At 35.5% G+C, this 70,743-nt stretch overlaps 6 protein-coding genes across 9 annotated transcripts in view; 4 read left to right on the top strand and 2 right to left on the bottom strand.

Annotated features, from left to right (window-relative positions):
- LOC136816929 (elongator complex protein 2-like) overlaps positions 1-4,944 on the bottom strand; it is a 20,618-nt gene extending 15,674 nt beyond the window's left edge. Inside the window, exons 1-9 of the mRNA XM_067073268.1 lie at positions 4,664-4,944; positions 3,868-4,018; positions 3,029-3,119; positions 2,760-2,818; positions 2,466-2,610; positions 1,098-1,178; positions 857-924; positions 456-522; positions 152-289 (exon numbers count right to left, since the gene is read on the bottom strand). Coding sequence (XP_066929369.1) covers positions 152-289; positions 456-522; positions 857-924; positions 1,098-1,178; positions 2,466-2,610; positions 2,760-2,818; positions 3,029-3,119; positions 3,868-4,018; positions 4,664-4,692 — 829 coding nt within the window. The 5' untranslated portion in view covers positions 4,693-4,944. The remainder of the gene's footprint in view (positions 1-151; positions 290-455; positions 523-856; positions 925-1,097; positions 1,179-2,465; positions 2,611-2,759; positions 2,819-3,028; positions 3,120-3,867; positions 4,019-4,663) is intronic.
- An 18,008-nt stretch (positions 4,945-22,952) lies between these two features.
- LOC136816977 (homeobox protein 13-like) lies at positions 22,953-27,337 on the top strand. Its single transcript, XM_067073320.1, has 5 exons — positions 22,953-23,326; positions 23,733-23,823; positions 24,313-26,164; positions 26,329-26,618; positions 26,982-27,337. The coding sequence occupies exons 1-5, from the start codon at positions 22,973-22,975 to the stop codon at positions 27,335-27,337; spliced, it is 2,943 nt and encodes a 980-aa protein (XP_066929421.1). The 5' UTR covers positions 22,953-22,972.
- A 2,070-nt stretch (positions 27,338-29,407) lies between these two features.
- LOC136816927 (uncharacterized) lies at positions 29,408-39,515 on the top strand. The gene is made up of 9 exons (XM_067073265.1): positions 29,408-29,545; positions 29,778-30,005; positions 30,432-30,667; positions 33,931-34,025; positions 34,210-34,366; positions 34,506-34,569; positions 37,797-38,083; positions 38,442-38,634; positions 38,916-39,515. Exons 1-9 carry the CDS (start codon positions 29,497-29,499, stop codon positions 39,203-39,205), a joined length of 1,599 nt encoding a protein of 532 aa, XP_066929366.1. The 5' UTR covers positions 29,408-29,496; the 3' UTR covers positions 39,206-39,515.
- Positions 39,516-40,586: 1,071 nt separating this feature from the next.
- Positions 40,587-54,136, top strand: LOC136816925 (disks large-associated protein 1-like). 4 transcript variants are annotated; one of them, XM_067073261.1, is made up of 5 exons: positions 40,587-40,709; positions 51,702-51,943; positions 52,807-52,898; positions 53,040-53,210; positions 53,554-54,136. In XM_067073261.1, the coding sequence occupies exons 1-5, from the start codon at positions 40,681-40,683 to the stop codon at positions 53,983-53,985; spliced, it is 966 nt and encodes a 321-aa protein (XP_066929362.1). In that variant the 5' UTR covers positions 40,587-40,680; the 3' UTR covers positions 53,986-54,136. The 4 variants fall into 4 exon arrangements, with proteins under 4 accessions (XP_066929362.1, XP_066929363.1, XP_066929364.1 ...); XM_067073262.1 differs by lacking the exon at positions 40,587-40,709 and adding an exon at positions 42,675-42,922; XM_067073263.1 differs by lacking the exon at positions 40,587-40,709 and adding an exon at positions 43,201-43,321.
- Positions 54,137-60,185: 6,049 nt separating this feature from the next.
- On the top strand, positions 60,186-65,089 carry LOC136816924 (D-3-phosphoglycerate dehydrogenase-like). Its single transcript, XM_067073260.1, has 10 exons — positions 60,186-60,369; positions 60,558-60,709; positions 60,853-60,918; positions 61,295-61,349; positions 61,798-61,896; positions 62,248-62,380; positions 62,727-62,888; positions 63,160-63,311; positions 63,801-64,052; positions 64,539-65,089. The coding sequence occupies exons 1-10, from the start codon at positions 60,235-60,237 to the stop codon at positions 64,863-64,865; spliced, it is 1,533 nt and encodes a 510-aa protein (XP_066929361.1). The 5' UTR covers positions 60,186-60,234; the 3' UTR covers positions 64,866-65,089.
- Positions 65,090-66,790: 1,701 nt separating this feature from the next.
- On the bottom strand, positions 66,791-69,925 carry LOC136816976 (metalloproteinase inhibitor 1-like). The gene is made up of 4 exons (XM_067073319.1): positions 69,826-69,925; positions 68,686-68,772; positions 68,011-68,330; positions 66,791-67,231 (listed from the first exon to the last, which is right to left on the bottom strand). The coding sequence occupies exons 1-4, from the start codon at positions 69,923-69,925 to the stop codon at positions 67,061-67,063; spliced, it is 678 nt and encodes a 225-aa protein (XP_066929420.1). The 3' UTR covers positions 66,791-67,060.
- Positions 69,926-70,743: the final 818 nt, after the last annotated feature.

Genomic DNA, 70,743 nt, shown 5'->3' with positions numbered 1-70,743 from the left:
CAAAACAATGGTAAAAATTCAATGAAGCTTTCCAGAAAATGAAGAACTAGATAACGAGAGTGTACAAGCTATGACATGGAAATCTAACACAAAATGGTACAAACTGATTGCAATTTAACATATAATAAGAAAAACAACAAAGAGGCTTCACCTGTAGAATAAGCTTTGAATGATTGCGTTTCCAAGGTGACCGACTCATCTGCATTTTCATCTTCTTTTGTTTTCTTTGTAATTTTCCATAAGCGAATGAAAGTGTCTTGTGAGCTGCTTGCAAGCATTAATTCTTTGCCTAAAATACAAGGTAAAGAAAGTAAAAATTGTATACTTGGTATATTTTATTCTAGATAACTAAAAAGAGTTGAACTATATTCATGGTCACACCGATTTCTATAGCCTATATATGGGGAAATTTTTAAAACTTAAAAGTTTGAACAATAATGTTAAAAATTGGTTACCATTATGTTGGAAAGCTAAGCATCTGACCCAGTCTTCATGACCATGCAGACTGATCACTTGTTCGAACTAAGAGAACAAAACAGAGAAAAAATGTTACAATGAAGTTGTATGCACTGTAAAGATTATTGAACCATGATATGAGACGAAAAAGAAAATTGTACATGAAAATAGGGAATTATAAAAGTTGATACAATACAAAACAAAATGCATAACGCTTCAAAATCAGATTCGGTAATTTTGAATCACTCAAGCCAATTGTGAGTCAAAAAGAAAATGATAAAGTGACCTTATTTTATTATTTGCATCCAGAAAATAGGGCTGCTTTCAAGCTATGAAAGGAACAAAGGGCTTTGAAAATTATTAAAATGTAAGCAAAAATAGCAAAAAGCCACAGGCATACCTGTCCAATTCCATTTAATCCATACAAAGCGATGGAAGTGTCATCACGCCCAACCGCCAATATAACTCCTGAAAATAGAAAAAGTCAACTCAAACAATTTGAAACCTTAAAATGTATTAAATTTTTGGAGTTTACACAAAAAAGTCCACTTTGAGTAATTTCTACGCATCAAGGCACTTGAGGCACTTTTGTACTGCAAAATAAAAAGAAGAAAAATCAAGGAAGCTCCAACTGGGTTTACCTTGATCATTTGGTAGCTCTGACAGTGCTATTGATAGTGCAAATCCATTTCCAAAAGATATCGTTTGAATACATTCAAAGTCTAAAATAGGTGGATTAGTACTAGTTATCGCATGACTTTGAGTGCAATACGAGAAATATTTTATGAGTTTTGAAATTTTTCCGTAATATTGGTAAAATTTCGGAACGAGTAAAATATCGAGTATTGCACGAGAGGTCATGCGATAACTAATTTATTGTCAACTCAAAAAATTGTACTTCTGCCTTCTGTGTAGTTTCGAATGTTTTTATTCGAAAATCTAATTTGAACGTTAGATTTGAACAAAAACATTCAATATGTTCCCGCCGAGAATATTCACACAAAAACAAAACAGAGAGCTTTTCTCGATCCAGAAGACTTTTACTTAAGTGTTGCAAATTTTTCAGAGATGTATTTGAAAGTTTCTAGATCGATAATTCAAAATGCAGATAATGTACAGTATTGTTTCGATAGAAAAGAAACCCTTCATCAATGGATTAATCAGATTGATAACACTCAGTGTTTTCTATGTTTTTGTTTCGATTCATGGAAAATAATAGCAGAGGAAAGGAGTTCCATGATGGAAATGTAATAATGCTTAAAAAACAACCTTTTTGCAACAACAAAACAATTTGGATAATTTCTTGATTATTGTCAAGCTGTAAAACGTTTCGAATTTTAGAAGGAAAAGTAATGATTGTTGAAGAATTGATGCTTCAAAGTCAAGGAAGTATTTTTGTCGAGAATTGGAAGAGAACTTTTATAATGATCGCTCGTCACGTTTAATACTATACAAGACATTAAGTTTCCCTTGTTATGTTATGAGATATATTATTGGCAAAGAAGGCAAAGATTCAAGAATCTTAAGTCTCTCCAATGCATTGATAAAAAACTGTTTTCTGGTTATCACACGGACGAATTTACGAAGTAGTTTTATAATAATCTCTTTATAGTTCATCACATTTGATTTTAAGTGTCTTTTATGGAAGAACTCCAAAGTAAAAGTTGATCTGAAAATATTTTTGTTGCATTTTTCCCTTCGACTCCCAGTCAGTTCTTTTTGGCTGGTTCGTTTTGAATTTTCTTCCGTCGCTTACCCAGTCCCCCAAAAGTCAACGTGGTCATATTTCCAGACTAGAGAAATATGAAATATCTCAAATATTTCCATGTTCTCGACCAATCAAAATGCTTATATTTTTTTGGATCGGCAATAAGAAAAGTTATTCCATCTTATGTGAAAAGATGATTGATCACAGTAAAGCTCATGTTTTGTTAAATGCAGAAGCTAACAATGATTGACCTATTACCTATCTATATCATAAGTGAATAAAACTGTAGTAAAATGGGAACCTGTGTCTGAGGAAGCTTTCCATATTCGAATAGAGGAATCGGCACTGGCAGAAGCTATGAAAGTTTCTTTTGTATCTTTAGATGTGTAAGTGGCAAGAGATTCAATGGCTCCTGTATGTCCAGACAGCGTTTGTTTACACCTCCACTAAAATAAATGATAATTTTTGTTATTAATGGTATTGTCAATGGTGTTGCAATAAGGCATGAATAGTATTGAAAAGGAACAGTGCTAAAGAAAGTACTAGTCACTTATAATACAGTAAAAAAATAATGCCCCATAGAAAAGAATTTTACCTTATCATCAGAATTGTGCCAAATGTTTATTGTTTTATCAACTGATCCAGTCACTAATTCTGAGATAAAATAATATCACCAAGAGGTTATCCAAGAATAAACATAATGCTATTTTTTAAATCAACAATAATACAACTACAAAGTTCAACAACAGTTCATTTGAGTCTCTATTAACATAACTTACAACTTGTCTCTTCTATTCTCTAAATCTCCCCCACTTAGAATTCACTATTTGAAGAGCACAGGATCAACTCTTTGTTATTACTTACCACTATTTTCTTTTTCAATCCACTGAGTGCAATTTACTCGGTCCCTGTGTTTGTTTAGTATCGCCTCAATCTTGTATGCTTCATTGTGGACCTGGAATAGTAAAACCATGTCAAACGAAGATCATATTTTTATTACACAATTTAAATGAACAGATGCACAGAATCAAAAGAAAATCTGAAATTGTGATAAGATGATGAAAGTCTTCCAGAAGTTGCTTTCTTGATAATGTAGAAGCAGGACCGCAAATAAGTGTATCTGGCTGGAAAAGCCATCCAACTGCCAGAAAACCTTTATTTTTGTCACAATGTGCAAATGTCAAAAATGATCTATTTTAATTCTTGAATATGTATAATGTGATTGAAGCCTCTAATTTGGCCAAAATGCTTAGAAAAGTGAGTAAAAAAAATAACACAGTATAGCCTTCTTGTACTTTTAAAATATATACCGTGAGATTGGGTAACTTGCATCGGTGGAGGCTAATATGCATAGCCCTCAAATGAATGACCTGGCTGGTCATTTAAATACAAAATTAAATCAAAACAAAAATGGTAGACTAGAGCTGCAAGCGGAGCTGCGTAGTTCATTTGTTTTGAAATTTTGCTGCTTTGATTGGTCAGTCATTTGATGGCTATGCAAGTTTCCCTCCATTGCTGCAAGTTACTTGACTTCACGATACAGCAGAAAAAATACATATGGCAAAAAAGTACAAAAGACTTGCGATTCATATGGTTTAGTTATTGGGTTGTATATCACTCAGACTTATTGTCCTAAAAAAATCTATTCACAGTAAAGTATGTAGAGGGACGGGATGAATTCATCAAAAATGAAAGCCACTTACACTTGGTTTGTACAGGACAGCAGAATGTGATGAAGCATAAGCAATAACATTTCTCCTCTTAGACCAACTGAGGCCCTGAGTTGTTTTATTACAACCAGCACAAAAGAATTCCAATGAACAACTCGCCATTTTGATTTTACCAAAACGAAAACTAATAATTCTTAAATCAACCATATAAAAGAGTCAAATGAGTTAGAACTGCACTATACTAATTGTTTCGCGCCATAGAGACGATCATCAGTTAAAATCTTGTTGAAGTTGAAGATTTTAAACTGATGATCGTCTCCACGACATGAAACTATTAGTATTGAAATAAAACACATTAACTTCATTCAGCAATAGTATAGTATATTTTTCTACTGCGTGATGATACAAATCGTGCATTTCCATTGGATGTTGGAAATTTATTTGTCATGTGACAAGGAGTTCAGACTTCACATTTAAAAATAATAAAATGGCGGAAGGACATAGAGCTTTTTACAGATCTCAAAAATGTTTACTATAAGGCGGCAATCACAAATATCTTTGTTTCGCGTCGCCCGACCGACTCTTGAAAATTGAGTAGAATTGAGTCGGTGAGTCGGTAAATTTGTCGGACTTTTTCTGTCGATGACGCTTCCTTCGCTCAAAATTTTTATTATTTTTGATTTTTTGCGAGCGATTTCTAGCGCATTCGTGGCATTTTGACTTTGTTTATCATTACATGCACCATTTTGGGTTGGAGGTCACAATGTTCAAAGCAGTCAGGGCCTCCTTGGACTTTTATAACATTAGTTCGGATAGAATAAAAACATACCTGATCAACACAACCAAACCTTCTGTCATGCGTTTACTCTTTCCTTCCCAACAACTTTCGTTTTTGATTATGTAGGTTTTAAAATCCACAAGTAATGAACCTCTTATAGCTTTATCTGAATAAATCTGGTTGAAAACCTTCTGTCAGGTTTCATTCCGTACGTTTTTTATCCACGTGGTGAACTGGTTTCCCCGATTTCCTGATAATTGAAAAATTGAAACCTTCCCATGACGATTGGGCCTGCCCAATATATTTACCGTATTCTAACGCTAATATAATCTAGATAGGAAACAAATATTAAATTTGATTCTTTTTTTGTTCGTATTTCTAAATTTCACGATAAAACGAAACTATTTACTAACTAATTATTTTTTTTAATGGGCGTTGAATCTATTGAATGATGTCATAATCAATGCCGTGCATATTTTGTCAGCGACGTGCATATTTTGTCAACGTCCTTTTCATTGGATAAATACCACTAAAATATACTGTCAATTGCTATAACTTGGGACGATTTGTCCAAACATGGAACTGGTTGATATCTGGTCTGTATTTTCACTTATAATTTGTTTTTGTGTATTTTTTAATACGCCGTTCATTAAGTCAAATCAAATGACTTTGGAGGTTCGGTGAAATGGTGGCTGAATTGCCGTCCCATGTTTTGTCAGAAAGTCCCAAGTTAGAGCAGTTGACGGTACAAGATAAGTAAACATAAATTTATTGCCCGCGAGCACGGCTTAGCTAAGCGCACCTCTCTTATTCATTATCTAAGAATTGAAGCAGGCAAAAATTACCGCGCGGGCTGATAGCGAACAAAGGTTATTTGAAAATATTTTCAGTTAAAAATCCAAGGTAGAACAAACTAAACATAGAAAGGGGGTATTTTTTAGTGGTGCTCTTGGTATTTTTTTGAAATTCTATGTTTAGATTTTTCTACCCAGGCCCGTTGCTATGCACGCGCGCCCTGTTGCTAAGGGGTGACGTCCATATTCAAAGTTGCCACGCGTAACGGGAAAAGACTGTTAGTGGGTAGGTATATTGGAATGTTGAGAGTTGTGGCATTGATGACCAAAATGAAATTCCACTAAAAATTCCAAGGAAAAAATCAAAGACCGCTTATCGTAGCGCTCACTTCTTCGCTTTTTCCTTTAGCACGCTATCCAAAATCCTTTCCCTGAGCAATTTAGGGGCGGTTTCAGAGTATAACATTCTTGGGAGTTTTAAAAACAAAGGCCGTTTAAAAATTGTGATGGAATTTGGCCGTTGTAAACCTCAGAAAATGGCAACCTTTGTATCAGGCCGTTTGTTTTGATTTTAGCAGGAATGAAAGCTTCTGTAAAATTTTGGTCAAATCATGACAGTGTAGACCTAAAGCTCTAATACAGCATCTAATAACATAAAAACCAGAATATGATTCTTCAATGGGAATCAAAACTATAAAGTGCACTTACAAACATCAATTTCAGTTAGGAACATTTGGCGAGTTCCTGTACGCGGCCACAATAAAAAAAATCATAACCGCACTCATAAAAAATTACATTTGCCTCTTTTTTTACCGTTTTTTGCCTAGACGATATAGCAAACATAGTAATTATAAGCAGACTGTGCCTTTAATTGGCTGTAAAAAATCTTTGCGCCGGTAGAAATTTCTCCAACTTTCAACAATGATAGAACACACCTATTTAAACAAAATTAACCAGCGCATTTATTTTTCTACTTTTTCATTTTCAATGAAGCTCTCAAAGTCAAATAGAATTAAGCACATAATAAGATATTCTTATAATTGCAAAATGTTTGTGCTTTCGCTACGGTGGAGTGCATGACGTAACTCGCGCGGCAACAAACTCCCCTTCTGTTGGCTGATCATATTGGGTGTTTTGGCGTTACCACCCTCGAAGCGGCGAGCGCCTTTATCATTCCCCAACTCTGTCCACCATTTTAAATGAGCTAACAATAGATCCAAAAGGGCGCCCTCATCATGAAGAGTTAGGTCTATACTACATGAAAACTGATAAGGAGGTGGGTAGGTATGTTTTGAATGTATTGGTCTTTTCCCATTACATGTGGCAACTTTGAATATGGACGTTGCCACGACCCACAGCATGGCCCGAACATGTTTGGGCCTGTTCGGGCCATGTATTTACAATTGATAGGAATAGTAGAATCTAATTTTATTTACCTTTCCTGGTTTATCATCATCCATTGTTAAATATTTTCATTAGACAAATTCAAAGTTCCAAATACCAGTTTGATTCACAAAGTTGTATAACAGTACAAAAAACAATCCAGAAAAATTCTGCTTCGAATAGGAGAAGACCACCGAGAAAAGGGAACAGGATAAAGAATAAAAAGAATATCATATTATGTAAGATTCAAATCATTCTTTTTAATAATTTTCCTAACTTAATTGGAAAATAGATGATTAACTTTTATATTTGAACAATATATTTGAATAAAGATGAAGATTTTTAAATTTGTTTGCTAAAATAAAATAAGGAATTTAAAATATAAATATTGGGTCCTGAAATTACACGCACGATCGTAGCAAGTTTTCGAAAATCTGGCCCGAACATGGTCCGAAACTGTGCGGGCCATGTGCGGGCCATTTTTAAAAAGTATTAATCAAGAGACCCGAACATGTTCGGGCCATGCCTTGGGTCGTACGTCGCCCCTAAGACATTTGCTTGAAATCTAAAATGAAGCCAAAAAGGAAGTGAAAGGAAGCCACGAGGACGCAAAATGAAGATATTTGTGATTGCCGTCTAATTCTCCGAATTCTTTAGACATACAGTAGCCAAAAGTTTAAACATTTGTGAAAACTTATTTCTTTGATCAAACTGACACATGCTTTTCCAAATCAATGATGACTTTTTAAAAAAATTCCAAATAATGAAACTTTGTGAAGCAGGTTTTTGAGCATGCAGACGGCTTAGGCGACAATCTAAAATATGTTCTGTTTGCATCATAAAACATCTTCAAATCCAGTCAGTCAGTCGGTCGGTCGGTCGGTCGGTCGGTAGTAAATTTTGTCAGGTTTTTTAAATCTAGGAAATCCTGAAGAATCAAGTCGGCAATCAACGAGATCTCTTGCTGCCATCTTTGATTTGCCAAATTAAATGTGCGCGCGCATGTGTGAACCTTAAAAGCGGACCTTATTTTCGGCTCTCGAGGATATTGGCCCTACCGTGTTGCCGAATTTCGACTTGAAAATTTCAATAAGGGTACATGAAAAAACTCAAACGGGACTCAATGTGGGTTAAGTAAATAAAAACTCGTAGCGAATGATGATTCAAAGAAGTGCTTAGCTATCAAAAGCTTTTTCTGACATTTTTCCGACTTATCCGACTCGGGATTTATGTTTTGAAGGTGAGTCGGTCGGGCGACGCGAACGGAACATATTTTAGATAGCCGCCTTATACAATAAACTAAATAAACATAAACATTAAATTCCATCGGGGCCTAAATCTAACATAACCAGACGGTGTCAATCGAACGCATCGAACGCCAAATCAATCGAACGCAATTGAACACAATGCTTCGATTACGTTCGATTGTATTCGATTACGTTCGAATGATTCAATTGTATTAGATTTTATTCGCCTTAGTATGGTACCGTAAACGGCCATAACTTGCAACACGGACTTAACTTGCAACAGCTTTGTTTATTTACGTTTTCTCCACGTTGATTGCTTCGTTTTCTTTCATTTTTTCAGGGAATGTTCGAAATGGTAAACTACACGTTAATCAAGCAAAACAAGCCCGATTGAATAATTTGTTGCGAAGATGAAGATGAAAAAGTGAAAATAATTAGGTCACTCCAATAAATCCCCACGTTTGGGCGATTGACGTTCTTTTACGATGCGATTTCTAGAAAGTTCGAAAGAAGAAAGACGAGGCCTTGCTGGGTCGAAATCCGCAGCTCGTGCAGTTTTTCGTTCTTCCGTATTCTTCGATTGAAGTTGCTAGATTACATTTCACAACGAAGAGACGTTTCGATGCATAAATTGGATAATTACCAATGCTTACATGTTAAATCAATCAACCATGTAACTGAAGGATCTCAGCTGAAGTTTTGCTTCCTAATGTCCCATACGAAAACTAATCATGTTAATAACAAGACTGGTGTCATAAAAGTGCCTCAAAAGAAATCAATAAAATCATTCGTTGTTAAACTGTAATCATCAATTTTACGATCAGGGGGTCAAGGATTGTTCAAGTGCGTTTCTTTTATAAGACAAATTTAATTGAAATAAGTTCTACCGGGTGCGCCACAAAAAAGTTTCTCTCTTTGAAACTGATTTTCTTGAAATCTAAAAATTTTAAAAGAACCATTTCTACTTCATTGGAAAGAAGAAAAATCAACTTAAATTTTGATGGGTCATTTATTAAATTCGGTTCATTAGATCAAAAGTTATGCTCAATTGAATAAAAAAGTTACTTTTTGAAAGTGCTCAAACACGTTAAAAATCGACCTATCAAATTAAACAGGAGTATAATTACATGATGCATCGGTATTTTCGTTTCAGTCATTAAATGATAATTAGCTGTCTAAAGGACCTTTTGTTCTATAAAGGAAGATTGAATTTCAATAAAAGGAAGAAAATTCGTCGGAAAAAGCCAAAAATTCTGGTAAAATTCATAAAAATACATCAAATATGGGTTTCGAGGTACATCCAGTCTTACATAAACTTTATCCAGTCTAGAACCAAAACTCTGATGAAAATTTCGGTGAAAGTAAATTAAAATAATTTTGATGAAGATTTTAAACCCTTTTGAAACCATCCGTTTCAAAATTTATGTGTTTAATTACTGAAAAATGCTCTTAATCATGTAACGTCTATTGCGATTGTCAATTTTAAAATAAAATTTGATAGGTCGATTTTTAACGTTTTCGGGCACTTTCTGAAAGTAAGTTTTTTATTCAATTGAGCATAACTCTTGATCTAATGAACCGAATTTAATAAATGACCCATCAAAATTTAAGTTAATCTTTCTTCTTTCCAATAAAATAGGAATGGTTCTCTTAAAATTTTTAGATTTCGAGAAAATCAGTTTCAAAGAGAGAAACTTTTTTGTGGCGCACCCGGTACAATTCGTTGGATTTACGGAAAAAGAATGACCAAAAGACAGGACGGATAAAAAAAGCAACCCTTCAGGAATGAGGATTAAATATCACATCAGAGCCAATTTTGTAAGAGTATAAGAAATGCAAGAAGGATAAGAGCTTCGGAAAAGAAAAACACACCCTGTACACGCTAATTTTGAATTTTTCTTAAGAACTTTTTTTAATCAAAAGTGATTATTTTTCCTTCAAACTTGTTCCGAACTTAGTTAAGATACAGGGATGTAAAAGAAATTATATGTAACACTGTATATGGACGTTTCGTCGATCGATATAGATTGTGAGACAGGGGTGTGTGCAAAGTCAACGTCAAATGAGCGTTATAAGTATTCTGATGAAGATGGATGAGTATTCTGATGAATATTCCGGTATCTCGTCAATGGGAACCAGAGAAGGAGCAGCGTATTAGACAATCATTTCTCAGTCTAAGAGGTGTCACTCTTTGCGAACGCAGAACTCCGGGCAGACAGTGACGGGATACATGGTAAAAAGTAAATATTCGTTTTCTTCTCGAATTTTTACAAATCTCCATACGGTAAATCATGTCATGCCGAAACACCTGCCTCAAAGCCCCGGTGGAATTTTTTCCCACAACGGGGCCAGTAATTTCTATCAAAATCTCTATGGGGATAGGAATTCTATTGTTCCAAGCTTTAAAATACACAATGAAGATGGTTTTGGATTGGAGTGCAATTTTTTACATTGGATGGATTTCGAATGGGGATGAAATCAAGATCAATTTTTTCCGAGTGGGCATTTGGGTATTTCTTCCAACGGGGACAATTTTTTTTGTATCTATTCAACGATTCAATGCAAAAATTAGATTCTGTAATTTATTATACGTAAGATGTAAGATCGAAAACACTCTCTCTCCTCTCTCACCCCGGAAGTAAAGTTCAACAGCAAAACGATGAATGAACTATGACGAGGATCGGGGATTCCAACGGTAGAAAACGAAAGACTTAAAACAAATAATATATTAAACCGTTATTTAAACGTATAAGCTTTCCCGAGCCTATAATCTTCCTCGAATGTCTTCATTTTGTGTTTTATCACCACCAAAAAAATGTGTCAAACTTAAAATTTGAAAGAGCAAGGTGGTTGTTTTTTTTGTGGAAACACGCAAATAGTGATACCCAATAATATTCGCTAAAGATTCTTCCCGAGAAAGTTTTTACGTTTTTAGTGTTCTATCCCTATGAAAGTATATATTATATATGATTGAATCTCTCCGCAGTCAAAAACATCTAGTACTATATTTCGTTAAAACTTTCCATTTTGTTAAGGGAAGACTTCTTGCCTTACAAATTTGGCGAATTCTGCAACTTTTTTTCAACGAAAAATTTTCATGGAAATCCATCTATACGCTATTTCCAAATTTTCCCATAAGATGGGTAAAAATCACAATAAGGTACGGAGGGGGGGGGGGGGGGGGGGGGGGGGGGGGGGGGGGGGGGGGGGGGGGGGGGGGGGGGGGGGGGGGGGGGGGGATGATGGTCCTTGATTTGTTACCGTAACCTGCCGTCGTTATCCCAACTTTTAATTCAATATTTTATTTCGTTTTCATCTCAGCATACTTTAATTTGATTAATTTTCGCGAGCTGTAATTTTGCGAGGCAAAAGATTCGTTTTTTTGAATTTATATTCACTAATCGGCGATTGCAAAACAAAAGTTTTGCGAGTATTGAATTTCGCAACTCAGTTTTCTCTCGCAATTTAGTAAGATTTTATTTTCGTGAATGAAAGGCAAACATTTGCAAAAAAGCGAAAATATAAATTCGCGAAAATTAATCCAATTAAAGTAGTCTTTATTTTGGTTTATTTGAGATGGGGGTGTAGAAGAATCATTCAACTCGTCGAAGGTACGAAATTCCAGATCTTCGTTACACGGAGCTTCTCCGCTTAGTAATGCCCCCGTCTTTCTATCGCTGTTTGCGAATGTTCCCTTATCGTCATAAAAAAGCCAAACCAATTATGAATTTGCATGTGTGAGAAATAATCGTAATTCACAAATTGATCCGTCTTTTGTCTACAACAACGCACTCCATCGTTGCGCCATTTTTTAATTATGCTATTAAAATTTGTTGAAATCAAATTTTTTTCATGTGATAGAGTTGGCGCGTGTTCAGTATGTTGTTGTTATGAAATTAGCACCGTTGCAAGTTGTGGACTTTGAAGAAAATTTTTTGGTCATCTTTGGATTAACGACGTTTTCGATTGAAGTTTCTGTTTGGATCAATGTATTGTAATCTAAAAAGAAATAAGGTAGAAGCTTATTTTGTGAAAGTTTCATTGCTATAACTTTTCTAGGTTAAAAGATATAGCATCGTTTAGTCAAAAAACGCTGTTTTTCGTTGCAAGTTATGGCCGTTTACGGTACTTAAGCGCTTGGCCGCCCACGCTAAGAAGCTCTAACAGAGTGAACAAATTTAATTTAATCGCAATCAAACTCATCGTACATAATCGTAATCGAACGATATCGAAGATTAATCCAATGTAATTGACAATCAATCGAACCAATCGAACATAGTCAACAATTAATCGAACCAATCTAACCTGACTCGAACGCAATCGAATATTACCCAGGAATTGACCGTTCGATTGAGATTCGATTACGTTTGACAATCGAATCGCAATTATTCGATCGCGTTCGATTACGTTGGATTAGTTCGATTGCGATTTTTGTTCGAAGTTGTTCGATTGACACCGTCTGGACATAATCGAATAGACCTTTTTTTAATGAGGCCACCCTGTTGAATAATTATATAGTCCAGCAAAAAAACAATGATACAGCCATGCATACCGTAAACGGCCATAACTTGCAACGAAAAACAGCGTTTTTTGACTAAACGATGCTATATCTTTTAACCTAGAAAAGTTATAGCAATGAAACTTTCACAAAATAAGCTTCTACCTTATTTCTTTTTAGATTACAATACATTGATCCAAACAGAAACTTCAATCGAAAACGTCGTTAATCCAAAGATGACCAAAAAATTTTCTTCAAAGTCCACAACTTGCAACGGTGCTAATTTCATAACAACAACATACTGAACACGCGCCAACTCTATCACATGAAAAAAATTTGATTTCAACAAATTTTAATAGCATAATTAAAAAATGGCGCAACGATGGAGTGCGTTGTTGTAGACAAAAGACGGATCAATTTGTGAATTACGATTATTTCTCACACATGCAAATTCATAATTGGTTTGGCTTTTTTTATGACGATAAGGGAACATTCGCAAAAACAGCGATAGAAAGACGGGGGCATTACTAAGCGGAGAAGCTCCGTGTAACGAAGATCTGGAATTTCGTACCTTCGACGAGTTGAATGATTCTTCTACACCCCCATCTCAAATAAACCAAAATAAAGACTACTTTAATTGGATTAATTTTCGCGAATTTATATTTTCGCTTTTTTGCAAATGTTTGCCTTTCATTCACGAAAATAAAATCTTACTAAATTGCGAGAGAAAACTGAGTTGCGAAATTCAATACTCGCAAAACTTTTGTTTTGCAATCGCCGATTAGTGAATATAAATTCAAAAAACGAATCTTTTGCCTCGCAAAATTACAGCTCGCGAAAATTAATCAAATTAAAGTATGCTGAGATGAAAACGAAATAAAATATTGAATTAAAAGTTGGGATAACGACGGCAGGTTACGGTAACAAATCAAGGACCATCATCCGTACCTTATTGTGATTTACCATCTTATGGGAAATTTGGAAATAGCGTATAGATGGATTTCCATGAAAATTTTTCGTTGAAAAAAAGTTGCAGAATTCGCCAAATTTGTAAGGCAAGAAGTCTTCCCTTAACAAAATGGAAAGTTTTAACGAAATATAGTACTAGATGTTTTTGACTGCGGAGAGATTCAATCATATATAATATATACTTTCATAGGGATAGAACACTAAAAACGTAAAAACTTTCTCGGGAAGAATCTTTAGCGAATATTATTGGGTATCACTATTTGCGTGTTTCCACAAAAAAAACAACCACCTTGCTCTTTCAAATTTTAAGTTTGACACATTTTTTGGTGGTGATAAACACCAAAATGAAGACATTCGAGGAAAGATTATAGGCTCGGGAAAGCTTATACGTTTAAATAACGGTTTAATAATATTATTGTTTTAAGTCTTTCGTTTTCTACCGTTGGAATCCCCGATCCTCGCATAGTTTCATTCATCGTTTTGCTGTTGAACTTTACTTCCGGGGTGAGAGAGGAGAGAGAGTGTTTTCGATCTTACATCTTACGTATAATAAATTACAGAATCTAATTTTTGCATTGAATCGTTGAATAGATACAAAAAAAATTGTCCCCGTTGGAAGAAATACCCAAATGCCCACTCGGAAAAAATTGATCTTGATTTCATCCCCATTCGAAATCCATCCAATGTAAAAAATTGCACTCCAATCCAAAACCATCTTCATTGTGTATTTTAAAGCTTGGAACAATAGAATTCCTATCCCCATAGAGATTTTGATAGAAATTACTGGCCCCGTTGTGGGAAAAAATTCCACCGGGGCTTTGAGGCAGGTGTTTCGGCATGACATGATTTACCGTATGGAGATTTGTAAAAATTCGAGAAGAAAACGAATATTTACTTTTTACCATGTATCCCGTCACTGTCTGCCCGGAGTTCTGCGTTCGCAAAGAGTGACACCTCTTAGACTGAGAAATGATTGTCTAATACGCTGCTCCTTCTCTGGTTCCCATTGACGAGATACCGGAATATTCATCAGAATACTCATCCATCTTCATCAGAATACTTATAACGCTCATTTGACGTTGACTTTGCACACACCCCTGTCTCACAATCTATATCGATCGACGAAACGTCCATATACAGTGTTACATATAATTTCTTTTACATCCCTGTATCTTAACTAAGTTCGGAACAAGTTTGAAGGAAAAATAATCACTTTTGATTAAAAAAAGTTCTTAAGAAAAATTCAAAATTAGCGTGTACAGGGTGTGTTTTTCTTTTCCGAAGCTCTTATCCTTCTTGCATTTCTTATACTCTTACAAAATTGGCTCTGATGTGATATTTAATCCTCATTCCTGAAGGGTTGCTTTTTTTATCCGTCCTGTCTTTTGGTCATTCTTTTTCCGTAAATCCAACGAATTGTACCGGGTGCGCCACAAAAAAGTTTCTCTCTTTGAAACTGATTTTCTCGAAATCTAAAAATTTTAAGAGAACCATTCCTATTTTATTGGAAAGAAGAAAGATTAACTTAAATTTTGATGGATCATTTATTAAATTCGGTTCATTAGATCAAGAGTTATGCTCAATTGAATAAAAAACTTACTTTCAGAAAGTGCCCGAAAACGTTAAAAATCGACCTATCAAATTTTATTTTAAAATTGACAATCGCAATAGACGTTACATGATTAAGAGCATTTTTCAGTAATTAAACACATAAATTTTGAAACGGATGGTTTCAAAAGGGTTTAAAATCTTCATCAAAATTATTTTAATTTACTTTCATTTCACCGAAATTTTTCATCAGAGTTTTGGTTCTAGACTGGATAAAGTTTATGTAAGACTGGATGTACCTCGAAACCCATATTTGATGTATTTTTATGAATTTTACCAGAATTTTTGGCTTTTTCCGACGAATTTTCTTCCTTTTATTGAAATTCAATCTTCCTTTATAGAACAAAAGGTCCTTTAGACAGCTAATTATCATTTAATGACTGAAACGAAAATACCGATGCATCATGTAATTATACTCCTGTTTAATTTGATAGGTCGATTTTTAACGTGTTTGAGCACTTTCAAAAAGTAACTTTTTTATTCAATTGAGCATAACTTTTGATCTAATGAACCGAATTTAATAAATGACCCATCAAAATTTAAGTTGATTTTTCTTCTTTCCAATGAAGTAGAAATGGTTCTTTTAAAATTTTTAGATTTCAAGAAAATCAGTTTCAAAGAGAGAAACTTTTTTGTGGCGCACCCGGTAGAACTTATTTCAATTAAATTTGTCTTATAAAAGAAACGCACTTGAACAATCCTTGACCCCCTGATCGTAAAATTGATGATTACAGTTTAACAACGAATGATTTTATTGATTTCTTTTGAGGCACTTTTATGACACCAGTCTTGTTATTAACATGATTAGTTTTCGTATGGGACATTAGGAAGCAAAACTTCAGCTGAGATCCTTCAGTTACATGGTTGATTGATTTAACATGTAAGCATTGGTAATTATCCAATTTATGCATCGAAAACGTCTCTTCGTTGTGTGAAATGTAATCTAGCAACTTCAATCGAAGAATACGGAAGAACGAAAAACTGCACGAGCTGCGGATTTCGACCCAGCAAGGCCTCGTCTTTCTTCTTTCGAACTTTCTAGAAATCGCATCGTAAAAGAACGTCAATCGCCCAAACGTGGGGATTTATTGGAGTGACCTAATTATTTTCACTTTTTCATCTTCATCTTCGCAACAAATTATTCAATCGGGCTTGTTTTGCTTGATTAACGTGTAGTTTACCATTTCGAACATTCCCTGAAAAAATGAAAGAAAACGAAGCAATCAACGTGGAGAAAACGTAAATAAACAAAGCTGTTGCAAGTTAAGTCCGTGTTGCAAGTTATGGCCGTTTACGGTAATTATTATAATATGCATGAAACCGTAATTATGCATGGCTGTATCAGTTTTTATGCTGGACTACATAATTATTCAACAGGGTTGCCTCTTTAAAAAAAGATCTATACAATATCAAACAGGGAATCCCACACCAAATCCCGGGTAATATTTTATTGCGATTCAATTGCGCTCGATAATCAAAACAAAAAGCAATTATTTGATTGTGTTGCAAAATCTGCAGCAAAAACAAAAGTGGTCAGTTTTTATTATTCATTCCTTTTTGGAAAATCAAAACTTCTTCTTGCACCCTTTGGAAAAGTTTGACATATCTACCTCTCAAAAATAGAGAATAGCCCGTAAAACCTATAGGGAAGAATAGAAGTAAAGTGAAAAGAACACAAACTGACAAAGAAACCAGAAAAAACACCAAAAGAAATATTTCTAAAATATTATAAAAACCTGAATCACTTGTCAGACGAAACGATTTCGGACCATGTGGGAGCAGCCCAAAAAAAGTATTGATTACCTGAAGGATAGCAAGTTTGAGGTCGACAGGCGCGCTTTAGAGCTTTTCATCGTTTCTATGGAAACATTGCTTCTTCGAATTAATCTATTGGTTAAACAATAAAATTACTAGAGAAGCGTGTTCCTTCAAAAATAAGTTTCGCTCTCACGATTTTATTCGAATGTGCAGCACGAAGAACCTCAAGTTGTTAAAAAAAAATAAAAACATGTCAAAGAGCAGAGCACAGAGGTATAATTTTTTTTGTTATTCCAAAAATGAAATATTGTACACAAGTTTAGTAATAGAATCTTTAGCTAGGAGAACATGATGTCACGAATGGTCTATTATTGAATAGCTACAGTCAAGTCGGGTGTGTGGCCAGTGTGGAATCCATGCAAAAAGGTCACACCCAATTGAGGACATTCTCACGCCAAATATATTTGGCGTGTACTGTGCATGAATTCCAGACTGGGTCGTCGTGTGTTGTCCTGAAAATAAAAATTTGAAAAGGTTAGACTTACGCCAATATCTTACTTTGTAGCTGCTCCTTAGGCGGGCATCACAAATAACTTGTGTTCGCGTCGTCCGACCGACTGATGATTTTTTCTAATTTTCCGACTCTTTTGAGTCGGAAAGTCGGAAAAACGTCGGATTTTTATAAGTATAATATAGTCCCAGCTAAGCTTCATCCCACTTTTAGTGAACCTTCCTATACCTTTTGTCCTTCAGAAAAGCCGAAAACATTAGCCTAATCCTTTGCTTGCAGCTCCTGTAGCCAGTAAGTAGTGTGACACCCTGTATTATTCATTTTAATTCTCCCTCGTGGTTTTTCAATTAGAGATACCACTTTTCTCACCGCCATCTTGAATTTATGTCACTTTCGCTTTCTCTAGTCCAATAAGACACGGCGATTTGAGTCACGTGAGTCAAATCGCGTGTCTTATTGGACTAGAGAAAAGTGAAAGTGAAATCGCACGATCTAATTGGATGAAAAAATTAATGTGTGAACTGGGGCTGAATATAATTCTTATTTTAAATTCAAGATGCCGGCAAGAAAAGTACGTCTTTTTGCTTTGGAAAAAATGTTGTAAATTCTGGTTGATTTTTTCCTCTCTTCTCTCATTTACTTTGATTAGTATAGGCTTCTTCAATGTTTTGGGAAGGTAAGTTTATAAAAGTTATTTGTTTTTCGGCGTGACTCTAGCGTAGCTTTTCAAATTTCCGATAGATTTGATTTTCGCCCGACTCATGGTTTGAAAATCCATTTTTCCAACGATTTTTTTGCTGACCGACCGACCGACTCGTTTTTTAGCCCTAAAAACGACGCGAACACAAGTTATTTGTGATGCCCGCCTTACGCCAATATCACTCAGGAACAATCGCCTTATTAGGAGACACCTCCTGATGAGCTTGGGGTCGCTTGATTAGGAGACCTGTCTCCTAATAAGGAGACATAAAACTTTGATCTCAATTTTAAGGGCTTTAGGCTTTTCGGCGCATTTTGAAACTAGTTTTAATGGAAAGAGCAGCCTCGAATTGGTAAAGTTTTAAAAAGATTATCAAAATTTCTTGGTGCAATCGATCACAATCCTAATATAAAGCACTACAAGGAAGCCCCTCTTGATTTTTTTCATGTCCGCCATTTTTCTTTTTGAGACGCTTTTGATGTTCAGAAGACAGATTCTTACTTCTCATTGGTTCTTATGGATTATTAGAATTGTGATTGATTCCACCGGTGGATTTTTCTGAAAATCACCATATGGAATTAATTTTTTGTGCTCTTTCCAATGGGAGCAACCAAATTATGCGCAGTTTCTTCGTTCACAAGATAATTACACCCGTCTCCTAATTAGGAGACGTGAACCTCCTGATTAGGAGACGGGTCTCTTGATTAAGAGATGTCTCCTAATAGGGCAACTGTTCCTGACTGAATATGCCAAAAGGAATTAGAGCCTCACGCCGAATATATTTGGAGTATCGTGCACCATTTCCAGACTGAGTGTGTGGGCAGAAAGATTTCTTTGGTTAATTGATAAACGCTCCTCAGCGCGCTCAGCTCAGCAGCCTCTGTCAGCCAGTCAAGAACAAGTGCAAGTTAGGATACCTGTTGGCAATCTCTCCTAACTAGGAGAGTTGTATCCTAATTTGGAGATTTAGGTATCCTAAATAGGAGAGCAGACACTTTGACCTGAATTTTTGAGGTTACTGCTTCGATCGGCGTTTGGAAAACTATGCAAACCTTTTCTTCATCGAGATTTGCACCACTGACCAAAGTTTCAAGTAATTTCTCTGGCGGGTTCCTCAAAAATTAACATCCTAAATAATCTGCCATTCAGAGCCTTAAATTTTGCGAACACAAGCTGAAGATTTGTTTTTATTTTTACGGAACAGCCCGCTACGGTCCAATCTTCGCGCCAAAAAAGCATTCGCATATGCTAGTTAGCACATTTGAGTGGTGTTTTGGGCTATAGTTTTGCATTCTGTCAGCCAAACTCGATGAAATTCAGTACACAATCTCATTTGCTTATTATTTGCATATTTTGAGTTGTCCTAAATCCGTCAGCCCTGCCTAAATCCGATGGGGTCTTTCAAAGATACAAACTAAAATAAAAACAAGCCTTTCGCTGTGACGCAACGACAATACCAAAGTGCCAACTAAACTGAGAGATTTGATACATTGAACCAATAGAAATAGAAATAACAATAATTGCTTCTTATACAAAACATAATTTTTTATTGCAATATGTACAACAGCAGTAACAGCATCATAAAAAGTAATTATTTTTTTACAATTCACACTTTTTAAATTACATTAATTGGCATCTTGACATTACAGCCATCTTGTTAGATGTTTTGTTTCGAGAGCTCTTGCAATAGTTTATCGTTCAACTTGGAGAGGGAATGTTTGTAAACATAGAATTTTTTTCATAACAGTTATTCGGGGGGTCGGAATTAGGCAGGGCTCTCGGATTTAAGACCATTCACAGTAGGAAAGATTGTCAAAGGTATCCTAATTTGCACTTGTTCTTGACTGTCAGCTGCCATTTCCTTCCATTACCCCCCCCCCCACGATTGGCTTTTGTGTCCTTACAAAGTATAGCTTTAATATAAACTTTTTCTCTCCTGTAAATTAATTTATCAGCATTATTTATTTTGTTTATGTGTTATTTTTGGGCATGGCAGCACGGTGCTGACTCCTTTTCGGTGAAAGTAGATTTTTGTATGATATTCCAGGCTTAGTTATAAACTGATATCATCGATAATACACCTATCCCGTAACTCAAATTTCTCAGAAATGGCCCGGGGAAATGTGCGCTCCACCGTTGTGACTAAAATTGTTTGGGAGGTAAACGAATGCGTTTTTTGCTGATGGAGAGCATCAAAATAATGCGTGCGCATTAATTTTATGAATTACAGGAAAGGTGTATTGAAATTTAATCAATAAATAATCAATAAGTAATCGATGGATTTACGAGAAAGGTGTACTGAAATTAATCGATAAATAATCGATTATCCGATATAATCGATAGATAATCAAACCTTCAAAAAATCTGGGCTACACCTAAAATTTGCCATATAAGAGGTGGAAGCTGTTTGTTTTTCCTGACAGGCGGGGGGGGGGGCTCTATCTTGGGGGGGACTATTTACTTTACTGTTAATTTACTTGCGTTTTCATTAATTAAAAAATTCAGATTGAAAAAAAAATTATTCATCAAAATATTTTCCCCTATTATACTGGGACCTAAAATTTTATCAGGCTGGGGGGACCTTGTCCTCAGGGGGGACTTAAATTTGGTGGGGGGGGACCTAGAACCCCAGTCTGAGCTATGATTTCATCGATTACTTATCGATTATTTATCTATTACTCCCGATTATCAATTATATCGATTAACTAAGACTGGGTTATTCAATCCGTACAGGTGAAAATCGTTTATATTGGTTAGGTTCAGGATCAGTTAGGGTCGTCAGGATTGGAGTAGCATTAGGTAAATATAGGGCTCTAGGCCCTGGTAGGCGCACCTCTCTAGGGTTGGGGCTAACCCTGGTATGTCAATATATATAGGTCTGTAAAATACACACTATATTTAAGTAGATTGTGAATTCAAATCTGTGCTGTGGCTTTGCAGTCTAGTGGTAGTGTATGGAGCTTCTGAACCGTAGGTACTTTTCATATGTAGGTTCGAATCCGCACTTACTAAAACGTTTAAATGTCCTGTAAATGAGGGGAAACAGGTGGAAACGACATGGAAACGTCTAGGAAACAATTTGGAAACGAGTGGAAACGGAGGGAAATGAGAAGAAAAGGGCAGACGAAACTGAAAAGTACATTGGAAACTAAGTCATTTTTCGTCTGGAAATCGAAGGGATAGGTGGATTTGTCAATATTGGATAGCTTTTTCAAATCATTACTTAAGACAATTACATTCATTTTTTTTCCGATGTGTTCTGAGAGCATATTTCAGCTGTTCTGGTCAGATCTTCGCAAATTAATCAGCTAGAAATGATGTGTTCTGGTGAGACAGGGGCAAAATCAAGGTCATCTACTGTGTTCTTGTTGTCTAGGTAACCCTAGAAAGCTTCAGAACACATCTTTTAAGGAGACAGGGGTATAATCAAGAGAAAACTGATATAATCTTGTTGCCTAGTAACCCTAGAAATTTCCAGAAAACATCTTTCGTGGAGCAAAACAAATATCTTACAAGTTTATCTCGGCAAAATGTTTTTCCTAGATATTAGAACACATCAAACCATGAAGTAATGATAAGTTTAGGGAGACAAATAGTGCGATAAAAGTCTCCTAGAAATCAGAACACATCATTTGTATAAAAAATTGAATGGTCCTAAAATTTGGTCTCCTAAAAGATAAGAGCACATATTTAAAAAAAATCTCTTCGCCGGCTGCTTCTGTATATTGGCGTTGCTACCATCGACCACCGTTTCAAATCAATCCTATAACAACTTTGTCTCGATCAATTCTGTTTTTTTGCTTGTCTATGGTCAATGGGGTACAAGTCGTTTCTTTGGTCGTTTCCCCTCGTTTCATTGCGGTTTCCCCTGGTTTCCTTGCCGTTTCCCCTTGTTTCCTGTGCGTTTCACGTTTTAGTAAGTACGGTTCATCATAACATAATAAACATCCTAAAGGTTCAGAAACTCCAGAAAACTCCAGATCAAGGATAGAAAAATACAAGATCTACTCTCACGTAGAAGAAGACCACTTTCGTTTTTGTTGCAGATTTTGATATATAAAGTCCTCTAAGGGATTACTTGTCAATGTGTTGTGTCAACTTGTCAGCATTGTATTGTTGTAAAGGGAAAGATAAAAGAAGTAAGACTAGCCTAGTTCCTAAACCTGATATAGGAGTTTAAGCTTAGACAGCCTGAAAGACTTGTGATTTGATAAAATATTAAAGTATATGTTAAATTTTTTAGATTTTATATAAATATGATTACCTAAAATAGTAGCCTTAGTGGTGTGGTGGTCATTGCTCTTAACTCTCGTTTGGGAGGTCTGAGTTGGATTCCCACTGTAGTACTGCAGTTAACTTGGCAAGTGAATATACCTTCGCCTGGGTCAACCCATGCCATGTGGGGGAAATTGGGTACCACTACTCTAATACAAGAGTGTGGGTGACATATCAGACATTGTGGTGTCACTCGCCCCGTTCTGCGCCTGAAATGTTTTTTATAAGAACTGGGCCAAATTCTTTATTTATAAAGCACATTGGAAAAAAAACATTTTTACTGGCCTATTGATTTTGTGAAAAGAAAATTATTTCCAGTCTTTTTCAACTTTAGTTTTCATAGACCAAAACTGGAGTACAACCCATATATCTATCAGTTTGTGAAAACAGGACATGCATTCTGTTCAAGAAAAGTCTAAGCTTAGTTTAGTTGATTGACTTTTTGTGTCGCCTTCCCTTATGGACAAAAAGTGACAGAAAGTTAATGCCTAGAGTCATCTTCCTACATCAAACAAAGGCAAAGTAGAAAATCTGCTATTGTCTTAATTAATTAGATCTAACATATCATCTGATATGATATAAATTTTTCATCATTAGAGGGTAAACAGATCATTGAGATGGACGACTTCCCGTGCAGTCAACCAAACTATGATAGCACTGTAAGGTTGAAGACATTGAAAAGACAGATCGAGGAAGCTTTGAAGAAACTCAACCAAACAACTAACTACAATGAAAAAGAAAATGCTTTGGAAGCGATCAAATCCAGTTTATCTGAACTGCTCATTATGGGTGAAGATGTAACCATTGGTGACTTGAGAGTGACCAAGATTGGGAAGTTAATGACCAAACTTGAATCTTCATCTCACCTCCCACAAGACCTTGTGACGCAAGCCACGACAATCAACAATGGGTGGAAAGAAAAATTACATGTTTATCGTCAACAACTCAAAATAACACTCTCAGAGAAAAAGGTTTACTTTACTTTAATTCATTTTTTATATCAAGTCGAAACTTTTCATAAAATCAGGGAATTTTTCCCTCTGACAGAAGCTGGTCTTCTAGCCCTTCTAGAGAAATTTTCCCTCTCAAAAAAGAATTCCCAAGAAAATTGAGATTCCATATTATTTTCTCTATTTTATGAAGAAAAGCTTTTGTGCTCAATTTATTTTGGTGGCGCTGTTACAGGTGGCTCATCTCCTAGAGAGTTATTTCCATAGTGCAAGTTTTCCAAAAATATGCTTATGTTATGCTTAGGAAATCTGCAAATCTGAGCCTTCATATGCTTATAAGCGTTATGCTTATAAAAAAAAACATGTATCGGGAGAAAGATTTTATGACTTAATTATGACTTTTTTTATACTTTTTTGTTAATTGTAGAACAAACCTTCAGAGAAAGTGAACTGCAACGTCGATCACACAGCACATTCATCAAAAGCAGTATTGACTGATAATTCTCACCTTCCCAAAGGTTTTTTTACTTTTTCTTCTGAAGTGTTTTTCATATTTTCATATTACTTCATGTCTTACCAAGTTTCCATTTGCCTGGTTACTTTAGGCGTACAAACTTTCGCGAGCAGAAACTTTCGCGAATTAGGTATATTTTGAGTAGAAAATTCAAGTTTTCGGTGCCTAAGTCAGTCTTTTGATCGTTCAAATGCACTCAAACCACAATTGATGGACCTTTGCATAATTTCTACAGTAAATTTTATCCTTGTTTTCATCAAAGAGAAAATTGATTAAATTTTCTATTCCGATTTTTTTTTTCGCGAGTATAAACTCGGGGCGAATTGCCCTCTCAAGAATTTTCAAAGACATTTACTTTCGCGAAAAGGGCGAAAATTCGCGAAAATCGTGAAAGTTTCTGCTCGCGAAAGTTTGTACGCCTAAAGTACTTCTTAAGGTGTACAGACCTATTTTCTTCTTAGAAGCAATTTTAATTCGTTTTTCGTTTCTACAGTTTCATCCACTTCAACTACTTCTTCCACCGGAGATATTTTCAGTGCATCCACTGCCAACCCTCCTCCTACTTCAGCCAGTTTCATGAAGAAAACTTTGGATAAACGAGCAAACAGCTTCCCACCTTTCATGAAAAGAGAAGCTCTCTCATTTCTAACTACTCCACAAAAAACTGTTCTCGACAAAACGACCATCCAATCTTCACATGTTCAGCAACCTAATAAAGCTGTAAAAATCATACAAAGTTATGCTAATGTTAACACTCATTCGTTTGCAGTACCCTCATCTCACAGTCTCACAACTCTCTCACAACAAGAAATAACTTCGTCAAGCATTACTGGCTCCAAACAAACAACACAGCTATCTTTTACCCGAAAACACGAAATAGCACAACCTGCTTTCCAAAGTATCCAACAAGCATCTTTTACTAAGGAACATCAAACAGAACAACCTGTCACACTTAGTCTTCAATCAAAACAACAAATCATTAATCAAGCTTCTCCTCGTGCAACCGGTAAACAAGATCAAAGAGGACAGTTAAAAACAGAGGAAAGCAAACGCCACATCACAAACTTCACTGAAAAGTACGGCAAACTTTTAGATAGCAATATTTCTTCCATCATTTTAGTGCAACAGGAATGTATAAAGATGATGCAATCTACACATTCACTCAGAGAACAGTTATCCAACTTTGAAAAAGAAATGATCCTTCGCCTAGATTCTCTCACACCATCATCCAACACTTTTAATGGAGATGGAGTTGAAGTATCTAGCACCTCTGCTTCATTGGATTGTCATCAGCATACACTATCCAACAATCACCAGACTGCTTCATCCTCACTCCACGCAACATTAAATAATCAACTCACTGAGATTTCCGTCTCTATACCAAGCAATGAGTCTGCATCCTCCGTTGCAAATATTTTACAAAAAGGCGCAACTAATAACGCTTCTACAGTTACCAATACAACGACAGCCTCTCTCATCAACCGTTCAAATATCCGGCATGCATCACCTCGAGAAAATATTCCTCCAACCTCAACATATCCTCAAACAAATACATCTCAACCAATAATTGATAATATCTCTGTACTCGCGTCTCCTCTCCGCCGACCACCAACAATCGATGCACCACGTGACCTTCCAACTGACCAATCATCTTCAAGCAATTCGAACCATCATCATCATCATCATCATAATAAACCGCAGTCGAATTTGGATTCAGTCCTCAGCACCATGACTTTCCATCCCAAACGTAAAAGCTGTCCTTCTTCCACACCAAATCAAAAACCTTCCCAAGATGCACCGGTTGCGAAGAAACCGAGAGAAACTTTAGGTCGTCATTTCTCAGAGGAAAACACTTCTTTCGCTAAAAACAGCAGATTGCATCCTTCCAATCAATCCACACCCTTAACAAACCACCCTTTTAAAAGTTTTCCTGGGAGAGTGAATCCTTCGATCACCTGCATACCGAATTCCGAGGACGAGTTTTCGAACAATGAAGAATTAACGACAACCACGCAACATTCTATTCGAAGACCTCCACAAAATCATTATCAGCCTCAAAATGGACACCACACACAAATCAATGACCTTCACGCAACAGAAGCACGCTCGAGCTCGAGTGCACTTCAACAACCAACGAAGAATACTTTTGATAACATTCCCATTAAACAAGAAGTTTGTTTTGAGATTTCGTCAGACCCTGTCGCTCATTCAACACAGAACAACTCCAGCGAAACAGAATCTTTGACAAGCTCTTCTGATGAACCCTCAAGAAGACGTAGAACCTCCACTGATGAAGAACCGAGGAAGTCTTCGACCGATGATGAGCAACACTCCCGCATGAATGGGTATTATTTTATTTTTTTTGCAAAATCTTCATCAAGTTTTTTTCGAGTAAGCTCTGTATGACTCCCTAGTTTTTATTTGACAAACGTCTTCTCTTTATTCAAATCACAAACTCAAGAGAATCGTGTGTTGTTTTGTAACATGCAAACATTGGCTTTCTCTACAGATCTGGTGAAGGAAGATCGAGAAGAACAAGTCATTCCTTTGAAGTACCTTCGTCGTCTTTCATCAAGAAAGAATACTTGCAACACCACCAACAACAACACCACCAACAACAATACCACCAACAACAACACCAACAACACCACCAACAACACCACCAACAACAACACCAACAACACCACCAACAACACCACCAACAACAACAAGACCAACAACAACACCAACAACAACACCAACAACAACAACACCAAAACAGACATCAATCAGATCACGAGAAATCGCAAGAACAAACCAGTATTGTCTTTTTTCATATCTCATACGTTTATCCGAAATATCTATTCACCTTTCTTATGTTTTAAACTAAAGTTTACTTGGAATTCAACAATGATGTTGAATAGGCCAGTGGCCGAAATATTCATCAAAAAGATGATGTGACTATTCCTGACTTCGCTAAGAATTCAATATAGGGGAACCAAGGGGCTTTCATAAGTTTGGGATTTTGAAAAGATCCAAAGAACACAATGTTTCTAGTTCTAGCCATCATTGAAATGAAAGAAATGACTCTGATGAAATATGGTCGAGGTTATGCAAGAGCAGTCAGGGTCGTATACTTAAATAATCGTCTAACAAGGTTTTTTTTTAACTTTTTCTTTTCAGAAGGAAAGATGAGATACGAGGAAGACGAAGAACTCTTCACTTATTCGCAACAAATCGTCGAAATGGAAGAAGAAGAAGGCTTGGATGAGCACGAGAAGAATTATCTACAGAACGAGAAAGGAAAACTTCGCTCATCGTGGAACACGCGCTGTAAAAGGGCAGCTGGTCTTGATATTGCACCACGAAAGAAATCGCACGGGCGGCTAGTGGCGGCACACCCGCGACCGCTCGGTAAAGAGGTGATACAGAAAATGTTGAATCGGAAGAAACAGGAAGAGAATATTAAAAAATTGTTCGAGCAGGATGCCATTTGGGAGGTTTTTGATCAAGAGGATCGCCAAAATGATGATGGATGAAGATCGTGAAAATGAGGATGACAGAAATTGATAGACTTCTTGTTTCACACTGAAGATGTTTGTAAAGAAGAGCTGGCTGATGGTGTCACTCACGCTCCTTCTAGAGTTCTCTAAAACCGTTTCTAGGAAAATTTATGCTCAGCTCCAGAAATCGGGACAAATAAACAAAAGTGCAATAATGCTTCTTTTTTATAAAGATTTATACTGTTTTTATTATATTTTGTACATTTTTTATAGAATTTATTTACCTCACCTCATAGACAGTTTATTATTTTATTGTACTTATGCAGGTTTTACACCTCTATATCATTGCATAAGGTATTTCTTATACCAAACAGCTAATATGCCCCATAAATGATCACAATGTAGTACAAGCCTGCTGCCCATTTGAATAAGTCATTAAAAAGCATGTGGTTTCATTGGTTTAATACTAACAAATACACCCCCTTCTCACAAACCCGGTAAGATTTTTCAGCCAGTGGGGGGGGGGGGGTAAAAATATGGGACTGAAACTAGATGGAGACTGAAATTCCCATATTTTCTAATTTTCGAATCTCCAGCCGATTTAAATTACATTGTTTTCAAGTCACAAAATTCAGTTGGGATGTAAAAGATAGCAATAATATTTTGCAGTGAGGATTTGTTTATTTAGACCATGGCCAGGTACCTCAAAACGTTTCACTTTTTTTCAAAATGTCGGTGAATAAACTTTTGATATTTTTCTTGGTCAATTTGAGGGTGCTGATTCGGAATTTGAATGTAACCAAGCTTGAAAACCCGCAGTTTTTACGTAATTTGCGATTTTTTGCGTTTTTAGGCAAAATTGTAAGCCCTGAAAATTCATGATTTTGGGGGGGTCTTCAAAATCAAAAAAGACCTATACCACGTGATAGAGCACTTCAAACTGAGCAAAAAAATGTATTATTTCAAAGTCTCAACTCTTCTTAATCAAAAGTTATGGGCGTTTTTGTGGTAAAAAAGTGCTATAATTTTGCATTAATTATGCAGATTGTGGGGAAATTCCCTGTTTTCTAATCAATTTTTGACCATAAAATCGTCTCTAACTGATCTAAAAAAGTTTAGATTTTGATATAATACATTTTTTTGCTCAGTTTGAAGAGCTCTATCACGTGGTATAGGTTTTTTTTGATTTTGTAGACCCCCAAAAATCACAAATTTTCAGGGCTTACAATTTTGCCTAAAAACGCAAAAAATCGCAAATTACGCAAAAACTGCGGGTTTTCAAGCTTGGTAACATTCAGATTTGGAATCAGCATCCTCAAATTGAGTAAGAAACATGTCAAAAAGTTGGTCACAGACATTTTGAATTTTTTCTTTATTTTTGAAACAATAACAATCCACTGGCCATGGCCTAATTTGATTTTCCAGTGGGGACAAAAAAGGAGTATAATTTTCCTAGTAAAAGAGGCTCCCAACGAGTCTGTGAGAAGGGGGTGTAAAAAGTATTTCCTCCGTAAGTACTAGAACTTGGATTGTTGTTTCTCGAAGGGAATTTTAATATTTATTTTTTTGACAGAGGATACTGAAATTAAACGGCATTCGCTAATTGATATATTTTAACAAACAAGAGATATTTTCACGAATTTATCAAAACAGAGAAGATATATTTATTATTTTCAGGGATTTTTAGTATTGAGCAGTAATATTTATGTGGCGAAGAAGAAATTGTGTTGAGAGAAAACATTCATTCAGTCGTTTTATGAACCTTTATTTTTTAGGATGTATTTAACCTTTTTTTCACGAAATCTTCTACCATTTTTGTTGCTCTTGGTTACATATTGATCAGCATGAAAACAGTAATTAATTTATGGTCGAGTCGAGGACGTAATATATTTCCCTCACCACGAGATGAAGATTTTTTCGAAAAATAGAAAACTAATTTGAAAGTGTTACCAGTCTCCTTTTATTAAAATGATAATGAATTATTAAACAAATCTCCTTTTTATTTTTCTCCTTAGGGACGACTTTAATTGCATCGGGAACTTGTTATTTCTAAGTGATATTGAATTTTCTTCTTTTCTGAATTTGCTTCAACTTTTTTCTCTCTAGGAAAGTAACATGAGAAATGAAAATAAAGAAGCTGATGATGGAAGAGAATTTGTGAGATTTGTGGAGGAAAGTTGAAAGGGTCGTAAGAGATGGAATTACTACTTTCGTTTTTCATCTATTACAGTGTTTGTGATTTGGGTAAGAGACTTTAACCCAACTGTTCTTCCTTAACATTTTCCTATACAATGTAATCCTGGCTTTTCCATAATGGGTGAACAGTGGGTTTCTTAAATATTAATTTCACGTGACTTAGTTAGCTAGTTTAACATACTCTCATCTACACTGATGCTGCAAAAAAGATTGGATTTGAAACGTCAATTGGCAGGCGTACTATTTCAGTCTGTAAATGAATCTCTCTTTCTCTCACTAGTGTCCACCACAAGCAGTAAATGCTTCAACAAGACGGGCCAATGCGATCAGATCACGGTGCGCTGGCTCAACAAACCGCCTTACATCTACACAGATAACGAAGGAGAGATGGTGGGTATTTTGCCGAACATTTTGGAAGAACTGATTACGTCATGTTGTGGGGAATGTCAAGAGTGGAATTATTTGCAGGCACCTGTCAGGGATGAAACTGTCCTGCTTTCTGACAAAAGTAAGTGCTTACATTCCAATCACTAAAGTTGTTGGCTTACCTTCAGATTAGAAGATGATTCTGTTTTCATTTGACGTTGAAAACGCAATATGATGAACTAACATTGGTATGACTTAACTGAAAACGAAATTACAGAAGTGAGAACGGCGGAGTCTCTTTATCTCGAATGTTTTCCTTGCTCGAAAATGTTTTATGGTCAAAACTTTACTTCATAACTCGAACAAATTTGTGTTCCACGTGCGTGTTCGAGTTATGGAGACTCCATTGTGGTACCCTCTACGCTACAATGTAACCGTTCATTTCATTGGTATGAATCTCTCTCGCTTTCAGTGAAAAGGGGATCTAATTTTTACAGTAAGATTTCAAATAAAATGACCCCTGCTAACTTATAACTACTAAAAAGTTTCTATTTTCTATCTCTTTCAGTGAACGGATCGGTGTTCAATGTACCTGTGGTCAAAAGCATGGAAACGAAAGAGATTGGTCGCTTCCCTTACTTCCCATTGGTGGAATCACCAGGCCTTCTCTACATCATCCAATCAAAGAAAGACCTCGATGTCACCGTCTCCAACGCCATTCTAGAAGCTGTCAAAGAATCTTGGCCTGTCATGATTTTCGCTTACTTGGCTGCTGCTGTGTCAGGCATCATCGTGTGGGCTCTTGTAAGTTTTTGTTGTTCAGCAAACATGCTTTTGTTTGTGAGGTCTGAGGAGAGGGATTGTGTGACGTCATGATCGCGCTTGAGTTTAAGTAATCTGAACATTGGAATTTAAGTTAAACAGGGGTTTTCTAAGCATTTTAGTTCTTTCATTTCTTAAAACCAAAAAAACTTTCTTGATTTCAGTAACAAGGAAAACAATTTTCATGGCTTTTCATGGCTATTGTTCCAAAACTGATTTTGATGTTGTTATTGTAATGGGATAGTTTAATCTAAGATGTACGATCTAAATAATTTCCAAATTTTCCAAACAATTTTCTTAAAATTTAACAACATCAAAAGGAAGAACTTGCTTTATTAAGCTTTATTTACTTTTGAATAAATTTTCTACCTACAAAATGAAAAAATTCTTTAAGTTAATAGAAGTATGTACAAATCTTTTAGCAGGGGTTAATCAAAAATCACATTGAACACCAAATCTTATGAAAAGATGAAATCACACCATCACAATGCACTTTGATTTTTAAATTCCACTGATAGCTCTTAGAGACATAAATGAGGGTCGTTGAGGTCTTTTCGCAACGATCTTAAGAAGCTCTTCAAACATAGCTCTTTAAGTATTGCATTGCACTTTTTTTATAAGAACAAAATATATAGGAACATATATAGGCTTCCATGGCCGAAATATTTAGAACAAGTTAAGAACATTTTAAGGCTTTACAGACTCTAAAACACCCAATTTCTTAAGAAAATGGACAAAAAAACTCAATAAATAACGAAAATAGGAACGTCTTAAGAACATTTTTAGGATGAAAACTCAAAAAGTTAAGAATATCCGAAGGCTTCCAAAATTTTGGATGTTCTTATAAAAAACGTGTACTTTGTAAGGGGGAAATAAATTTTACTGTTTTACTTTTGCTCTTTGTGTGTGTGTTCTTTCTAAGAAGTTTGTTAATAATGTTGTCATTACCCTCAATGACAAGACAAGAATATTAGCATGAAAAAAATAAAGAAACTTACTAAAATAAAATGAAAACTAAAACGTTTCAAACAAATAAACGATTTATAAAAATTAGTATCTTTTTTTTTAAATTATGTACAGAAATAAAATTTGTTTTGAATTTTAGCTTTATAGAATAAACTGCAAGCTATAAAAAGGTAAATAAAATTTTCTTTGCCTAAAAATATATTTATACAGAAATAAACTAAAATGCTAATTTTAAATTTCATGAAAAATCTGATTTGTACATTAATTTTTAGCTACAATAACGCTTGCCACCTAAAATAATGCCTCGCTTTGTCCAGCATACTTCCAAGATGATATGTTAAAGATTATTTACTATAGAAATACTTAGTTTCAGAAACGCTAACAAAAAGAAAATATCTACAATCATCGACAAAATGTCTGTAGACTTTTCAAAAATTCCTCAATAGTGCCAAAAAAAACCACAAGTGGTTTTACATTTGACTGAAGACACCTACATGCTTGCTAGCAGTCCTTGTGGCTTTAGTCCTTCAGATTTTTGGACTTCCAAAGTCTTCAAATGACTGAAAATGGGTGATAAAACTTCAGCCACACAGGTGGTGGGTGCACCAGAGAGCTCTGAAAAGTTGTTTATTTTTTATTAAATCATCTTAAATATGGTCTAATTATATGTCTTCTCGAAAAAGCAAAACTCATTGAACCTTCAATCTTCAATCTCAGGCAAAAAAAGACCTGAAGACGCCTGAAGACTTTGCAAAAATTCATTTCCTCAATGTTGAGTGGATTTGGGTTCTGGAATTGTCAACCAAACTCTCTAAATCCAATAAAAACAACATTGGTCCTGGTAAAAATGGGTTTTCAGAGCTTATTTTGAAATTTTTCATGCATTTTTGAAAAGTTTGCAACCTTTTAACCTTAATTGTAAACTTCAAACAAACTTCTCTGTGTTTGCTTCTTAAAAAGAGTGTAACGTCAAAAATCCTTCATCTATCATCGCACCAGTAATTTTAGCAGTTTTTTTAGACTCAATTTCTCCTTTTCCTATACATCCTCAACCATGCTTGTTTATGATAAAGTACAAATTTAGAGTTCCATTCTGTAAAACGTTTCTTATCAACTGTTGGTTGTTTCAATAAAGTTTTACTGGAAGAGGGTCCGTCAACAACTTCCTGACCCACATCCATTACAGGTTGGTCACGTGACATACCAAGCCAACGACAACAATATAACAAAGCACCAAACAATACCATCATGGTAATAAAAATAACCAGCACAAGTGGGATGCTCACGTACTGTGGCAAATCCATTCTTCCTTCATAAAAAGCTTTTCAATTTTTATTGTAGCATCTTTTGCTGATTTTGACGTTCATTCATGTTTTTATTTCTGTAAAAATAAATTACAATTTTACAATTAATACCTCACCCTTTTGGGACCTGGATAAAAAAAGCGTTATTTTATCCAGGGATGTAGAGTGATATTTTCATGAAAGGACATTTTGAAATAGCTGAAAAAAAACATGACAACGGACTGATCTATTTTCAATGTATAATTAATTTACTACATCCAACTTTCGTTATTAAAGATTCTGTACAAAGTCTCTACACTAAAATTGAAATAAGAAACACAGAACTTCTTTCAAAACAAATATGAAAATAAAAACGAAAGCAAACTCTCACTCATAACAGAAAATCTACTTTAATAAAAAACCATAAAAATTTTCAACAACAACAAAAACATCTATTAATAAGAGCAATCATAAGCATATTAAGAGTATGAGGTCATATTGAATTTCCCTCACAATATATCAAAATAAAAAGACAAAAGTGAAGTGAAATCACTGGCCAACTTGTCGAGTCAAGCTTGATCTAAAATATCTTTACGGACCTCACGTACACATTTCAAAACATTTCCTATAATATTCTTGATATTCATGACGTAATGTTTTCTACGGAAATAGACCCGGTATTCGCCAGTAGTGGCAAATGTTATACAACCATTATTGTCTAGTTTAAATTTACCACTACTGGCTAAAACCGGGGTATTTCCGTAGAAAAAATTATGTCATGAATATCATGAATTGAAGCTCCCTTCGAAAGCTAGGTTGCACCGCTTGTATTTTCTAGCTACCACGCGCGCGTGGGCACACGGAACTCCTTTTTCGATCCCTTGCTTGTTTTTATTTTCTCCCTTTGCGCCTCTCGAGTTTCGCTTTTCAACATTTTCACTTTTCAACATTTTCACTTTCTGTATTTTGACATCCTCTCTTTCTGTAACTTCACAGGATTCGTACTGGAATCCTCATCAATTTCCCAGCAATTTCTTCAAAGGATCATGGGATGGATTTTGGTGGGCTTGCGTTTCCATGACAACCGTAGGGTAAGCTTAATCATCACGAAGGACAAGCTAGAGGAACATGGCGGCATTCTCGATTTTGAATTAAGTTAATTAGTGCCAAAGCACGTTTGACATGATAACAGAGAAACCATGATTACAGCTGATCTATAACTATATAATAGCTGATCGTTAGAAAATTATCTCTCCTTTGTTTTTCCTTCTTCAGTTATGGAGATCGAACACCGAAATCCTTTTCTGCCCGTTTATTCACGTTTGTTTGGGTTCTGGTCGGTTTGGTTGTCATAGCAATGTTCAACGCCAACATGACTACCACCCTCACTTCCATTGTCATGACCGCCAACGCCCGGTTCTCCGGAGAGGAGGTTTGTATTCTTCTCATGGCAATTACTTGCTTGTCATATGTTCACCAGTGATTTTACAATTTTAAACAAACCTTATTGGATTTTATCCATTGCTAAAGGATTTGAAATAACATGGCTTATTTCAAATTCACTTTTTTAGATTGCTGTCACGAAGGAATCTCCAGAAAAGCGATATGCGTTGACCAGGAACGTCCAAATCAAAGGTCTTTCTTTATTATTTTTCTTTCGTGTAAAATTCAATTTTCGGGTTAGGGCTTAGGTTGCTTAGCATTCTTGCTCATTTTTTGAAAAATTTGTTTTGACTAACCCGGATATTTTACCATATTATATCTTATTGATTTAAGGGCCATCGTTTGTCATGATCAGATTATCTAAAAACTTTTACTTTACGAGATAATGAAAAAAATCGGCTAATTCGAACCCTTGTGCCTTAGCACCCTGGTTGTTTATAAAGAGAAAATGTGTGTTTACTACCACCAACATTTGATTTGATTTCAGTTTTCCCATGAAAAAAAAATGAACTACTATTAGTTACACAGTCTTCTCGAGGTTGGATACGGAATATACAGAGAGTATGGTATAGTATTGCGAGTCGCAATACGGTTTTTACTGACCCCTGTATATCCCGTATCCCACCTCCAGACGACCCGTGCAACGGATTTATCCCGTTGAAGTCCCTTTGCATGTTTTCCAAAAGCACGAAAACTTTCAGAACTCTCCAAGTAGATTCTCACATCAAAGAGCTACAAATTAAATTAAACTGTGAAAGTGGGATCCGTGAAAGTGACATTTTATAACATCGCTATTAAAAGTCTTGCTGTAAGTATCCATATAAACTCAAGAAAAGTAAAAAATCAAAATAACAAATTTTCTGTTTGTTGACTTTCTCTATCCCGACCATTTGATTTTCGATTTCAAGTCTTTTCAACGAAACATAAAATTCGAATCTTGATCGAAACATTCGAAAGCGCATTCGTCAATATGCAATGTCTTCTTTTTTTTCTCAATCGAACGCGAGGGAGACAGGATACGGTTTATATCCCACCTCCACGTGATGTTTTTTGACCAATGAAATTGCTAGATAATCTTACTGATGCGGGGTAATATTAGTTACACGGTCTTCTCGAGGTTTGTCTGTACACAAACCCAATATCTACGGCTAATTTAAAAATTCATTGCCGTAGAGGGTCTGTTGTCATTGTCTTTTCTGGTTTGAGATTTTTCAAACCAACCGCTACGATGGAGTGCTGTTGGAGTTTGGCGAGAAATCGGAGGCGATAAGACAAAATGGCCGTCAGAGTTGTCAGAAAGTATAGAAGTTTGTCGAAAAAAAGTGTTTTCATAACAAAACTGACTTCTTTATTTTTTAACAATTGGAATAAAAGATAGCTCTAAATGAAGACATTCCATTGCAAAATAACTCTTTTTGCACAAATCGAATGTTTTTTGATTACATTTTGGATCTTTGAGTTCACGAACATGAGAGAGAAGTTGTTTGATTGGAATCTTGTTTTTAAAGTGGTTTTAACTTCAGTTCTTTGCAAAAGAATATACTCAGAGTATCTCTGCATGTTTTTATGTTCAAATTCAGTATTACTTTTACGGCATTCGATCTATGTAGAGTGGCTATAGTTTGTTTTGTTGGCATCACTTTTGTAATTAAAATGTTTGTATTTTTCTTTGGCGGACTACATGGATAAAATAGGGTAATTGGAATATAATTTTCTGTTAGACAATTTTGAATATGTCTTCGTTACTTTTCAGCTTTTAGTTTGGCTCAAAAACATTAAAAAAGCAGCCAAAACATGCTTAGAAAGTGACCCTCAATGGACCCATCCCTTTGTTTACAAATTGTCGTACTTTGGCGGCCATTTTATTTCAAAATTGTACTTCATCGCAGAGGTCTCCGTACGGAAAAACTTTTATCAAACAGACAATGCGCACAGAGTGAACTACGCTACGATAATCGTGAGATACACTCTGGTACAGAGTATCTCGAGGTGGGATATGGGATATACAGGGTCAGTAAAAACCGTATTTGTGGCGAGGCTTGCCGAGTCCCAATACGGTTTTTACTGATCCCTGTATATCCCGTATCCCACCTCGAGACGACCGGCAGGTACAAAATGCATAAAACATAATGCATATTGCATAATGCATAATAGTATTGTGTAATTTACAGAACGATTTTATATTCTCTGAAACTCTCCTTTGCAGAGGCAAAACCGCGAAAACCTCTTTAGAAGAGTTCCTTGTAAACATTCCAATCAGAGGGATTTCCCCAGACATAATACTGAATACTTACTTTTCGAATCCGAGCAGATCCGAACGAAAGAGAAAATATTCGAATCATAACAACAAAAGGTTTTCCGTCAGCATAAATAATAAGAAGATGCAACAGATTAGATAAAAAAACAACATAAACATTCGAATGTAAAAAGATTCGAAATCTATTTTCTTTGATCTAGCTTCCGGATGAAGCTCTTTAATTTAAATTGGCTGGATATCTAACAAAAAAGCATTCACATGGTTACCCATGCTTCGTAAGAGAGAAAACCCGTTGAAATTTATTAGCAATTATTCGAAAAGATCTCTGAGAAAACCCAGAAAGATCTTGCTATAAAATTTACGTTTTCGAGTCAGAAAAGTAACATACGGAGGAGATATTTTCGTGTTTTTTCTACATTATACTACGTTCTGTAAAATACAACTATGAAAATCAAAATGGCGACAAGCATTTTCAGTGGATCATGGATTTTCTTCATCATCCAAAATTCAAATTTACAGCTTTCTACCCTTTATTTTCTGGTAGAAATTGGTATATTTGTTTTGTTGAAAGTATTATCTTTTAAATTCTCCTTATTAAAGGCTCTAAAATTGACATTTTTCAAATATTATGCATTATGCATTATGCAATATGCATTATGTTTTATGCATTTTGGACCTGCCGTCGAGACGACCGTGCAACGGATTTATCCCGTTGAAGTCCTTTTGCATGTGTTCCAAAAGCACGAAAAATTTTCAGAACTCTCCAAGCAGATACTGTACTTACAATAAAGAGCAAACTGTAAAAGCGGGATATATGAAAGTGACATTTTATAGCATCGCAATTGAAAGTCTTGCTCAATCCATATCAACCAAAGAAAAGTAAAAATCAAAATAACTTAAAGATTTTCTGCATCCTTTTGACACAAACATTCTCAATCACTGTTTTCCTCTTATTTTATTTTTTCTGTCTTTTCAAAACAAAACATTCGAATTTTGACCAAAACATTCGAAAGCGCATTCGTCAATATGCAATGTCTTCTTTTTTTTCTCGATCGAATGCGAGGAAGACAGATACGGTTTATATCCCACCTCCACGTGATGTCTTTCGACCAATGGAATCGCGAGAATCTTACTGATGCGGGAAAATCTTTCTTACATTCAGCTGTGAAAGACTTTGAGGCGATAACAACATTACTGAAGAACACGGGAGAGAAAACCCGGGGTGCGTTGCTTGACGCGTACGTTGCTGGGTACCACGCCGATGAGTTGGATCACAAAAAAGGATTCCGTGTGGCAGAAATCATCGAACATTACGAAGCATATGGTATCTATTGGACAAATCACAACACCAATGATGACAAGAAATTACGCCAATGTATCATTCGATACTCCAGTCTCAACCAAATAAGAATTAATGAGATTGTCCAACGAAACTCAAAAACACTCAAGGTGTGAAATTTATCTCTTTGAAAAGAATAATTAAGCTCTCCTGTACGCGTATATATTACCTCGATTTTCCGACAAAGATCGTCTAGGTCTTTTCATATTGTTGCTTGTATGTTATTAATTGTAATCAATGTATTTATCAAATTCGAACCCAACTCCTTTGTTTGCTTTTTTATGATTCTGATTGCATTCGGGGAGGGGTTGTATCACGATAACCAGTTAAATCGAAAAGTGGTGCAAGTGGCTCTGGATACGAGATTGTGTATTTGCAACCATAAGACCGTCGTACAGTAACATTTCTGTCTCTTTTGGATTTTAGCCAACATTCTTTAACACTCCTCTCATATATGTGTTTTTTCAGATGCCAGATAGGTCGATTTCATCAGAACGGAGCACCAGTTTGATCGATGTTTCGTATCCGTGGTACATCGAGTCGGTGTGTGTGGCGAGTGGCTTCATTCTGCTTTTCCTTCTCTTTGGTGCGTTGAGAAGTCTTTGGAAGAAAAGAAAGTCTAACAAAGTTCACACTGAACGACAAATGAAGAAGGAGGAAGGTGAGGATTGTTTTAGGTGGCAAAGGTTGAAAAAACTTTCGAGAATTCAAACAACCCTGCCCCTTAACGAATAGACTGAGAAGATGAAAAAAATACAAAGCGGGAGGGGAAAAAGGTCTTCCTGTATTCAGGAGTGTCTTTCGGGAAGAAATTGGATTGCTTTGTCTTTTGAAAAGTTTTCTGATGCAGGGTTCTAATAAAGATTTTAATTTGATTATAAGGGAACCTTGTTTATGATTCTGCATTTTGACCACTGCCTTCTTTGTAAATTTGTCTCTCAGACTTGGTGGAAGTACCAGCGGAGAGTTCAATGGAAGAACTTTTGGTTCGACAATGCAAAGAGATGGAGAAACTCATGGAATGGGAGGTTGACAACTTCATCCGAACTTGGAGCAAAAAAAAGAACGAAATTCTCGACTTCACTTCAAACTACTCCAAAGTTAAAGATCCTTACGCCAAGTCTTGTGCGCTCTTTCAACAGAAGAAAGTAACCGAAAAGAAACCAGCCGCTCAAAAGAATTGGTCTGTATTGAAGCAAAGACAATCAGTGACAATCAACTCCTCTAATTGAGATCTTTTCATGTTGATGGAATTGCTCAAATGTAAAATGATTGTTCAGCTGACTTCGAAATGGAAAACCAACTTCTTTGCTTCTTTTCGTTGAGTTTTGGATAATCAAAATTGACTGGGGGAAAAATGTAACTATTAACTTTCTTCAAAGTTGCTACAGAAATTTTAAAAATGAAAAAAATGATATCTTGAAAATTGTAAATTTGAATAAATTGTAAATTTGAATGCACTACGGCTTGTATTGCATAAAAGCACCTGTTTGATTTGTCAGAGAGAAATGTACAAATAATTCTGGCATGCATTACTATATACGTAATGATTTCCTTCTTTGCTATTTCTCCTTCTTGGCTTGTCTTTACAGGAATTTTCACGAGGGCTTTTACTGGACTATTATTCTTAACAAATAAAAGAAGAAAAATATATGAAATTTTAAATATCTAAAATAAATGGCTTCAATGGGGTAGATATAAAAATATTGGGGAAGATAAAGAATAAACAGTCCCGAAAATTTCAAAAGGGACAGAAAGAGAATACGATAATAAAACAGTTCTATATTTTTCTCACTTCGATTCCCCCTTATAATTGTAGGATATAAAATTTTTGTTGAACTTTATGTAATTTTTTCACAGCTACTTCTTAGTTCAGTTGAGTTTTGTGTATCGGTTGTCGGAAAATAACATTTGATAAGAGTTTATTTATTTGTGATCGAAATCAAAGAGACAACAACTTCACAGACAAACTTTTAAGGTGAGTACCAATAATCTTCCAATTATCTTAAAAACTACTGGTTCATCCGACTAAACCAACTAATTTTATTTTATCAAATTTTGTAAAATTTTGGTCTTTTTGTAGATATCATATAGTGTTTTCACTTTTGTTCCATATTTCCTTGACGTCGTGAGCTAAGAGAAAGTGAAATGATAAAGGTATAATCTGATGGGAGCAAAACGAATTACAGCAGAAACATTTATCTCCAATTATTTCTACAATGTCGAGATAACAAATTGATTCATTGAAAGCTTCCAAAAGTAAAATACAAACATTTTCGGTTTGACATCTTGTCAGCTTGTGATCAGAATTAAAAGGCTCAAAATATTTCATGACAAATTCACTCTAACCAGGAAGTTGCAGTAAAGATATTTTCTGAAAAAGGAGACAGCTCTCCCCGCTAGTGTGTTGCAATTTTTTTTGATACCTCGTAAGAAATGTGACGATATTTTGATGATGAGTAATTTTCACGCTGAAATGACATTACTCTTTAAAACGTAATCATAACAAGCTTTGTAAGATTGCACACATTCAGTGCCTAGAGAGAGGAATAAAATGTAAGAAAACCACAAAGGTTGCAATATCATCACTTCATTCTTGTTAACACAAACATTGTTTCTTCAGGCCCAACCAACGCTCACATAAATATCTCATCCAGTCAAGACCTTGTTCACATCATCGAAGGCTACAGTCACACTCGTGGTAAAGATGGCGTGCTTGCTTTATAATCCATACAGGTTTGTTGATATCCTCATAATGTTTCTCTTGTTTAAATTTTTACTGATTTTGGCAAAGACGTAGTCAAGACCATGTGGTCGTTAAGATCTGCAAAGCATTATATGATAGTTTTGAAGTGCTCTATTACGGACTTAGAATCGCTAAAACTCTCAGTGCGGTAGCAACATTTAATATTTTTAATTGGGGGCAAGGGTCCTTCATGCTTTAATATTACTGGACGGTTGTGATACAGGGATGTCTCCTTTAAACATGAAGGCTCTTGAGAACCTACTCATCTTTATTCTGCTTTTAAAGATAAGCAAAAAGGGAAAGCTACCACAAAGCTATCAAATACTTATTCCAAATGAAAAGAAGATTTTCGCAACGGTTAATTAACTTCATGTTTTTCTTCCCTCTCGAGTTATTGTTTGCAAATTTCTTTTCCTTCCCACAAACTATCATTGAAAGTGATATGCTTGGAGAAGGGCAGGTGGAAAAGGGAGAGGGAGTGGAAGTGACTAATCTTGAAAAGAAGACTTCTTCACATTTTCATGTTTTACATCTTTAGAAATCAAAAGTCGTTGTTTCGTTTTTTCAATTGATGATTAGTGTAGGCAGCCCTGTCTCAGTTTGTAGTGTTTCAGGTGAAGAACTATTTTATGTGGAGGGGAAGATGGAGGGTGCCGGAGGGTGCCTCTGAAGGTTTTGATCATTCGTTGCTTTTAAGGGATCAATGTTATATGTGATGGTTCTATCTGGAATAGTTTTCTAAAGTAGCTCATTTCTTTCTTGCTTGTATTATGATTTTCAGTGTAATGTTTTGTCACAGTTTTGATTCACTTCGTTGAAAGCCTGAGTGGAAATATAAGAGTAAGCAGTCCCATTGAAGCAAGAGTCCTTTAAAGCAAGAGAGAGAAAGCAGACTAGGTCATCAAAGTTATTAGATAGCATTGGGTTTTGATTACATGCTTACATTGAGTCTGCGACCACAAGAAACAAAAATACTGCCTCCTTACCATCTCCATCCGTTCTAAGTCTCCTCCATTTCGATATATGGAAAATGTTTTGGATCAAAATACTTGAGATTGTTTTGATGAAAAGAGAGAGGATAGTGGAGTCAGCTTGAATGTCATTATAATAAACATTTCGGTCATGAAAGTCAAGCTGTGATGGTAAATAACTTCCTAATTGCATAAATCTCGTTTTGTTTTGGATTCCCCAACATAAGATTGAACTCCATCGCTATGCGTCACAAGCTTCGAAGACTTTCTATAGGTTTAATGTCACGGACGATGTTAAGCAGCTTTTACTGTTTATGCTTTTCGCGAGCTCAGTAGAATGACAAACTAGACTATTAAAAAAGCCACCTTTGACCCGCCTATGACGCTTCTGCAGATCGCTATTTCTAAACTAAACTCGCCGCTTTTCCCCGATTATTATATATTGATTGAACTGGTCATTTTGCATATCCCATTTGTTGTAAACTATTCAGTCGGTCCGAACAGCCTCCCAATGAACCACTTTTGAATTTCATTCAATCAATCAAGATTATTCAGATAAATTTGATGACGTATTGGTTGTGACCTTGCATAAAAAAAAAGTTCGAAAACAAAATTTGCAGAAATTAAAAACAAATATATTATTTACCCGTGATAAATAAAACTTTTGTTTCATCGCAAAGATATTTCTTTAGACCCATTTACAGCTCAACTACTTTTTAAAAAAAACACCCAAAAGAGATGAATGGGGGATTAAGCATTTTCAAATAAGTTTGTTATCTCGAGAAGAGATGGTGAAGCTTCGATAGATCGCATAATGAGAGGATTAAGGGTTGACAAGCCGTTATTAAGAAATTAGTTTTCGTTCGTAAGGTAAATACTTTGGAAGCTCCACGAGAGAGATCTCAAAGTTACGTGTTAGTTATCAAATCAAATAGTGAATAGAAAAATTCTCCTTTCAAAGAATTTGGCTGAGAGCTGTACTTTTCTTTAATCGGAGACGAATACAAATTTTTTGATTTAAATCATATGGTTTTGATTGAATAGTGAATCAAGTTATTGCATGTCCTGTGCATTGAATCGATTCATATTACAAACTACAGGGGTGTATATTTGATAATTTCATACAGGAATAGAATAAAGTCGATTACGAAAGATTTTTTTCATATCGAGAGCGTGGTGGTCGTAAGAAGAGCGTGTTTCGTTGTAAAGAAAGTTTGCGAAAATGGCGTCTGGTAAGTTTACGAATTTACTAACTTTCAAAGTGAATTTCTTTACTTATAAGATGCTCTCTAAAAGATATCTAGACATTTAAAAAAATTTCTGGATGACTAATTCAAAGGTTTAGAGACATCAGAATGAAAAAATAGTCATCATTTTCCCGCCCGAAACAAAAAGGAAAATTTTTATCAGTTTCTTTAATCGCCCCGAAAAAACCGTTCCCCTCTCTTCACCCATTACGTCATGTAAAAGGTACCATTTTGGAAAAGTCGATAGTGATTATTTACTTCGCGAACGAGCGAGGAATGTAATAATTGATCAACAAAAAAATCATCAAGGAAAGGCGTTTGTGTTATGGGGCTGAACTTTTTTTGAAAAAAGTAGTATTTTTATCATCATTTTTGAACAGAAAGGTATTGATTATTAACTTTTAATCGTGACTTTGTGTTTTGCTCGTCATGTTAGATACTACAGCTGATTTCAAATCCAGTATTTTTACTATAGAAGTGCTAAAAAGTTTGATTTAGTAGGTGTGAATTTTCAGTGTATTTTTATATGCTTTTTTCTGGGCATTAGATTTATGTTTTAGCTAAGAGAGCCTTAGTATTCAAAACAAACTTTTCACTGTATGCAAGTAGAATTTTGTACTTGAAAAAGTCCTGAAAAGATTGTGAATGTTTTCTTCCCACCACGCTGAAGCTCTAAGGGATGGGTGAAAACATACAATCTGACAAATATGCAATCTCTAAATTGTAAAGACCGCGTTCGTCTAAAACACTGACTGGGAGGAATGACAACAAAAGTTGCGTGATTGTATTTATGAATAGACCTTTTTTCAAAGAGGCCACCCTGTTGAATAATTGTGTAGTCCAGCAGAAAAACAATGATAAAACCATGCCTAATTATTACAATATGCATGATACAGTAATTAGCATGGCTCTATCATTGTTTTTATGGCTGGAGTACATAATTATTGCACAGGACGTCCTCTTTGAAAAAAGGTTCTATAGGGCGCCGTATCAGTTTTTGACTTTCTGGCGTACAACAAGATTCTTGTTGTAAAATTTTCTGTGAGGGACTATTTTCCCCAGATGTATAATTTTCAAGCGCCTTTAGAGGTTTACCGTGTGCGTAAGAAAATTATGAACAGCTATCAGATTAAAGTTTAGACGACCCACGGCATGGCCTGAACATGTTCCGGCCTGTTCGGACCAAGAATCTTGTAGTGCGCCAGAAAGTCAAAAACTGATACGGCGCCATATTCATAAACACAAAAAAGTATTATTGAATCAGCCCGAACTGATTTTTATTTACCTTTCCTGGTTTATCATCATCCATTGTTAAATATTTTCATTAGACAAATTCAAAGTTCCAAATACCGTGAGTGGTCCCAAATCTGACAGCCCTGCCTAAATCCGATGGGGATTAAATAAAAGATGAAGATACAAAATAAAATAAAAACAAACCTTTCGCTGTGATGCAATGACGATACCAAAGTGTCAACTAAACTGAGAAATTTGATACACTGAACCAATTGAACCAAATAACAATAATTGCTTCTCATACAAAACATAATTCTTATTACAAAATTGTTAACGTTTTAAACACAAATAAAAGATTCAGAATAATTAGACGTAATTAAATTATTTTTACAACTCACACTTCTTTGATCACATTAATTGACATCTTGGCATTATAGTAATCTTGTTAAGTGTTTCATTTCAAGAGCTCTTGCAATAGTTTATTGTTCAACTTGGAGAGGGAATGTTTGTAAACATATAATTTTTTTCCAAAGCAGTTATTTGGGGGGTCGGATTTAGGCAGGGCTGTCAGATTTAGGACCACTCACGGTACCAGTTCGATTCACAAAGTTGTACAAAAAACGATCCAGAAAAATTCTGCTTTGAATAGGAGAAGACCATGAGAAAAGGGAACGGTATAAAAAATAAAAAGAAGACCATATTATGTAAGATTCAAATCATTCTTTTTAATAATTTTCCTAACTTAATTGGAAAATAGATATGATTAACTTTTATATTTGAACAATATACCGGGTGCGCCACAAAAAAGTTTCTCTCTTTGAAACTAATTTTTTCGAAATCTAAAAATTTTAAAAGAACCATTCCCATTTCATTGAAAAAAAGAAAGATAAACTTAAATTTTGATGGGTCACTTATTAAATTCGATTTATTAGATCAAAAGTTATGCTCAATTGAATGAAAAAGTTACTTTCAGAAAGTGCTCGAAATCGTTAAAAATCGACCTATCAAATTTTTATTTTAAAATTGGCAATCACAATAGCCTTTACATGATTAAGAGGATTTTTCATTAACTAAACACATAAATTTTGAAACTGAAGGGTCGAGAGGGTTTAAAATCTTTAAGAAAATCACTTTAATTTACTTTTACCGAAATTTTCCTCATATTTTTGGTTCTAGACTGGATAAAGTCTATGTAAGGCTGGATGTACCTCGAAACCCGTATTTGATGTATTTTCAAGAATTTTACCAGATTTTTTGGCCTTTTTCGATGAATTTTCTTCATTTCATTGAAATTCAACCTTCCTTTATATAACAAAAGGTCATTTAGACAGCTAATTATCATCTTTAATGACTGAAACGAAAATACTGATTTATCATGTAATGATGCTTCTGTTTGACTTGATAGGTCGATTTTTAACGTTTTTCAACACCTTTCGAAAGTAACTTTTCTATTCAATTGAACATAACTTTTGATTTACTGAATCGAATTTAATAAATGATCCATCAAAATTTAAGTCTAATTTTCTTCTTTCCAATGAAATAGAAATGGTTCTTTTAAAATTTTTAGATTTCGAGAAAATTAGTTTTAAAGAGAGAAACTTTTTTGTGGCGCACCCGGTATATTTGAATAAAGATGAAGATTTTTAAATTTGTTTGCTAAAATAAGGAATTTAAAATATAAATATTGGGTCCTGAAATTACACGCGCAATCGTAGCAAGTTTTTGAAAATCTGGCCCGAACATGGTCCGAAACTGCGCATGCCCGCGCGGGCCATTTTTAAAAAGTATTAATCAAGAGGCCCGAACATGTTCGGGCCATGCCGTGGGTCGTAAGTTTAGTGGCTAGGACTTGGTTCGAAAATTTTCAGAGTATGTTCAGGCTATACTGTAGGGTCCATGCATAAAGTATGCTGATTATTATTCATAATAATTGTCATAAAACTTAAATTATATAACATAATTCTAAAACAATGGCTTAATCTTTTCTTGCTTATTGTTTACCACGGTAAATTTATGCAACAAAAAAGAAATAAGTAAGCAATGGAATGTTTTAGTGGCACTTCGGTCACGTGAATAAAAACACGCGTATAATGTTGAACCCGACTGTGGACTGGCCGAAAATGCAATTACGTAAATTATTGTGAAAGTGAACGCTTCAAGACGAATATTTGGGAAATCAAAAAGACAACTTTTGTGAGCATGTTGAGTTTTGTTTATATGGCACTTTATGATGGACTGATTATGAGAAAGAATTTTCTTTCAGAAAACAATTCCGCTATAATGATTCAAGTTATGAAAAAGAATGAGAGAATACAGAAGGTGAATGCACGTGGTTTTCACTTTCTTATAATCTTTAATTTAAATTGAAAAGAGAAAGGTATCATTATTATTATTATTATTATGATGTATACAAGCTCACAGGCCCGAGGTGGACCTCTACGAACCGATTTCTAATTACAATATTAATATGTCAAGTATCTTAGTTGGTGTTTTTCCCACGCTTTGTTTAGGCTTTCTTTAAACAATTTGATTGAGGTCGACTCGATGACAAATCGCGGTAGTGCATTCCATGTTGGGATCGATCTATAGTAGAAAGATTTCGTCTGAGCCCCACGAAAACCATCATCAGCAAAGTTTGGAACAAATTCATGATCATGGAATCTGGTTGGACGGGATTTTTTAACAAACTTGTTCCGAGTTGTCTGTGGGTCGTAAAAATGAATATGCTTATATATTTGCACCATATCACTGAAAAGCCTTCTGAACTCAAGAGATGGAAGCTTGAGTCTTTTTAAACGTTCTTCGTAGTGGAGATTACGATATTGAGGAATCAGTCTTGTCGCCCGTCTTTGAACACCTTCAATCAAGTTTATACTACGACGTAATTTTGGCTGCCATACTGATTGTGCATATTCCAAGTGAGGTCTGACAAAGGTGGTGTACAGAGTACAAAGTGCCGAAGGACTCAAGTCGTTAAAACTTCTTTTGATAACTCCAAGGATTGAATTTGCTTTGTTAACCTGTTTGGATATATGCTCCTCGAAAGTTAGTTCCGAATCGATCAAGATGCCGAGGTCTTTTTCTTCAAAAACATGTTCAAGTTCATTACCTCCAAGCTGGTATCTGTGTGCATGCTTGATGTTGGCGAATTTACCTATTGTTAAGACATGACATTTATCAGGATGGAACGTGAGTAACCAATCCTGAGACCACTTTTCCATTTCATCGATATCTCTTTGTACAACGATAGAGTCTTCTACCGAATCTATAGTCTTCACTATTTTCGTGTCATCAGCAAAGAGAAATGCATCCGAAACTACTTTGTCTGGCAAATCATTGATGTAAATGACAAATAGCAGAGGTCCAAGTACACTTCCTTGAGGAATCCCACTTACGACAGGGTTAGTTGTTGATTTGGCTGAGTTGACTTTGACCAGCTGCTTGCGATCTGACAAAAACGATGTTATCCAGTTTAGTAGACTTCCACCTACCCCGTAACATTCCAGTTTTTTCTTTAACCTCCTGTGAGGGACGGTGTCAAACGCTTTTGCAAAATCAAAATAGATGCAATCGACAACTTTGCCTTCTGCCATCGTTTCACAACATTGGTCAATGTAGTAAAGAAGTTGAGTGACTGTTGATCGCTTACCAATAAAACCGTACTGTTTTTCAGATAAAAGATTTTCTTCCACAAGATGATCCATAATTGCATCATTTTGCATACTATAGATGTTAAACTGACTGGACGGTAGTTTATGGCTAGGTTGTGAGCACCCTTGTTCTTGTAGATTGGCGTGACATGCGCCATCTTCCAGTCCTCAGGTAATACGCTATCTTCTAATGTTTTGTTCATGATTATCTTCAGCGGTTCTGCAACGAAGTCAACTAGTTCCTTCAGCATCAACGGATGAATCTCATCTGGTCCAAATGATTTGCTGGGGTCAAGCTGCTTGATCTGTCTTGTTATTGTTTCTAGAGAAATTTCAGGGATATCGATTATCGTATCTGTTCTTTTATCAAATGAAGGTAATTGTCCGTTTGGCTCATTCGTTAATACACCACAAAATTGCTTTTGTAGGATATTTGCCTTTTCTATGTCTTCATGCTTCAATGATTCTTTGTTGTCCTCCGACTCCAGAAGAGATGCAACTCGGCTTGTCGACTTCAATTGATTTCTTACATGCGACCAAAATCGCTTCGGGTTGTTCTTTGCCGATCTGCTAATTTCTCGTTCATGGTTTCTACGCGTGCGTCTCATTATACTGTTGACTCGGTTTCGCGCCGAAACATATTTTGCTCTATTGAACTCCTTGTCAGCATCCGAAGAATTAATCCACTTCCTATGTAGGCGATCTTTTATCCTGATTTCATTTCGAATATCTTCCCCTATCGGAATATTTCCTTTTTTCTTCCAGAAGGAATTTCCAACTTCTTTTAGCGGGACGAATCGGCTCTTTAGATCGTTTAGATCAGTTTTGAACTGTTCCCAGAGCTCACATACTGTCTTTCCGTTTGATGTCGCGATAAAGTCTTGCGTCCAATTAGCCGCTCGAAGAAAGCGTCGTGGTATCATGGTATAATCAGGAACGCACCTGAAAGCTTCTTTAAATATAATTTGTATAATCTTACATAAATTATATATTTTTAAATAATTGAGTTTCAGCGAATGAAAGTTTATAAATTGCCTAAATATTTTCTCATGATTAGCATTAACTATGCATGAATTAATATATTCTATGCACGGATTGCGAATCGTGCATCGTATATTGTAAATCGTTAGATCGTGCATCTTAAATTACACCAACCCGTCTAGAAGGACTATTTTTCAAAAATTTCTCCTGTTGGCGCAAACCATGGTGGCCCCTCCTTAGACACTAAACCATGGCCCTACCACTTTCAAAGTGAAAATGCCCCATCTTGATTGAACTATGATAAAAAATGAAATTTTTTGATGTTTTACTTTTTTGCACCAAAATCTTCAAAATGAAAATGTTTATTATTGTAAATTTTTTTTTCTATTTAAGGATTTTTTGCAGAACTTGATAATCAAACTCTTGCATTAATATCCTGCTTTCTTCCAGAGGGTCGCAATCGATAAGTAACCAATAGATAATCGATTGATTAAATATTGATTACAATAGATAATGAATAGATGATTAAAAGTCTAAAAAATTAATTATTGATTAGGATTGGAAGTGTTCATACTCATTTCGGAACATTTCGGAGCAAGCAGAGCACGCTCTGATAGAAATAGTGGATTCGAGACTGTTTTGATCTGTTTTGCTTTGTAACATCTTCTTTTTTGACATTTCCAATTTTGACGTTCACACAGTGTTGCGAAACGGAACGTAGCATGTGAACATGATCTAAGTCCTACGTGTTGATTTTTGGCATCTAAATTTGTCAGATACAATCGATAGATATTCGATAGATAAAAATCGATAATTAGCGAACGTCTGTAAAAATTGTGAGTATCGATTATCTATAGATTATCAATTGTAATTGATATTTAATCAATCGATCGACTGTGATCGATAATTCATTTTATTACAACCCGTTGATTTCTTCAGAGAATTGAAGGCAAGAAAAAGTCTACGCATGCCTTATGATTACGGTTTGAAACAAATAAATGGTCTTTTGAAGGGTGACACACACTGAAAGGCCTTTACTATTTGAAAAGAAGGGTTGTGTGAATCTCATTGGTGGAAAATTTGATAAACAGTCCGCAAAGGACCAATGTAACCACTTCTGTTTTTATTGCAGGGATCACTTGTCAATACTTATCAGTATTGTTTTTTACTGCAAAGGGAAAAATAAGAGAAGTGAAACTAATCTAATTTCTTATCCTGATATGGGCAGTCCAGATCAAACTTCTATATCAGGATTAGAAACTAGGCTAGTCTTATCGTGTTTCTTCACGGACTGTTGATCAAATTTCCATCAATGAGATTGCCCATTTCACACAATCCTTCTTTTGGCACCCATGGCTTCTCAGTGCCTTGCATGGCAGGCGACTGTAAAATCCCACCCTTCATAATATTTGTTTCAATCCCACCCTTCATAATATTTGTTTCAATCCGTAATCTTATTCAAGGCATAGGTTTTTTCATCTGTAATTTTCTGGCAAAAGTGGGAATTTAATGAGAAACTTAGGTCACTATAATAATAGACGTATTTTCTATTTGGTTGAGTTTCAGGAGGCTTTGAGGCCTATTTTCACAACTATAGACACTTTCAATGAGTGCCCCATCAGCACCTTGGACTGTTAAGCTTCAATTCCCCTCCCTCTTATTCTTATCGGCAATTTTTTTTTCAAAAGAAATTCTTGCCTTTAAATATCAAAATAAAAATGTTCTTTAGCCCACCTTGTCAACTTGTTCATCTCCCCTTTCTACAGAATTGTCTGTGTATACCAAGTCAAAGCGTTATGAAAGGTCATGTTGTTGTAATCAGCTTCCGGACCAGTGAAAGACAAAGATATTTTCCAAATGTTACAATGAAAATATATTCAAGTCTCAATACTTTTACCTTTTTTCTCTGCATTCAGCTGGACCCCTTCCTTCTCAATGCTGATAAAAGATTCAATAGTTTTTTGTCTAGGGCCCCTTAGCTTCAAAAATACTTGATGATTTACTTGCAAGCAAATGTTTTGCCACTCAGACTTTCTGAAGAGCCATATTCTTTAAAAACAAAGCAGTTTTGGGCAATTTTCTCAATATGAAATTTAGTTCTGGAATGGGCCATCCCTGAATAGGGAAATTACCACGCTTACCAGAAGTATCTAACCCTGTGCTCTCAACACGACTATACACGAGCTTGGTGTATAGACGACAATAATACTCAAACTACACGGGAGGACATACATATTCTTTGCAGGTGTTGAACCTATGAGTATCATCACCACACCACATGTAATGCCTAGCACACTCCCCATACTCTTTTATCAGAGTATTTGGTTAAAAAATACTGAATAACTCAGTCTAAATTTTTGGTCCAAAAATTGATAATGGGGGCTTGATTTGCAAAGGGTCAATGACTTTGGAGAGAAACTATTCATCTCAAGTTGCCATCTTACATATTGGTTTCACTATACCTGTGGGAGATTTTGACACCTTTTGAAACAGTGTACTGATCTACAGACTCGCTGAATTTCTTGTTTTTATCTGATTGTATAGAATTTATACTTCAAGGATGTTGAATTAGTAATTTGTTTGGGTTGAGTTTTTAGAGCGTTTTTTTTTGCTTGCAAGTAATAAGTTCGAAAATTATTCATAGAAAGTTCGATAAAGTAGCAATGCAAACGAAAGACAGAATGTTTCAAGAAAGGCAGAAGTACAAACTATCAGGTTGGATTATAAAGTTTTTAAGTTCAATAGAAATTTAGTGTAAGTCGACCTTTCCTAATCTGTTTCAAGTCAAATATCAGTTTTCGAGCTGTTTTGTTTAACCTTGCAAATTACTGATCAACCCTTTGTAAGAGTTTGTATCTGAATAAACGTATTTTATAAACTCGTTTGTTTTTTTCTTTTAGCAACATCGATTACGATTCGTTTCTCCTTGAAATGGAGCAATCTTATGTGAAATTGAAGATCGCCGAAAAAGAAGAAAAATTACGCAGAGACCGAGAAAAGAAAACAATGAAGCCAGTCAACGGGACCGCTCAAAAAGATGGGAAATATTTCCTTGTCAGATTAGAAATGGAGGTAGAAAAAATCAACAGCCTAATAAACTCAACTGAGAAAGATTCGAGGCTGGCACAGCTTCCTGATGAAGGTTTGTAATTCTCTTTTATTTTTTTTGCAAGCATCATTATGATTTTGTTTGATTAGTAATGACTTTTAAAACATGAGCAATCACATTTCATTTTATGATGATTAATATTTTCTTTTCCTAAATAAACGGTTAGAGATTTTTCTCTTTTTCATGTCAAACTTTCACCTCTGTGGCTCGCGAGCTTCACAAATCTTGCTTTTGATTTAACAAAGTTGTTAATATTTGATGAACAACGAACAGTGAGCTATTGGAAGTTTGAAATAACATGTAAACTTGTTTTCATTCTCCAATAGTGATTCATTCAGCTTTTCAAAAATAGGTTTTGATTGATAAATAACCAGAATAGATTCATATAAATCATTTACATCCAGGTGCCCTTTTGGTCTGCTGCTCACATTTTCGAATCAAAGCAATAGAATCTATTTTTCGATTCATACAGATGTTTCTATACCGACAGGTGTCTGATATGTAATCACCGTTAGAAGCATGTTGCTCTTTTAGCTTATTTGGTTTTCATTATAATTTCGATATTTTTTAAGGTCACTTAAAAATATTTCCAGTAAAAAATCAACCCTTCTTTTATGCCTGTGTGAAAATTGTATTCAAGACATTTCCTTATAAAGCCTCGTCGTTGCTAAATTATCCGGTATGTATATTGAAATCTGCATTTCCGCTGCTTAAAATGGTAATTGATCCCACTATAATCAGTTACTAATTAATTCAATTTGAATCAGGGGGATTACACTATAATTACAACAATTTATTGATCCAATTAGAATAACTTTTTATCCCCCTATCGTAAAGCATGCTTTTAGTCTCATTATCGAAAAGTTATTTTAAGTGACCATTCTGACTCTTTTTAGCATCTGGTAAAATTCGGAATGCCGTTGGAAAAGCACATTTACTACTCAACAAACGATTCAAACAGTTCCGAGAATTATGCAGGGATAATATTGTAAGTCTTATATAGTTCACGATGATTTGATTTTAGGCCTCTTTGAAAATAAGGCTCTCGGTAGTTAGGTCATTTTTGAATTAAGGCAGAGAATTCTCTAATCTATGTATGAAACATCAAATTCTTCAATGTCTTTTTCAGGAAAATGACCCTGACAAGAAAGAAACGAAGTCTTCAGACCTTCAAGGTTATTGGGACATGATGTATATACAAATCGAAGATGTTCACGCGCTCTTCAACGATATCGACAAATTGCGCGCCAACAATTGGCTTGTTACGGAAGATGCAACGGACGGATATCTCAAACCTCAGGTGAGAATGAAATGCTTTCTGTTTTGATTTCTTGGTTCTCATTTCTTGTTTTTTCACATCTAACAACAAGCAATTTCTTAGAGCTTTAGTTATTTCTTCTTGTTTACAAATTTTCTTCTCAATTGTTCTTTTAGAATTATTTAGGAAGCTTTTTTGACAAAGTTTACACAAGAAAACAAATGTTAAAATCTACTTAGATATGACAATCAGCTGACAATGAAACCGAGCCCTCGTTGAACCTTTTTTCAATCTTAGATGAAATAAACACGTTTGTGTTGTCTCAACAAACAGTTGATTCTAATCGCATTACTAATCACATTTTCCCGATATTATTTTATCTCAGGATGACACGAAGAAAGGAAGCTCCTCTACCCCAAAAGGCAAACGCAAATCCACCGGAAAATCACCGAGGACAAAAACAAAGACGATAGATGACGAAAAAGTCAAACGAGAGGCGCGCTCTAGGTTAGCGGCCGCGCGGAAACAAGCCAAATTACGCGCACAGCAAGAAGCGACCGCTAGCAATGGAGGTTCACCGGATGACGGTTCACCAGATGAAGGTTCACCGGATTCGTCTATAAACGGCTCACTGAATGGATCATGGACAGCTGATAAAAATGAAGAAGCAGCAAATTCTTCTTTGAACACTTCTCTTAATTCTTCCTCCAATTCTTCTTCCGTGGAACTTTTGAGTAATGGAGTCGATTCGCTTGACATCGCTGCTGAGTCGAGGCCTGTTCTAAAGCCTAACATTGAGGTCAATAGCGTTGCATAGCCATATTGTTTTGACTCAAACCCTGTTGTTGACGTAATTATGAAATGATGACCCATATTGTTTATTTAATTTTGATAGTCCCTCACATAAAAAAATTGCATTCAAATTAAAAGGAAAAATTTTTTAATATTATTTTCGGTGTTTTTTTTTTTTAATAAAGTTTTTTCGTTGTTTTATGTTTACCTCACATACATAACGTTATTTTAATGAATCTCAGTATTTTTTAAATTACTATTATTATTGTTAGTATTTTAAGCAATTATCGGACGGTGTCGGACAAAGGTACAGTAGAATGGACCTTTGACTTCGTTTGAGTAAGGTATCGCAATGGTTGGCTTCCATACTACCTCGTATCATTAGTAATTCTTTGATTAACTTGACTGATGAGTTATCAATCGATTGCTCCGGTATGGATGAGCTATTTCCAAATTTTGGACATCGACATTTTCAGCCTTTAACCTTGTCACAAAATATTCTTCTTGTTAGTATCTTGGGCTTTTGGGTCAAGCTGGAGTTTTTACAAGTTCTTTGACTCTGTTGGTCATTAAATGTTGAGACAAACGATTTTATTACTTTCTAAAGAACGTGTCACTCCTATTGTTTAAAAATAACCAATCAGTTAAGCATCTTGTAAAAACTCCAGCCCATCCCGGGCTTTTGTTTACTTTTTTCCAGATTGTTTTTCTGTTTGACTTTTCACTTTTCTCTTGAGTATCCCATCAAAGAGTTGCCCAGAAAAACAAACTTAAACAGTCTCTTATTTAAAAAAATATATTTTGGGACGCAATTTTTGAAGTTTGGTCAAGATATTTTCATTGTTTTTACCTCTATGTTTTATTGTTGATCTTTATTGTATATACCTTTTTATTACAATGATGTTTTAAGTTTTTATACAAGTCTAATTTCTCTATTTTTCGTTTTGTTGATGTAAATCTGTCGTGAAGGATGTGTTTTCGAGAGAGGCGGAATCTCAGTTTGCATTATGAAAAGCTTGAACCACAAAGATTTTTCTTTTTGACATGCACTGTAAATTGAAACAAATTTAGTAAACTTTCCTAATCTAAAAACCATTTTTTTGAAACGACATAAGATTTACGACATTTTTTTATATATCATGTTCTCTGTGTATAGTCTGGAATTGTTGATACCGTCAAATAAAATAAAGAAAATTTCAATCAAAGTCCAAATGATGAATTCAATTTCCCTCCATATGAAATATTTTCTTTTTACATCCATTCCCTAACGGAGTTCATTTTCTTGGTGTACCTGTGACCCCCTTTACCTCCTCGCTATAAATGAGATGTTCTGAATACCAACCGGTGTACAACACTCTAAAAGTGAAATCTGCTTATAAATTTAGAATGTTTCCCTTTCATCCATTTTTTATGTATCGCTTCTACAGGTTAAATTTCTTACAGCAAGAAGCGTTATTCTAAACCACCATATATTGAGTGACACGACCTAGGAAACAAAAAATGAAAGAGGATTCGGGTTACATAGATAAATGGAGTGCTTCAAATACCAACCGATTTACTTAACTCTCCCGAGAAAAATTGCGTTCTAGTTTTGTTTTGAATGTCGCTTTGTGATTACCCGTAATTATATGTAACCGGACTTTTTTATCGGAAAACCCGTAATAGACAAAGGTATGAAAACGAGATTTTGCGCGGGATTTCTGTTTTGTCACGCTAAACCATGTGAACAAAGCATGTATCAACAAAAAAAGATTTCAAGGCAGCACTGATTACACACAATTAAAAAGATAGGCAAAGTATTTTTACAAAATTATCTCTAACTCAATCTGTCAAAGTGCTTTACAGTATTATACATTACATTGAATGGTAAAACGATTAGAATTTCATAATTCTCTGGTGAAAGTTCATTTGTTGCATGGGATGAGGTGGGACGATATCTGGGAAAGTAGCTAGTGACCACTGGCCTGTAGATTCATTTTAGACTATGTATTGATTTGATTCCAGGCATCATTCACTGAGGAAATGGAGTCACTTTAGCTTCTTTTCTATCAGTTCTTTTCTCTTGTTAGAGCTACATCTGGTTTGGAATATTTGAAAATTATTGAAATTCAAATTTTTGCTTAAAACAAAAAAGAAAATAGACATTATGGTCTGAAGGTGATATTATAGATACTTTTTTGATACTTTTTAAAGGCTTCTTTGTTCATCTCAACAATCATCCAATTTGAGAAATCCGATGATGGACCATGACTTTGATGCTATTTGAAAGAGCTCTCATAAGAGGAAGGTAATTTGGCAGCAGTGGCTCGTCCGGTAGTGAATTGAGAAAATGGTCCAATTGATGTTTAAAATTACTTTTGGAGCAGTTTTTGAGGTTACAGATGGATTGTGGGAGGGCATTAAATAATCTGGGACCTTCTTCTGACAGGCAACAGGGAGTCTCCCCATATGTTTTTTTTCCTTATGTTCACCTTTTTTAGATTTTCTACCCAGTCCCTGGTTGTCGTCCTGCTTTCTTCCAAGAGATTTCCCAGCACCTCACAAATAAGGAACCCTGGTTTGTGTCACGTATTTGATTTCTTGGATCTATGGCTACTAAACCAACGGATGAAATTGAACCAGAAGGGGAACCAAATGAAGACGTACAGATTTGGAAACAAATAGTAACAGAGCTATCACTTCAAGCACCGGATCCTCAGATCAAATCTTGTCTTCAATTGTACAATCCAGAGAAACCTACAAAATCTATTATCGCTAAACTGACCAAAAGTTTCAAAAAAGACACAATCAACAATTCACGACACACTTAACTTCCTGTCAAAACAGGAAGTTGAATCTGCTAACAAGAATGAACTTGTCCAAAAGCTTTGCCTCAAAGTCAAAAGCTTTTTTCCAGATGTATGCCAGATCTGCAACATGTCCTATGTTATCAAACTCAATGATGAACCCTCTCTCCAGTGTACGTGCACCATGTGGTCAAGAAGTACACCGAGAGTGCTACCTGAATATTTTGAAAGATATGAACCTAGTTGATCATAATGAGGCAATACGTGATAGACTTTTCAAAATTCAATGTCAATCCTGCCAAGAAAACACTGTGTCTTTCACCCATGATAGTAACACACCAAATCCACCAAGATCAACTGAATCCCAGGAAAAATCTACTTGGAGTGTAGTAGATGAGGATTATGAGATCAATGCACCAATGACAGAAGACGATACTTCCAACACATTAAACCAAACAGCTCGCGGACCACCAAATGAAATCAACTTGAACAACAGCAACCAAGAGCAACAACAATCACGCCCAATATCCTGGATCAAGATCTCAGACCAAATCAAAGACAAATGATCAAATATGTCACATAAAAGAAAAATGTAAATATGAACTGAAAGGCCGAGACTGTCAATTTATCCATCCTAAAGCCTGAACAAAATTGCTCAAATATGGCAACAAACAACCAAGAGGCTGCAACCTAGGTACCAAGTGCCAAAGCTTCCACCTGAGGATGTGCTCATCATCTATTACAAGAGGGGAATGCTTTAATCTTGACTGCAAACTCACGCATGTTTTAAAGGGAACCAAACGACATCAGAAAAAGCAAAACAATCGTAATGATGAACCTCAAGATTTTCTCACAATCCTGGACAACTTTCGCACAGGAATAATCTCTCTTGTGAACAATTGTTTCAGCAACCAAAACCAACAAATACAATTCAGGAACCACAATTTGTCACATCAACCTCAACAAACATTCAATCATCAGCATCCCCTACATCATCTACCACCCAAGCACCCAACAATGGAACCAACATTTCCAAGAAATCTACTGGGACAGTGACTGCCCTTACTGATGCTGACCCGACTACCAAAACTACTTCTAAACCTACACTGAATATGTTTTCATTTGTCAATATACAAGGACCTTGCCCACAAACAAAACCTTCATCTGTACCCTACCTCAAAGATCTTACAAACAGCTCAAACCAACTGTTTTTAGGCTTTTAACCGAAACCTGGTTAACGGACAATCTCAAAAAAGGAGAACTTGAGATTGAAAATTACAATTTTTTAAAGAAAAACAGAGACAGAGTAAAATCGAAATATGGCAGAGCAAGCAGAGGCGTTGCATTTTATGTGCATAATGACATTGCACTATTCTTCGAGCCCATTTTGGAATTCTCGAACGGAGTAAATGAAGCATTGATGCTTTTATCAAAAAAATTTAATATTCTTCTGTGTTATCTACAGACAACCCCACAATCCACAAACCTGAAGCACCTGAATTACAAGAACTCCTTTCTGCAATGATAGCAAAAATTGATAGTATTACCATGAAGGTAATAAAGATACAGATGGAGAGAAAACGTCTCGGTAATGACCTAAATGGTCGTTGAAATCTTTTATAAATCTATTCAAAGCGGCCTTTCTTTGATGTACCATCATTGGAAGCAAAAAACATCAATTTATAACTTTAAAAGAACAGAAATAGGCCGGTACAATGATTTTGAAAAATTTAATTTTGCGAGAAATCTTAGTTAAAATGCGATTCGAAATAGTTTCAACTGATTTAAGGATAAAAGAATATATTAATTTTATAAGGATATATTTTTGGGCTGGCATTTTGTGAACATTGAGAGTCGCATCACATTATCATTGAAAGTTTCTTATCTTGAAATCTTCACGTCTAAGTGGACAGCGGTTTTCATACTCTGACAAAATGATCGATACAAGGTTCTTAATTGTAACACGTAATTCTTTTTCAAATCTATCAATGGCTTTATGGGCAGCTTCCCCTAGAAGTTTAGAGTATTGTGCTTATTATGTGAAGTTTTTTTCAATTTTTCATGACAAGGCTATTATATTTCAATATACTTGTTAAAAATGTAATGTCTTTTCATTCATCTTTAATATTCTCACGAGTATACCGAAAATTAATCATCTTATTCCCAAAGCAACCAAACAGCTGTTTGCTTCCGATGATAAATCAGAATAGAAAAAAGGCATTGACTCTCCATCTATCTTTATTACCTTCATGGTATTACTGATTGTACACCTGACATATACATCCTTGGGGATTTTAACATACCACACGCGCCTCTTAATGACGAGACTTCAACCCCAACACGAAATTGCAATAAACAGCTTCTGGACGTTTTTTTGTGATGACGTCATTATTTTCATATATAATTTAAGTGTCACTTTGTCAATATTTGGAGTCGATGATTTGTCCTTGAAATTTTCTAAATAGCATGTTTTGTATACAACATTTCCTTATTGCAAATAATATTTTATTAAACGTTTTTATAAATTGCATGTAACAGTTACAGTTACAGTACAGTTTTGACCTGTGTCAATAGCCTGTGACCTGTCGACTCGAATTAGCCGACTTTTTTTGCAGAGGTAAATGTCTTTTCAAATTCTTGAAAGGGTCAAATGCTTAGAAAAATTCTTGAAATACTTTAGGTGTACAAACTTTCGCAATCAGAAACTTTTGCTAGGTTCAAAAATATTTACTTTCATGAATTTGAGGAAAAAATATTTTTCGCAAGCACAAACTTTTTCGAATCGTTGGATAAAAATGAGAAATTTTCAACAAAATTGTTCCTTGAATCCGATAAAAAATTTTCTTTGAGTTTGAAAAGGTGTTGAATACTAAGTTTATCCAATTCAAGAAGTATGTTTGTCCCTCTGTCTAAGGCGGTTTGTGCGCAAATCTTTTTTATTATATATTGATTTGCAAAAGTTTATGTTCTCAATAAAGATTTTTTTGTCAAATTTGCAAAAAGTAAGTGTTGTAAATTTCGCATTTTTTGTATTGCAAAGTGCAAATTTGCACGCCTACAGTCTAATATTTACATATTTTCTTTTCTTTGTGCTACTGATGTCAGGCCAGTTCTCATCTCTCTGTGCATATTCATTTATCAGCCATTCTACCTTAAAATTTATCTGTAGATATTTTTGCAATATTTTCAAAAAATGATTCAATTTTTGCAGGACTTATTTTTGCAGGCACAGGAACTTGTAAGTTTCCCAGGGGTAAAATTTAAGGAATCAGCCGCTTTTATTGGCCATTCTATTATAGAATTTACGAGGCAGACATCAAAGTTTCTAGTGTCTGGAAAATATATCTAGCATAACAGTGTGGGGTTACATTTTTATTAAGGTGTCCAAGAATGCTTTAACTTTATATTTCCTAAATCTTATTATTTTCAATTTCTTCTAAAAATTTGTGTCTTTGTGTCTTATCTTTAGATAAATAAATCAAAACAGAATGGCTTTAGAAATCAAGAAAGTTTTAATCAGTGATAAAGTGGATTCTAGTTGTCAAACAGTGCTTGAAGAAAACAGCATTGAAGTGGATTACAAACCTGGCCTGTCAAAAGATGAACTCAAAGCTATCATCAAGGTGCCACATTCATTTCCTGGACAATCCAATGATTGATGAAAATCTTTATGATGGCCTTCTTGAATACCAATACTTGGATTTCTGCAACTATCCACAAAAAGATAGATGATAGATAAAGATGTGAGATTTTTCTAATTTTGGAAAACAATTCAGAGGATAATATTATGGTTTTAATATTTTATTTTTAGGATTACGACGGTCTTATAGTCAGATCAGCCACCAAAGTGACGCAAGATGTTTATGATTGTGCTGAAAGGTTGAAGATTATTGGCAGAGCTGGTACTGGTGTGGATAATATTGACCAAATTTCTGCGTCAGCAAAAGGAGTTCTTGTCATGAAGTAAGAAGCTGTAAAGATTTCTTAATCAATTACTTGCATGGTCTTTTAGAAAAGGGATTTTATTTAAATTTTAGATTTATTAGTTTGGAGTGAAGAAAAAAAGCAAAATTGATTTTAAATAACAAACGGTTTTCTTTTTTCAGCACACCGGGTGGAAATACACTGAGTGCAGCAGAACACACCTGCGCCATGATCTCTGCTCTTGCAAGGTATACCTTATTTGTCAAATATTTTAGCTCATTTTGTTTAACTGACCAAAAAACGAAAAAAACGAAAGCAGCATGGAGCACAGAGAAAGTCTAAGTCTGATCCATACATACCATACCTACCTGCCTACACATTACGAAGTTGACTGACCAGGTATGAACGATAGAAAAATAAGATCATTTCCTTTTTACATTATCTTTTTTACATTAATTACCTTGAGTTTAAATCATTGAGAGGGATTAACTAAAGTCTTTACATCTGTTGAGAAGGCTGTTTTTCGAATTCAAATCCTACTGAGAAAGTCACGACCTGATCGCAACACTGTTCTAGAGAGAAACTCAATAATCGTGCTTATCGCTATCTCTTATCTTCTTTCAGACACATTGGTCAAGGTTATGCTTCAATGTTGGAAGGAAAATGGGAGAGATCTAAGGTAATCTATACAGAAGCGTGAAAATTAGTATATGTTATCACATGATAATGAGTGAAATTCGGGAATAATTGTACGAGTGATTGCACGAGGGATTTTTTTGTTTTTAATTTTCTGAGTCCTTTTCTTATATTGTTGTTCATAGTTTTTCTTTCTCACAAAAAAAACGTTCGCGGCATCGAAGAGTGTGATTAACGGTTAATTGCTCTCTTTGAAGGCACGCCAAATGAGAAAAAATACAGTCGGTAGTCCATCGTGCGATTATACATGATAAACATCGACAACGACACTTTAGGATTTACGCTCGCGTTTACTTTGGCTGAATGACGTCAAATTTCGCGAAGGTAACCCGGAACCCCTTTCAAGGAGCTTTAAGGACAAGGGCTTTATTGTACACCATCCTATTTTTGTAGAATTCATATACCAGCTCTTTTAATCGTTATTTTGATAGTTTATGGGATGTGAACTCGGTGGAAAAACACTGGCTATTATCGGGCTTGGTCGGATCGGACGTGAAGTGGCTTCAAGAATGCAATCTTACGGAATGAAGGTCAAAATTATGAATTAAACTCTCGCTAATTCCAACTCGAACAGGATTATAAAGTTTTTTACTGGCTTTTCCCCATGACAGAAGTTGAGAATGATAGAATGATTTGAATAAAAGAAGTTCGAATTAGCGAGGGTCAACTGTATCGTGCATTCTGTATCAAATTTCCCATAATGCTTAACCTTAATAATGTTTTAGTGAAATAGTTACCTTTTTAACTAAATGAACTGTCCCTTTCCTGTCCTTTGAACGGACATTCTTTTTCTTACAAATCTAAAGCAGCATCTCTTATCTTTTCTCCAAACCTAAAACCATCGAATTTATTTCAACCTTTCTCGATTTGGTCGTTCACAGACGGTGGGTTACGATCCTTTGGTTTCACCAGAAGAAGCTGCTACATTTGGTGTGGAGTATTTACAATTAAAAAATATTTGGCCCATCGCTGACTTTGTCACAGTTCATGTACCTCTCATCAAGCCAACACGTGGTATGTTCAACTTCCTTCCAATGAAAGGTTTCCTTCTTGTTGCCTGCATCTGTGTGAGTGATATCGTTGGAGATTTTCAAAAAATCTGAATTTTTAGATCTTGCTTTTAGTTAAACAAAATGCTAGGGGACTACAAAATGGTAGTGACGTTTATCTCTGAATGTACAGTTGATTCTCAATAACTCGAACCTCTTAATCTCGAATGTCTCCTTAACTCGAACAAGTTTTATAGTCCCTTCAGTTAACAATGTCATTTAAACTTTATTCGAAAAGATTTGCGTTCCCTGTTTGTGTTTCAGCTATGGAGACTCCAATTTCAATTTCATCTTTTTCTTTCCATTTGAAGGGATGATCAACGCATCGGTGTTCGAAGTTTGCAAACCCTCCATGAAAGTGATCAATGTTGCACGTGGTGGAATCATTGATGAAAAGGATCTCCTCAACGCATTGAATGCTGGCAAATGTGGGGGAGCAGCACTTGATGTCTTCGAAACTGAACCACCTAAAGGTTGATTTAAATTCCTGATCATTGTTATGTGCGGTGAAGATCTTCTACAAAGAAATCTACACAATTTAGAAAGTGCTCATTTAAGTCACTCCTCAAATTCGGCTATATATCAATAGAGTTTCAATATGAAATTTTTTACCATCTTGTTTTCCATTTGGAAGATTAACCTAGGATCAAAGAAGGAATCTTCTGGCTGAGTTTCATTTTTCATTTGTTTGTCCCCTAATGACATTCGTCGAAATTTAGTTTTTTTAACTTTTTCTCTTCGCAGAGGGCAGTGTCAGCATGGAGTTAGTGAAACATCCTAAGACCCTATGCACACCACATTTGGGAGCGAGTACGACAGAAGCACAGTTGCGCGTTGCTAAGGAGATTGCAGAACAATTTGTGGATGCGGTCAATGGGAAACCCATGGTCGGCTTGGTGAGTGCTTCTTACTCGACTCTTTTCAGGAACGATTTCTTTGGTAGGTCCCGAGTAATCTAGGACTTGTTTTAATGGGCTCCGCGTCCTACTCGGCCATATAAAAGTGAAGATGGTTAGTCTGAATCGCAGACCTCTATAGATATACTTCCTATAAGAAACTTTTATCGCTAGAGGATGAGCAGAAGCTTAGAAGATGGTCATCCCTAGTACTATAGCCTATATAGAAGACTGCTTCTGAAGGCCTTAGAATATTGATTGATTTAAAGAACGAGCATTTGTTTCATTTGAACCTCGTTGACTTTATTGCCATCATGATTCCCACGAATACTGTTCATTTTAATCGAATAGCAAAGAACCAATGACATCGATCTCTCGAAAGAATTTGAAACTCGCGTTTCTACAGGTTTAACCCCCTTGTTTATCATTGACAAAAACCGCAATTCTACAATTTCAAAATACCCATTACACCAATCCGTTTATTTCAAGGTCAACGCACCAGCTTTATCGCAATTGGCCAACCCTTTGTACGCACCTTGGGTGGAACTAGCTCAGAAACTCGGCTCCCTAGCCTCCAATCTCAGTGATTCAGCAAATTTGACTTTGCATTTGGATGGTGATGAATTGAAACCAGCCACCAGGCTATTGAACACTGCGCTTTGTTTTGGACTTGCTAAAGCTAAAGGATTGGACTGCAATATGATCAGTGCTGTCAGTCTTCTCAAAGAGAAAAACATAGTGGTAAGTCTATACTACATTCACTATGTCTGCGATTTGTCACTTGACAAGAATTATCTACCGCGGTACGGCAAAAAAAAAACGTCACCAATTTTAATTGTAGCGCTGCCAGATTATCGAAATGACCGGGAAAAACTATTAAAGCATATTCAAAAGTTTCCTGGAAGTTTTGACTTAAAAGAGCTATTTTTCTAAAAGATATGCCTTTATATATATTTTAGGAATCGAGTACGGAATGTTTTATCTCAGACAAAATTATGCCAAAATATCCCTCGTAGAATGTCTAAATAATACCCGATTACTAAAAGATTTTAGACAACACTACGATAAAGTTTGTCAATAAAAATCTAGCTTTTGCTTTATTGATCAATGTAAAATTTGAAAATGCTCTTGGCCTGAACCATAAAGCTCACCTCAAAAACAGGGGTCGTGATCATACCCTTCGTAAATGTGACCTTGATGATCATTTCAACATCTTCTTCACTTTAGGTTGTCAACTCACCAACACCCAAAGATCTCGCTTACTCTGCTCTCTCTGTTTCAACAAGCGAAAACTCATGGCTCGTCACCGGCTTTCTGAGCAGAGGAAGACCCTGCATTGGAACTCTCCAAAATACTGAGCTCGCTAACCCAGTCGTTTTAGAGAGCGGTTTGGTCTATGCAGTTTCCGACTCATCAGAGAAAGAACTTCTGCTGACTTCAGCAGAAATGGGCGTTTCTTCAGTGAGTCTATCACGGAATGGAAACCGGGTGGTTTTTGTCGCAAGTGTCGCAGAGAAACCGGCCAACGAACTATTCAAATTCATACAATTCTAGGGAGTATTTTTGAAATTTTAGGTTAGATAGGAAATATTTTTCAAAAGATATGGCGCATATGTCTGAAGTATAGGGAGCTTCTTCGTCATTTCAAATTTTTGTGGTTTGTAAATTTTCTTTACATATTTGAATTTTTTTATTTTATTCTGTCAACTAGGATTTTTCCCGATATTTATAAAACTGTAGCTCATAACCGAATCAAAAATTACGATATTAATATTCAAGTATTCCTTTGTTCCTTATTCAGATTTTCTAATTTGATTTCGTAAATTTTTCAGATTGGTTTGCTCAAATAATGCAAATTTAAGGGTCTCGTGCAATTTTAGCTTCGTGGGTTAAACTCGCATGTTTATTTTAGTATTCCTTTTTCTTGTCATTTTGCATTGTGCATTCAGTTCGTGTAAATATTTCTCCATCAGTATCTCCATGATTCGTTGAAATTCAAACTAAGTACACATTTTTTCCTTTATAAGCAACTAAGTTACTAAGGTTCTAGCCCTGAAATTAGCCAAAAACTTTTCACTATTATCTCGTAAAGTAAAAGATTTGTAGATAATCTAAGCATGGAAAGCGATAGCCCCTTGACCCAATTAGCCTAAATGTGGTATAATATCAGGTGTGGTCAAAGCAAATTTTTCAGAAATATGAGTTTAGAATGCCAAGAAAACCCAGCCTTGACCCGAAAATTGGAGTTACTAATAAAAAATGTGTAGCCAATCTTACAGCATGCCGCTCGTGAACCTGGTGAAAGTGTCTTGAAGAAAGATTCCTTAATTTTAGCTTTTGAAATATTTCAAAAAGTGTGAGGGTGTCTCAAGATGTTTAAACTATGAAATATCGACGCGCAAAATTTCAGCCAAATCCGAGGTTTCTCGATCGTCGAAAAACTCATCCTCAGTCAGGGTGTCTACGGGATCTTGAAAACCTTGAAATTGGACTAAGCAACCTTGAAAACCTTGAAAGTGAATGTAATGTAAAAGATTTCCTTGAAAAGCATGATTGTCACAGTATAGTTGTCTTGTTTTGGCTTGGGTCCTCATTGAAGTTTTGGTCGATACTAAAACTCCTAACATTTTCTTGCTCGCTTCGCTCGCAATCATTTTTATGGCCCAAATACTGGTAATAGCCTTTCACGCACCTCATCAAGAACGGTCATATCGTACCATTTAAATCAATTTGAGTTCTGAAAAACCTTGAAAATACCCAACAAATGGTCCTAAAAACCTTGAAAATGATGAAAAAAACCCCATATAGACACCCTCTCAATCAAAGTGTGATCTTTTACAAAATTTTAACATTCTGTAAGGCCTAAAACTAAAGTGTGATTTGAAACCTGGTGCTGCTAGGAAGAAATTTTGGCTAAACTTGATTTGTTGGGTGGTCGAAAAACATTTCACATATTGAATTCAAATACAGTAGATGCTCGAAAAGGATTTTTCAGAATGAATTTAATTTGGCGGTTGAAGGATATACTTGGACAAAAACCGTTATTGAATTAGCAAAAATCTGTTTTTAAGCCCTGAAATTTGGTACTCTTAGGTTCCAAATAAACGGGCCCCCCCCGCTTGTTAATTTTTCGAAAATTTTACAACCCCCCCGGACCTTATTAGGACCCCCCCCGTTTATTAATCTCTAAAAACATTTTCAGCTGTCAAAGAGAAGGCCCCTTATTTTGCTCTAAATAGCCTGATTTTGGCCTATTTTTACCTTATTTTTGGGTTTCAGAAGTACAATTTCCAACCCCCCTGGCAATTAGGTCCCCCCCGTTTATTATAATCTAGAAAATTTTCCAACCCCCCCCCCCCCCCCGTTTATTCGTACCCCCCCGTTTATTTGGAACCTAAGAGTAACTATATGAAATAAGTTCACTGTGCAAAAGAACAAAATAAATATTTATTGAGATGCCGTTATGAAAAAGGTTAAAATTTAGTTTTCAAGGTTAGAATTCTTTAGGAGATTTAGATAAATACAAGGGTTCATAGCCACCATAAAAACTTTACACTGAATATCGAATAAAAGTGAATAATCAAAAGTCGCTAGTTATGATTATCCTCCTTTAGAGTTTTCTTGACTTTCATTTATTGTTCGCTTGCCCTCATTCATAATGTTCAAACACACAGTGGCGTTCAGTCCCTTTTAGGGAAGTTCGATTAGGGGGTTGTGATTGACAGCAGCAGTTTGTTGCACTATCTGCTCTACTCAACACATGAAGGGCCGATACGCGCCCGAAACCAGTGACATTTTCCACCAGGACTTTTCATGCAGATCGCTTTCAATGATGTACAGTCTGCTTTCACCTCGGCAGCCGCTAGATCTTTAGTTTTCCATAAGCAGCATTCTCCATTCTCGCATCCTTCTTCTTTCACCTGTAAAAGAAAAGAACATTTTTAATTTTGAGATAGATTTTTCGTGTTCATTTTTTTAAAGTTTTAGTTTTCAAATAGAATCACAATAACCTAAGACTTCGATGTTTCTCAAAGTAAATTGAAATTGTTTTAAATTCAGCGATTCTTAGTCCGTAACCTTGGTAAAATCGCACAGAGAATAGTTTCATTCAAGTAATAGTGGTTTCTTTTAGTTATAAGGTCTTTTTTGAACTGTTTTTTTAGCCTTTCAGCTATTTATGGCAATAACTGTTTGGACACCCCCTTCTCATGGCTACCCCTTTTCACAGACCCACTGAGAACCCTTCCCACAAGAAAAATTGGCCAAAATATCGTCCTAAGTGGAAAGTTATACTCTCATTTTTGTCCCTGCTGAAAATAACCAGATAAGCAAACCCTCACTGTAAAATATTGTGCTATTTCTTTCATCCGCATTGAATTTTCTGGCTAGAAAACAATGGACTTCAAGTCCCCAGCCATAAAAACCATGGGAATACCAATCCCCATCGAATTTTGGTTCATTATTTTTACCCCCACTGGCTGATAAAATCCCACCGGGTCTGTGAGACGGGGGTGTGTTTGGGATTCAGTTATGTATGGCAGTAAATGTTTAGTCTGAATCGCAGGGTTCTACATATAGATATACTTCCGCGCCCATATTACCTATATAGATGAAACTCTTTCCGCTAGAGGATCAACAGAAACCTAGTAAATGTTTAGCTTTCAGTTATCTGAGTTTGGAAAAGGAGCTGTCTATTTACTTCACATTCTTTGTTTCGTTGGTAATATCTCTTCAAACCCCAACGTTGAACAGGACTCAACAAATACATCTTCTGCACCCAATCACATCCAGTCACTATATATCGTCCGTTGTACAGCGCACCCGCTAACAGGTATTCTTCGCCTGCCCGGACTTCTTTCTTCATCCACTGATCGTGGATACGAACTTCCAAGTTCTCACTTCTTTTCACTTTGGAACTGTCATCTGGTTGTTTGTAGATGGTGTAGATGTTGACATTCAGTTTGCGAGGTTCGAAAGGAGAAACACTCTCCTCAATTCCTTCGATCTTCCCGCTCAACACTAAACAAAATTGTCAGAAATATTTTGAAACCTTAACTCATAAGAGAAGGTATACCAATTTGTTGGCAGCACGTAATTATTAAACATTCTAGAGGAAAACAAGAGCGAAAATCTGGCCAAACGCTGTAAACGATTCACAGGTTTTAAAACATCGGGAAGAAAAATCGTCACTCAGAGAATTTCCTGGGTTATAGCCTGCCTTCTTGCTCAAAAAATTCTCACCGACTATGCTCAGAGAATTTGTTAATTAAAAAGCCCTCTAAAACAATTCTTTTGAGAAATTATACAACGCCATAAACAGAAACTGTATAATAATAGCCTTATTAAAGATGAGAAGGGGCATCAACAAACTTACCAAACTGTGATCTAATGAAAGAAGATTGAGGATGTTCAAGGAGACACATCATTGCCGACACATTTCTCAGTCGCCATAACAACAAACCTAAAGTGAAGAAGAACATTGTGACTTATAAACCAACCAACTATCTCAAACAAGGTTCCTTCAACGAATATTCGTTTAAAGTTTCTGCAAGATGTTTTTCCTCAGTATAACATTCGACTCAAGGTCAACGATTAGAATAATAACAGACATCCTCCCTTGCAGAGAGCAAAATATTTCCTATCTAAACAAAAGAAACCTATTCTGTTATGTAGCAAGCCTGGCCCGATCAGATGACGTCATATACACCTGGTCAGTTCGTCAGTGTCTGAGCAAATAGCCTGGAGTTCTGGAATTTTGATTCAGAAAATTACAAGTTTTTTATCAGAATTGTGTTAAATCTCTCTCCTAGGTATATCCTTTTCCGGTGATTATTTTATTTCTAAATTGTAAAATTGTACATTATTTTTAATCTTTAACATCTTTTAATATCCGTTCTACAGTTTTTTATATCCGGAGCACGGTGATATAATTATAACGAGTAACTAAGCTTTTTGCTTGCCAATGGTGATTTTTTTTTATTAATTAATATATTTCCGAGCATGCTCATGTCACGTATTCACTCTAAAAGCCATGACTTTGTAAGAGAATTTGCCCAGATTGGCTGATCGCTTCGATCTTTTCATCCAGATTTGAGTTGAATATTAAGATGTTTGAGCGCGGTTATTGGCTGAAGAAAACAATCGCACGAAAACAAACGTGTTTTAATGCATTGACGTAAACATTGAAACTCGGTCGATTTCGTTTTCGCTTTCAAGCAAAAGACAACAAAGCAACTTAGAATTTTCAATCTGATAAAAACAAAGAGTTGCACTGTTCTTTGTGACTTTCACACTTTTTCTTGAAGAATTGTCATTACCAGCAGAGTCATTTCGGACGCAGTAAACGATGCTCTTTCTGCTTTTCGGCCGCCAGCTTCAACATCCCAAGGACTTTTAGTGCATTCAGCTACGGCTTAGCCGGCGACGCCAGGTACCGGCTAGTTTATTAAAAATGCATTAAAACGTAAAAAGGAATATACAATTCAAAAAGAATTAAAATGTCACACAATCACACAACGCTCCTCAACAGCTGCAAGGACGTCATCATTTAACACGACTCCCTCAAAAATACGACGTCTCCAACATCCCGTCGTCGGCAAATCGAATGACGTCATCTTGACAAGCAGAAACGCAAAGAAAAGTGCCTTTTGGTGCGTTGTGAATATGGGTGGAGCAATACTTGCTTACGTAAGTGCTCTTCACTGAATAGGCTTTCAAGAAGGAATTGTAAGGGCGAATAAAGGTGTCGAGGATATCGGACTTATTGTCCATACAGTGAACTCTATTTTTATTTTTTTTTTCGAATTGTTATCGAATCACAGTGAGTAATTCATATTACTCCCCGCCAGCTGAGGGCACAAACGTTTAATTCGAATTACAGGAAGCTTCGAATAATAGAGGTTCGAATTAAAAAATCAAAATTTGAAATTTACTGCTTTAAAAAAAATCAAAAAATGTTACAGACGGCTTCAGGTCATAACGATAATCTTCAGGTAATAAATTAAGTTTGCCCATAGAGGTATAAAGAAAGACAGGAGATGAATTTGTCGGTAATTGGTCGTTAAAGTCTTTTGGTTTCTTTTATGTAATAAATCAAAAGAAATTCTAGGTTCGCCCGAAAAAATACGACTTTTTAGTAGAACTCAAGTCTGCTCTGAACATTCTTACTATCAGCATCGAAGATTTCTAGCCTTCTAATATACGAGAATAAAATAAAATTTAGCTCCACGAAATAAGTTTGCGTTCATTTTTGGCATCCATTAAATTTTGTTTTGAAAAGATATTTTCTCTAGCCAGAAAATAAAAAGTTCTTTATAAGCACACACAATTTCAGACCCAATTTGTAGACAAAAAGTCGCTGGAGAATTTTGGAGGAAAGTATTAAGCAATAGGGTTCACCTTGAAGAAAATGTTGATCGAAAAATCTTGTCAT

This window comes from Clytia hemisphaerica, unplaced genomic scaffold (assembly GCF_902728285.1).
Source record: "Clytia hemisphaerica strain Z4C2 unplaced genomic scaffold, Clytia hemisphaerica genome assembly, whole genome shotgun sequence".
Classification (NCBI taxonomy): domain Eukaryota; kingdom Metazoa; phylum Cnidaria; class Hydrozoa; order Leptothecata; family Clytiidae; genus Clytia; species Clytia hemisphaerica.
The sequence above is the reverse complement of the archived record's forward strand: the minus strand, read 5'-3'. Positions and strand labels throughout refer to the sequence as shown.

Excerpts from the sequence above, each read along its gene's own strand:
- LOC136816977 (XM_067073320.1), top strand. The coding sequence starts at position 22,973 with ATGGACGACTTCCCGTGCAGTCAACCAAACTATGATAGCACTGTAAGG. Across the intron at positions 23,824-24,312 it reads TAATTCTCACCTTCCCAAAG|TTTCATCCACTTCAACTACT; the intron begins GTTTTTTTACTT and ends TCGTTTCTACAG. Across the intron at positions 26,619-26,981 it reads GAAATCGCAAGAACAAACCA|AAGGAAAGATGAGATACGAG; the intron begins GTATTGTCTTTT and ends TTTTCTTTTCAG.
- LOC136816927 (XM_067073265.1), top strand. The coding sequence starts at position 29,497 with ATGGAATTACTACTTTCGTTTTTCATCTATTACAGTGTTTGTGATTTG. Across the intron at positions 38,084-38,441 it reads GAAACTCAAAAACACTCAAG|ATGCCAGATAGGTCGATTTC; the intron begins GTGTGAAATTTA and ends GTGTTTTTTCAG. Across the intron at positions 38,635-38,915 it reads ACAAATGAAGAAGGAGGAAG|ACTTGGTGGAAGTACCAGCG; the intron begins GTGAGGATTGTT and ends TTTGTCTCTCAG.
- LOC136816925 (XM_067073261.1), top strand. The coding sequence starts at position 40,681 with ATGGCGTGCTTGCTTTATAATCCATACAG. Across the intron at positions 51,944-52,806 it reads GGCACAGCTTCCTGATGAAG|CATCTGGTAAAATTCGGAAT; the intron begins GTTTGTAATTCT and ends GACTCTTTTTAG. Across the intron at positions 53,211-53,553 it reads ACGGATATCTCAAACCTCAG|GATGACACGAAGAAAGGAAG; the intron begins GTGAGAATGAAA and ends ATTTTATCTCAG.
- LOC136816924 (XM_067073260.1), top strand. The coding sequence starts at position 60,235 with ATGGCTTTAGAAATCAAGAAAGTTTTAATCAGTGATAAAGTGGATTCT. Across the intron at positions 63,312-63,800 it reads GGAAACCCATGGTCGGCTTG|GTCAACGCACCAGCTTTATC; the intron begins GTGAGTGCTTCT and ends GTTTATTTCAAG. Across the intron at positions 64,053-64,538 it reads TCAAAGAGAAAAACATAGTG|GTTGTCAACTCACCAACACC; the intron begins GTAAGTCTATAC and ends TCTTCACTTTAG.
- LOC136816976 (XM_067073319.1), bottom strand. The coding sequence starts at position 69,925 with ATGACGTCATTCGATTTGCCGACGACGGGATGTTGGAGACGTCGTATT. Across the intron at positions 68,331-68,685 it reads TTTCATTAGATCACAGTTTG|TGTTGAGCGGGAAGATCGAA; the intron begins GTAAGTTTGTTG and ends AATTTTGTTTAG. Across the intron at positions 67,232-68,010 it reads AACGAAACAAAGAATGTGAA|GTGAAAGAAGAAGGATGCGA; the intron begins GTAAATAGACAG and ends TTTCTTTTACAG.